The sequence below is a fragment of the Cucurbita pepo genome, chromosome LG14, assembly GCF_002806865.2.
Source record: "Cucurbita pepo subsp. pepo cultivar mu-cu-16 chromosome LG14, ASM280686v2, whole genome shotgun sequence".
NCBI lineage: Eukaryota > Viridiplantae > Streptophyta > Magnoliopsida > Cucurbitales > Cucurbitaceae > Cucurbita > Cucurbita pepo.
The window spans coordinates 1,261,502-1,328,361 of record NC_036651.1 but is presented as its reverse complement, the minus strand read 5'-3'; the positions used below and the strand labels follow the sequence as shown (position 1 = coordinate 1,328,361).

At 36.4% G+C, this 66,860-nt stretch overlaps 12 protein-coding genes across 29 annotated transcripts in view; 7 read left to right on the top strand and 5 right to left on the bottom strand.

Moving 5' to 3' along the window:
* Positions 1-677, top strand: part of LOC111810200 — a 4,017-nt gene extending 3,340 nt beyond the window's left edge. Inside the window, exons 5-6 of one of the 2 annotated variants that reach the window (XM_023696813.1) lie at positions 93-193; positions 351-677. In XM_023696813.1, the coding sequence (XP_023552581.1) occupies positions 93-193; positions 351-417 (168 nt within the window). In that variant the 3' untranslated portion in view covers positions 418-677. The remainder of the gene's footprint in view (positions 1-92; positions 194-350) is intronic. The other variant, XM_023696814.1, reaches the window with a different exon arrangement.
* A 496-nt stretch (positions 678-1,173) lies between these two features.
* LOC111809847 (MADS-box protein SVP-like) lies at positions 1,174-5,023 on the bottom strand. 3 transcript variants are annotated; one of them, XM_023696288.1, is made up of 8 exons: positions 4,885-5,023; positions 4,500-4,780; positions 3,203-3,272; positions 3,011-3,075; positions 2,840-2,939; positions 2,706-2,747; positions 2,282-2,469; positions 1,174-1,455 (listed from the first exon to the last, which is right to left on the bottom strand). In XM_023696288.1, the coding sequence occupies exons 2-8, from the start codon at positions 4,679-4,681 to the stop codon at positions 1,449-1,451; spliced, it is 654 nt and encodes a 217-aa protein (XP_023552056.1). In that variant the 5' UTR covers positions 4,682-4,780; positions 4,885-5,023; the 3' UTR covers positions 1,174-1,448. The 3 variants fall into 3 exon arrangements, with proteins under 3 accessions (XP_023552056.1, XP_023552055.1, XP_023552057.1); XM_023696287.1 differs by having other exon boundaries at positions 4,500-4,719; XM_023696289.1 differs by having other exon boundaries at positions 3,011-3,072; positions 4,500-4,719.
* A 2,638-nt stretch (positions 5,024-7,661) lies between these two features.
* LOC111809706 (beta carbonic anhydrase 5, chloroplastic) lies at positions 7,662-11,029 on the top strand. Of its 5 annotated transcripts, none has more exons than XM_023696095.1 (10): positions 7,663-8,028; positions 8,111-8,140; positions 8,230-8,297; positions 9,452-9,583; positions 9,655-9,703; positions 9,805-9,918; positions 10,118-10,171; positions 10,259-10,338; positions 10,424-10,529; positions 10,665-11,029. In XM_023696095.1, the coding sequence occupies exons 3-10, from the start codon at positions 8,260-8,262 to the stop codon at positions 10,866-10,868; spliced, it is 777 nt and encodes a 258-aa protein (XP_023551863.1). In that variant the 5' UTR covers positions 7,663-8,028; positions 8,111-8,140; positions 8,230-8,259; the 3' UTR covers positions 10,869-11,029. The 5 variants fall into 5 exon arrangements, with proteins under 5 accessions (XP_023551861.1, XP_023551863.1, XP_023551862.1 ...); XM_023696094.1 differs by having other exon boundaries at positions 8,108-8,140; XM_023696097.1 differs by having other exon boundaries at positions 7,668-7,800.
* Positions 11,030-12,212: 1,183 nt separating this feature from the next.
* LOC111810367 (uncharacterized PE-PGRS family protein PE_PGRS20-like) lies at positions 12,213-12,584 on the top strand. Its single transcript, XM_023697073.1, has one exon. It carries the CDS (start codon positions 12,213-12,215, stop codon positions 12,582-12,584), a length of 372 nt encoding a protein of 123 aa, XP_023552841.1.
* A 1,021-nt stretch (positions 12,585-13,605) lies between these two features.
* On the bottom strand, positions 13,606-13,947 carry LOC111810366 (ESX-1 secretion-associated protein EspE-like). The gene has a single exon (XM_023697072.1). It carries the CDS (start codon positions 13,945-13,947, stop codon positions 13,606-13,608), a length of 342 nt encoding a protein of 113 aa, XP_023552840.1.
* Positions 13,948-20,266: 6,319 nt separating this feature from the next.
* LOC111809968 (transcription factor bHLH143-like) lies at positions 20,267-23,708 on the top strand. Of its 2 annotated transcripts, XR_002817341.1 has the most exons (5): positions 20,267-20,386; positions 21,016-21,532; positions 21,668-21,820; positions 21,908-23,340; positions 23,415-23,708. XR_002817341.1 is itself a non-coding variant. In XM_023696470.1 (4 exons), the coding sequence occupies exon 4, from the start codon at positions 21,924-21,926 to the stop codon at positions 23,001-23,003; it is 1,080 nt and encodes a 359-aa protein (XP_023552238.1). In that variant the 5' UTR covers positions 20,267-20,386; positions 21,016-21,532; positions 21,668-21,820; positions 21,908-21,923; the 3' UTR covers positions 23,004-23,708. The 2 variants fall into 2 exon arrangements, 1 of the variants encoding a protein (XP_023552238.1); XM_023696470.1 differs by having other exon boundaries at positions 21,908-23,708.
* Positions 23,709-25,784: 2,076 nt separating this feature from the next.
* LOC111810364 (receptor like protein 30-like) lies at positions 25,785-26,686 on the top strand. The gene has a single exon (XM_023697071.1). The coding sequence runs from the start codon at positions 25,817-25,819 to the stop codon at positions 26,684-26,686; it is 870 nt and encodes a 289-aa protein (XP_023552839.1). The 5' UTR covers positions 25,785-25,816.
* Positions 26,687-26,716: 30 nt separating this feature from the next.
* LOC111810888 (receptor-like protein 12) lies at positions 26,717-29,947 on the top strand. The gene is made up of 4 exons (XM_023697715.1): positions 26,717-26,864; positions 26,918-27,019; positions 28,702-29,706; positions 29,791-29,947. Exons 2-4 carry the CDS (start codon positions 26,965-26,967, stop codon positions 29,865-29,867), a joined length of 1,137 nt encoding a protein of 378 aa, XP_023553483.1. The 5' UTR covers positions 26,717-26,864; positions 26,918-26,964; the 3' UTR covers positions 29,868-29,947.
* Positions 29,948-31,602: 1,655 nt separating this feature from the next.
* On the bottom strand, positions 31,603-36,975 carry LOC111810884 (uncharacterized protein At1g51745-like). 4 transcript variants are annotated; one of them, XM_023697707.1, is made up of 5 exons: positions 36,298-36,975; positions 36,131-36,178; positions 33,960-34,549; positions 33,589-33,858; positions 31,603-33,074 (listed from the first exon to the last, which is right to left on the bottom strand). In XM_023697707.1, the coding sequence occupies exons 1-5, from the start codon at positions 36,477-36,479 to the stop codon at positions 31,846-31,848; spliced, it is 2,319 nt and encodes a 772-aa protein (XP_023553475.1). In that variant the 5' UTR covers positions 36,480-36,975; the 3' UTR covers positions 31,603-31,845. The 4 variants fall into 4 exon arrangements, with proteins under 4 accessions (XP_023553475.1, XP_023553478.1, XP_023553476.1 ...); XM_023697710.1 differs by having other exon boundaries at positions 36,294-36,390; XM_023697708.1 differs by lacking the exon at positions 36,131-36,178 and having other exon boundaries at positions 36,298-36,971.
* A 585-nt stretch (positions 36,976-37,560) lies between these two features.
* On the top strand, positions 37,561-42,162 carry LOC111810890 (serine/threonine-protein phosphatase 4 regulatory subunit 2-like). Of its 5 annotated transcripts, none has more exons than XM_023697717.1 (8): positions 37,561-37,667; positions 38,693-38,811; positions 39,279-39,359; positions 39,842-39,890; positions 40,040-40,133; positions 40,451-40,503; positions 40,920-40,982; positions 41,517-42,162. In XM_023697717.1, the coding sequence occupies exons 2-8, from the start codon at positions 38,714-38,716 to the stop codon at positions 41,790-41,792; spliced, it is 714 nt and encodes a 237-aa protein (XP_023553485.1). In that variant the 5' UTR covers positions 37,561-37,667; positions 38,693-38,713; the 3' UTR covers positions 41,793-42,162. The 5 variants fall into 5 exon arrangements, with proteins under 5 accessions (XP_023553485.1, XP_023553488.1, XP_023553487.1 ...); XM_023697720.1 differs by lacking the exon at positions 37,561-37,667 and adding an exon at positions 37,694-37,866; XM_023697719.1 differs by lacking the exon at positions 37,561-37,667 and adding an exon at positions 37,882-38,585.
* Positions 42,163-42,584: 422 nt separating this feature from the next.
* LOC111810883 lies at positions 42,585-52,861 on the bottom strand. 2 transcript variants are annotated; one of them, XM_023697705.1, is made up of 18 exons: positions 52,233-52,861; positions 51,685-51,743; positions 51,480-51,611; positions 50,572-50,712; positions 50,156-50,212; positions 49,401-49,495; positions 48,924-49,056; positions 48,472-48,648; positions 47,605-47,795; positions 47,445-47,511; positions 46,628-46,761; positions 46,219-46,285; positions 44,755-44,817; positions 44,433-44,671; positions 44,226-44,355; positions 43,803-43,895; positions 43,535-43,720; positions 42,585-43,303 (listed from the first exon to the last, which is right to left on the bottom strand). In XM_023697705.1, exons 1-18 carry the CDS (start codon positions 52,597-52,599, stop codon positions 43,007-43,009), a joined length of 2,628 nt encoding a protein of 875 aa, XP_023553473.1. In that variant the 5' UTR covers positions 52,600-52,861; the 3' UTR covers positions 42,585-43,006. The 2 variants fall into 2 exon arrangements, with proteins under 2 accessions (XP_023553473.1, XP_023553474.1); XM_023697706.1 differs by having other exon boundaries at positions 51,480-51,615; positions 52,233-52,285.
* Positions 52,862-53,559: 698 nt separating this feature from the next.
* On the bottom strand, positions 53,560-66,519 carry LOC111810881 (protein EXPORTIN 1A-like). Of its 2 annotated transcripts, XM_023697704.1 has the most exons (33): positions 66,183-66,519; positions 65,129-65,245; positions 64,552-64,644; positions 64,368-64,439; positions 63,015-63,122; positions 62,846-62,928; positions 62,381-62,519; positions 62,232-62,300; positions 62,049-62,126; positions 61,799-61,861; positions 61,663-61,707; positions 61,008-61,115; positions 60,771-60,869; positions 59,866-60,069; positions 59,228-59,287; positions 58,700-58,810; positions 58,486-58,583; positions 58,010-58,118; positions 57,577-57,642; positions 57,337-57,435; positions 57,184-57,264; positions 56,993-57,082; positions 56,705-56,790; positions 56,512-56,592; positions 56,239-56,421; positions 56,033-56,099; positions 55,727-55,837; positions 55,493-55,600; positions 55,268-55,405; positions 54,935-55,072; positions 54,738-54,842; positions 54,174-54,343; positions 53,560-54,074 (listed from the first exon to the last, which is right to left on the bottom strand). In XM_023697704.1, the coding sequence occupies exons 1-32, from the start codon at positions 66,279-66,281 to the stop codon at positions 54,221-54,223; spliced, it is 3,231 nt and encodes a 1,076-aa protein (XP_023553472.1). In that variant the 5' UTR covers positions 66,282-66,519; the 3' UTR covers positions 53,560-54,074; positions 54,174-54,220. The 2 variants fall into 2 exon arrangements, with proteins under 2 accessions (XP_023553472.1, XP_023553471.1); XM_023697703.1 differs by having other exon boundaries at positions 53,560-54,343.
* Positions 66,520-66,860: the final 341 nt, after the last annotated feature.

Here is a 66,860-nt window from a genome sequence, read left to right as displayed (position 1 = left end):
AAATATGTGATTACATGCTTGTTTCCATGGATGACACTAAGAGGAATAATGCATCTCTTTGAAATATTCTGTCATGAACCAACTGATTCTAGTTTTTCCCACGAATCTCAAGGGAATACTGTGCATTGGGTTTCTCAAACGTGCTCGTGAAGAGAAGGAGACTTCAAAGGACAGGGTCGTCAAAGATCTTCAGGTAACCGTTATTTTATCGGATAACTCCATAAGTCAGTGGGGAGTATGGAGGGATACTAACACTGTCTTGCCATTTTTGTAATGAAATACATTAAGACATGTTAGTAAACCATTTGTTTACATAATTTGATCTTAAGGAAGCCATGAATGTGTTGCAGGAGTTGGAAAGACAAAAGCAAGAACTTGAACAGTTGCTCATTTCAGACTCTGTGTGAAACAATTTAAAGACATCCCCATGCATCAGAATATAACTGCACCCACCCGATTCTCGTTTCGCCTCTGGGACTGTACGAGCATTTGTATTGCTTCATTTTTAATTCTACTATGATTGCCCCCTCATAGAGATCTAATCATGTAAATTGTGTCTAACTTGACAATTTGTCCCTGCAGTTATCATGTATTCTGACTGTCTTGACAATTGTCTTGCTGTATTATGAAAAGAATCTGTTTATTGAGACCAAGAAAATGGTGTTTTGCTCTCTAAATTGATTCTGTGACTTCATTGATTTAGAGCCACAATCCCAGCGACATCTTGATGAACGGTCTCAATCCAGCAGGATCACATATGTGAGATCTCACATTGGTTGGAGAGGGGAACGAAACATTCTTTCTAAGAGTGTGGAAACCTCTCCCTAATAGACTCGTTTTAAAAGCTTTGAGGGGAAGCTCGAAAGGGAAAGCCCAAAAAAGACAATATCTACTAGCGGTAGACTTGGGCCTTTACAGTTGGTATCAGAGGTAGACACTAGGCGATGTGCCAGCGAGGAGGTTGAGCCCCGAAGGGGGGTGAATTGTGAGATCCCATATCGGTTAGAGAGGAACAAAGTATTATTTATAAAGGTACGGAAACCTCTCCCTAATAGACATGTTAGATGACAATATCGGCTAGCGATAGACTAGGGCCTTTACAAAAGTATATTTATGATGTATGTGCTTCTTCAAGATGCTACAAAGGGCAGCAGGCAGGCAAGCAGGTTCGTTTACTTGGTCTGAGAAGTGTCATTTTCTTTATAAAACTCCCTTTGAAAGTTTAATAAACTCTTGATCAATTGGTATGCAGAAACAATATTCATGTATGTAACTCATTTCTGCTTTGAAAACATGATATGATATTGAATGAATTGGCCTTTTCACATCCTTATTATCTGTATGCAAATAGGAGTGGCTTTGGCAGTCCAGTGATTAGTAAAAGCTCCATTAGAGAAGGCTGAGCTTGCATTGCCAAGCTGCTGCAGAGAATCGCATACTTTGAGCCTTCAAAGACTGCATATAGAGGCAAACATATATTAATTGTCATCTCTTTGTACACACAGATCCTTTTTCTCTGCAAGAAACTAACTTTGTTTGAATGGTTATAGTACTTTTGAAAGTTGTTTAGCTACCTTTCTAGAACATTTTGAACTGTTATTTGGTATAGTTATTTCAAATTTGACACCCGAGTAAAAGACAGGCATATGAATGAATCGAGATCCAAATGAGAGCGCTAAAACAGACTTAAAAAATTGAAAGTTACTGTCTTTACCAAGAAGGTGTATTTTCCTCCCTTTTTTTGATGGCTCAACCATAAAAACTCTAAAATTAAACATGCTTTGACTGGAGCAATTCTATGTTGAGCGACATTCTAGGAATTTTTCTATACTAAAATGATGCTTAATCATGTAAATGTGTTTGTCTAAAAATCATGTAAATGAGAACAAAATATACTAAAATGACTTGTATCAGTCTAAAAAACATGTGAATGAGGATAAAACATACTAAAATGACTCATATTTGTCTAAAAAACATATAAATGACGACAAAACATACTAAAATGACCTATGTTGGTATGTGGAGATAGTCTTCCCTCTAAAGAGATCTTTAAGTAACCATTTCTAAAGAAATGTTCGACCACCAATGAACCTATCTCAGGGCTTATCTGAAACGTCTTATTTCCATGAACTAAAAATCTCTTTCTTAACGCTAACCCCATTCTCAAACACTTAAACAATCATTTCAAATCGACCCTTAACTTTCATCTATCGTCTTTTAATCTCCGAAAAAAACGGGATTCAAAGGCCTTTTATATAGTGCATGTAAGAAAACTACTAACCCCAATTTGAGAGAAATATCATCACAATCTTGAGAACTAGGGTTTGGTGAGGAGCTGCTATTGCTAGTGATTGACTTTGAGCCCAAGGAGCTCCCACCAACACCCACTGCTTGCTGTTCTTGCTCATCTCTATTCAAAGCTCTCACTCGATTCCTCAGTCTCTGATTCTCTTTCATCAGCAAAGCTTCCTGCAATCAATATTCATGTATTATTTGAAGCGGGTTCGCATTTTTATCGTTCGTGTTCGATAATATTTAAGACCCTTTTCGATAATCCATTTTGTTCTTGAAAATCATGTAAACACTTGAATTCTTAGCCAAATTCGAACTATATTTGTAAAAAAAAGTAGATAACAAAGTTCGGAAGCTGTTCTATTACGTAGAATAGTGATTATAAGCTTAATTTTCAAAAATCGATTATCGACCTTCTCCTTAACAGCATCGATCTCTTTTAGAAACTTTTCATCCTGCATGAACAACACACAAAATCTCCGAATTATAACGTAATTTGATGATCATAAGCTTAATTATCGAATAAAACTTGTTAAGAATTACGAACCTTTGTCTCTAAGACACGATTCAAACCAATCTCGAGCAATTTCTCGAGCTGCTTTAATTCTTCTATTCCAAGTTCTTCAAGTTCTTCTCCCTTCATATGCCTTGTTCATAGTTTTAACACAAAATCAGACTCTTTTTTCCTTATAATTTACAAAGATTTTAGTAATGTTACCTAAGTTCTTTGTTTTTGGCTGCAAATTCCTCTCTCAAATTAGCACACACACTCTTTTCCATCTGCTAGATAAACCCTAAAAACGATTAACCGAAGCAACAACCGTCTTACGGTGCCAACCTAAGCATATGGGTATGACTATATATATATATATCATCGATCAAAAGGTCGGAGTTTCGAATTTGAACTCACCTGAGATAGAGGTTGGCAAAAGTTATTCACCTCTGGTAGCTTATTATGTCTTCCAAGTAACTCGTGCATGCTTCATGCAATAAAAAAACATTTTTCGAGAATATGATAAAACTATATAATATAACTCAACGATAATTGGTACATACTCCTTTTCTAAGGTCGGAGTTCAAATTTGTAACAGCTTAAAAGCCACTACTGGTAGATATTTTCACTTTGGCCCTCCGCCTCACTGTTTTAAAATGCGTCTACTAGAGAGAGATTTCTGCTGATCTAAAAAAGATTTTATCCCTTTTAAAAGGTGTTAGCGGACGTTTTTCATTCTTCACTCGGTCCAACGTAGCGTTTAAAAAGTCAAAGTCCACCTAACCGGTTACCTTTGTAAACGAGCTAAAAATATTTTCATTTTTTCCTTTGAACTTTGAAATTATTTTAAAAAATATTTCTCGAGAATTCGATTAAATAAGACGGAAAATGATATGACAACGACTGTGTAAGAATTAAGGTTATTCATAACATCCGAGATCCACATTAGTTGGAGAGCGAAATAAAACATTACATATAAGGGTGTGACAACCTCTTCTTAGTAGACTCGTTTTAAAAATGAGAGACTGATAACGATACTAACGGACTAAAATAGACAATATCTACTAACAGTGAACTTGAACCGATACAGTTTTGGTTATATAAATAATTTTCCGTACAATTTCAAAAGATATATATATATTTTTTCTTTACATAGAAACTTTTGATATTTACAAATTAGTACAGACAAACCCCATAATTAGAGGGAGAGAAAACCAAACATTATGAGAGAGAGAGATTCTTGGACAAGTTGCAAACAATTTTCATGTTTTTTTGGAACAAAATTTAAGACATTAACATGTCACTTATGATGTCATGTGTCTGCAGATCATTTCAAAATACCATTTTTTCCCATATAAATTTAAACATTATTTCCTTAATAAAATCAAAAAATAAAGAATTATATTGAAAAAAAAAGTAATTAAATTCATTTTACTAATAAATAAATGTTTTTTACAATAATTCAAACCATAAAAATCACATCTTTAACTAAAAAAAAAAAAGAAAAAAACAAAAAAACAAAAGCAACGAAAAAGAAAAAAAAGGTGGGATCAATCAGGGGAGTGCAATTTGGGAAATGGGGGATTGAATTAAAGAACCCTAGAAACCGAGGGGCCGACGAAATTAGGATTTGATTTANAAAATCAAGAACAAATTCATTAAAATAAACAAAAAAACAGTAAATTTTTAGAGAGAGAGAGAGAGAGAAAATTACCTTGAGCTAGAATAATCAAAGAGCTTCCCAGAAGCAGAAAAAACAATGAGAGCAATATCAGCATCACAGAGAGTAGCAAGTTCATGAGCTTTCTTGAACAGCCCTCTTCTCCTCTTTGAAAACGTCACTTGCCTAGCTGCTATATTATCGATTTTTTTAATCTGAATTTTTTGTCTCGTCATAATTCAACTCAATCCAACTCGACCCAGATCCAAATTTTCTGTAATTTGCATGAAAAACGATGAATTTACGAACATATAAACCGTATAAATTTGCTCGATCTACGAAAAAAAAAAAAAAAAACCCTAATTGTTAGAACAACGATCGGGTCAATTAAGAACACGAAAACAGAGATTGAGAGCAAAAAAAGAGGTGAATTCCTTACAGATTTGGTGGTGAGCTGCAAATTATGAAGCTTGATGAACAGGTGCCATGGATTTTTGGAGAGAGAAAAAGGGGAAAAAGGGTTTCCTTTTTGGGACAGATGAAAGGGAATGGAATGGTTTATGAGCAAATTTGTTAATGGGTGATGCTAAAAGAGGTAAAAGAAAAAGAATTTCATTTTGAATTAATGGATTAAATTTGTTTTTAATTACCTTTTTTGGGGGAAAATAATAATAATAAAAATAATAATAAATATTATCTGTTCGTACAAGTAAGCCATACTGACAGGCTTATCACTGACATAATTTATGACAATTTTGTACCCTCGTACCCAATCACATCCTTCTTTGCCATTTTTTTTTTTTTTTTTTTTTTTTTTTTTTTTTTTTTTTTTTTNAGTATTTTCAAGTTTGTTTGTGTGTGTTTTTAGGGTATTTTTTCGGTGGTTTGTAACGAGTAAAACCGAGCTAGTTATGTGTAAATATTGTCTGTTTTGATTCTTTATGTATTGTCGTCAATCTCACGATTTTAAAACGCGTCTAGTATGAAGAGGTTTTCACACCCTAATGTGAGATCTCACAGTATGCATCATGTGGGAGCGTTTGTCTCGTACTAGCTTGTTCAGTATTCTTTAAACACTTTTTCAACTTTGTGCAGTATAAAGTTCAAATTTTGATCGTAAAAATGAGATAATACTCAATAAATTTTAATGATTTTTTTTTTTCCTTCAGAGAAGATGATAATCGATTCAAACCCTAAATGGTATCGTTTCTTCATTTTTCCTTCACGTTAAGGATTTGACATTTTTTGACGGGGTTTTATCGATATAAATCTTTTTTTTATTTTTAAAAACTAAATAGAAAAAAGATAAATTTTGTGATGCTCAGCTTCATAAGTCAATTCTATTTAAAGAAAAAAAAAAGAATCCAAAGAAATATTTGTGTTCATAATTATCTTTAAATTTTCTCATCCATCATTTTCAGAGGTAGGGCTAACATGTCATAAAAGGATATTAAATATATATTTTTTTTAAAAATATATAATTTTAAAATAATTTTTTTAAATGACATAAGAGCACTTACGGTTGTATTTTTTAAAAAAATAATTTTAAAATACAAAAATTAAAATAAAATTTTTAAGTTTATAAATATATATTTTTTATGAGTGGAAATATTTAATAATTGTAAAAGGGCAACGCGAGGATGACGATATGGAACCCTACAAACCGTAACATGACGGTGCTGTTCGTGCCCTCAAGGACGTGTCAATGGCAATCTGTGATTGGTCGGGCCCTACTTTACCTGTCACGTGTCAAAATATGGTTGGGTTGTCAATTCAATGCGTGCCTCTACCGGTGGGAAATATTTCAGACTACTTGGGAATTGGGATTATTTTTTTGGGTTAAATCGTAAAAAAATACCGTTAAAACTTCAATATTTGTTTTTAAAACTCCTTTGAAAAATAACAATAATACCTTTAGATTTTTTTAAATATTTAGAAACTATTTTTGAGTTTTTTTTTTTTTTTTTTTTTTTTTTTTTTTTTTTTTTTTTTTTTTTTTTTTTTTTTTTTTTTTTTTTTTTCNGAATGATATGGACTGAACAACAGAAGTCGGGTGGATTGTGAGATTTCATATCGGTTCGAGAAGGGAATGAAACATTGTTTATAAGAGTGTGGAAACTTATCCCGAATCATCACATTTTAAAAACTTGAGGGAAAGTACGAAACTAAAAACTAAAAAAAATGACAATATCTGCTAAAAACCTTGAAGGAAAGTCTAAGACAATATATGCTAAACACTGGAAGCCCGAAAGTGAAAGCACAAAAAAAAAAAAAAAAAAAANAAGAACAATACATGCTAAAAACCTTGAGGGGGAGCCCGAGAGAGAAAGTGTGATGTCCCACATTGGTTAGGGATGAGAACAAAACATCCTTTATAAGGGTGCAGAAACCTTCCCCTAGTAGACGTGTTTTAAAGCCTAAAGATGACAATATTTGTTAGTGGTGGATTTGGGGTGTTACAAATGGTATCAAAGCCAGATACAGAACGATGTGCCAGCCTTCTCACTGTTCCCCCGAAGGGAGGTGACACGAGGCAGTGTGCCAATAAGTATGTTGGGCCCCAAAGGGGTGGATTGTGTTGTCTCACATTGGTTGGGGAGGAGAACAAAACCCCCCTTTATACACCTTTTATAAGGGTGTGGAAACCTTCCTCTGGTGGATTGTGTTGTCTCACATTGGTTGGGGAAATGGGGAGGAGAACAAAACACCCTTTATAAGGGTGTGGAAACCTTCCCCTCCATGACAATATCTACTAGTGGTGGATCTGGGGCTTTACAGAAAGCCCAAAAGAGGACAAGCCGTAAAATTGGGGTGGTGTACCACCCCACTTGGTGGGTCCAATGTGCCTTGTGCTAGCAAACCATTAATTTAATGTTATCCGCTTTGACCTATTACACAATCGTCGTCATTCTCACAATTTTATAAAGAATTTTCGTTTATCTCCCAAAGGGATGTCCGATCTCTCATTTTTACCCCAAGTTTTATATTATATTTCTATAAAAAGTGCCAAAATGGGACAAAATTAAATCAAATTTAAAAATACATAACCAAAAAAGAATGAAAAAGCTAAAAGTAGGGTAGAATGAAAGTTGTATTTAAACCCATTTTTAATCTATCAAATCACAATAAGTTATGGGTATTAATTGTTTCACTTAAGGTTTAAATTAATCTGAAAAAAAAAAAATTAATCTTTTCTGGAGTTCAAACTTGAATTGACATTAGGGTAAAATTGGGTCCTTCATTTTATATTCGTCTCTCGCGCGATTTGGTGTTCTAAAGAGGGAAGATCCGAAGCACAATCTGAAGCTTCCATTATTACCGGTGATCAAATCAAGCGGCTTTGATTATTATCATCGTTAGTCAACAGATGAGCTGAATTTTTTGTCCCAATCTTTTTCGATTTTGTCTCTGTTTTTAATATTTGTTGGAGCTTCGAGTTCTCCGTCTTTCTTGGAGAACAACAAATGGCCATTGTTTTGCCAACCAACTCACCCACTTCTTTAAAGGGAAATTCCCCCTTTGTGCGAATGTTCCAGATCCCATCTTCTTCTTTCATTGGTTTTTCACTCTTTTGAGCTAACTGGTAGATCTCTGCCATGGAAACTGCTCTCTCTGCTTCTTCTTCTTCAGTTTCTTACTCCCTTTTTTCCTCTTCTTCTCAGCAGCCTCACAGGAGCTTCTTCAAGACCTCACATGTACTTTCTTTTTGGTTCTTCTTCTTCTTCTGTGTTCTTCCTTTTCTGTGATGATTGTTCTTCATTTCTTGGCTCTTTTGTTGTTGCAGATCTTTGAGTTTAAGCTGAGAACGAGGAAAATGGAGCACACCCATTTGAAATTGGCTACCTCTGTCAAGTAAGTTCCCCTGTTTGTTGGAACTGGTCCTTTGATTTGCTTGTTTTCTTGAATGCTTTAGCTGTTTGTACCTCCTTGTGTTGTTTTCCTTGTAATTCTAGGTGAAATTGACATAAGGGAGAATGTTAATAAGCTTATGAAATCTGTGCACTTACATTCCAAACATATGGGATTGTTCTAAATCATGTTTTGTGTTAGAACGACAGTGTTGTATCCATTGTGATGTATATTAGTGATGTTCGTTGAGTGATAATGGAATGGAAAGTTCACATGAATGCTCAATTGTTCATGATTTTGAGTGCACTACAAGTTTAAGAACGACATCATTTATCATAGTTTCAAACTTGTTTCAACGCCTACTTATTCTTCAGCTGCTTCTCTTGTGTTCATTTATCCTTTTATCTGTTGTGTAATAAATACAAAGGATGTCTGAAAATTTGCTGTGAGATCTCGGTTGGACAGGGGATCGAAACATTTCTTGTTAGGGTGTGGAAACCTCTCTCTAGTAGACGTGTTTGAAAACCTTGAGGGGAAGCCTAGAAGGAAAGTCCAAAGAGGATGCTAGCGGTGGGCTTGAGCTGTTATAAATGGTATTAGAGCTAGACACAGGGCGGTGTGGTAGCGAGGACGCTGGGCCCTATAGGGGGTGGATTGTGAGATCCAACATCGGTTGGAGAGGAGAATGAAACGTTTCTTATAAGGGTGTGGAAACCTCTCCCTAGTAGACGTGTTTCTTGAGGGGAAGCTCAAAAGGGAAAACCCGAAAAGAACAATATCTGCTAGTGGTGGGCTTGAGTTGTTACAAATGATATCAGAGCCAGACGATTGTGAGATCTCACATCGGTTGGAGGGGAGAACGAAACATTCCTTATAAGGGTGTGAAAACCTCTCCGTAGTAGACACGTTTTAAAACCTTGAAAGGAAGTCCATAAAGGAAAGTCCAAAGAGGACAATATCTGCTAGCGGTGAGCTTAGACTGTTACATTTGTTGACTGTTAGTTTAAAGTTTCAAATTTACGTTATTTAGCGATTTTCACCTTTGTCGATAAAAGGGGCTAAGCTTTCGTTAAGAAAAACGAAAGAAGTATTTTTGGTGGTTCGAGTAAAGAACTTCGACTGTTTCATGCTTTCAACTTTTTTCTTTCCACATGCAGCTGCAGCCACCCTGGACTGACTCAAGAAGTTGAAAGTAACAAGATGAACGTTGTGATAGAAACCGAAACGCGGCAAGACTTATTCGAGGAAATCAAGCATCGATTTCTAAGCTTTAAAAGGAACACATATATGTAAGCAACGAGCTACTCTTCTTTTGGCGTTACAAAACTTCGAAAGCAAATAACTTTCTTCCATTTGTCAGGAAAAATTTCGAACATTTTCAACGTCTTTCCGATGCTCAATCTCCGAAAGTGAGTATTCATCTTCCAATATCAATGGCTTCTAGACAACTTTTAAAATGGATTGCTCTTAGCTTAAGAGACGATCGCGTCAACTGACATTTTGAAGACAGTTTTTGGTGATTTCTTGTGCAGATTCTAGAGTTTGTCCCTCGAACGTTTTAGGTTTCCAACCCGGAGAAGCCTTTCTTGTTCGCAATATCGCGAATTTGGTTGTACCCTTCGAGGCACGTAGTCTATGACTTTGAATTGCATCAGTTCATATCGTTGTGGCTGTTTTTTCGTAGCTCTGTTGGAACGAAACAAAGAAACTTTTCATGAACGAACGGAACAAGTAGATTCGTCGAAGTTTTAAAATAAATTACTATCGAACAAATTTCGGATCTTGTTTATTTGCTAAACTTTTCAGTCTTGTTATTATCACAGAAAGGACCATCAGAAACACAAGCTGCTTTGCAATTCTCTGTTAACACGCTCGAAGTAAGTTATCTTTTAAACGATATCGATATCAATGTTCGTTGATTAAACTGTGTAATGCGTTGAACATGCGATTTTGTTCGATTGTAGGTTGAAAACATTTTCGTCATTGGTCATAGCTGTTGTGGGGGAATTCGCGCACTTATGAGTATGCAAGACGAAAAACCGAGGTTCGATCGAGCTGAATTCGATTCTTTTTGTTTGAAAACGCTATGTACGATTCTTGAAAAGTATACTTTTCGGAACTGAATGCAGCTGTTTTATCACAAATTGGGTTATTAATGGAAAGACTGCAAAAATAAGAACAAAAGCTGCTGCTTCCAACCTCAACTTCGACCAGCAATGCCGACACTGTGAAAAGGTTGTCTCTCTATTTACAAAATCCTTAAAAACTGTTCGAACTAACACTGTGTTCTTGGTCGTGTTCTTGTCATAAGTGGTCGAAACTTGAAAGTACAATCCTTAAAAGCTCGTTCTTGTTGTTCATCGTCGGCAGGAATCGCTCGACAATTCGCTGCTGAACTTGCTGACATACCCTTGGATTGAAGAAAAGGTGAAGAAAGGAAGCCTTGCCATTCATGGTGGCTACTACGACTTTGTCGACGGTACGTTCGAGAAATGGACTCTTGATTACGAAGCGAGCTGCGTTAAAGAGGATACTCGTCGACTGGCTGTAAAAAACCGAGAATTTTGGTCGTAGCTTTTAAAGTATGCTTTTCTATCCCTTTATAGTGTTCCTTATGATTCTGTTTTCACGTATGCCTTTGAAGCCTTGTGATGAAAAGACATGGAAGAATAATTTGCTTATAGCAAGTTTGAGTTTGAGAATATATTGACTGCTGCTTTTGTGCTTGTTTACAACTTCTGCTTTATACTTCACTTTTTTACCTTGCATTTCTAATAGTTCAAGTCCATCGCTAGTAGATATTGTCCGTTTTGGCCTGTTATGTATCGTCGTTAGCCTCACGGTTTTATAGTGCGTCTACTAGGGAGAGGTTTCCACACCCTTATAAGGAATGTTTCGTTCTCCTCTCCAACCGATATGGGATCTCACATTCCACACCCGTTGGGACCCAGTGTCCTCGCTAGCACACCTCTTGATGTCTGGCTCTGATACTATTTGTAATTGTCCAAGCCCACCGCTAGCAAATATTGTCTACCTTGGTCTATTACGTATTACTGTCAGCCTCACGGTTTTAAAACACATCTGCTAGGGAGAGGTTTCCACACCCTTATAAGAAATGCTTCGTTACCTTCTTTAACCATTGTGAAATCTCACAATCCACCCGCTTAGGACCCAGCGTCCTGGTTGGCACAATGCCCGGTGTCTGGCTCTGATGTCATTTGTAATAGCCCAAGCCCACCGCTAGCAGATATTGTCCGTTTTAGCCCGTTGCACATCGCCATGAGCCTCACGGTTTTAGAACACGTCTGCTAGGGAGAGGTTTTCATGCCCTTATAAAGAATGAATGATTCGTTCTCCTCTTCAACCAACGTGGGATCTCATACTCCATCCCTTTGGGACCCAACGTCATCGTTGGCACAACGCCTGGTGTCTAGCTCTGATATCATTTATAACAGCCCAAGCCCACCGCTAGCAGATATTGTCCATTTTAGCCCGTTACGTATCACCGTCAGTCTCACAGTTTGAAAACGTGTCTACTAGGGAGAGGTTTCCACACCCTTATAAGGAATGTTTCGTTCTCTTCTCCAACCAATGTGGGATCTCACAAAGAACGATGTGGGAATATGAAAACTGTAATTCAAACTTGTATCGAATAGTTATTAGAGATGGACCAATTTTGGGTCTAGATCGAATAAAGAGATAGCAACGTTGAGTAGTTCTTTCATGAAGAGAGAATATATGGTTTTGAAAGATTGTTCTATTCAGATTGACTAGTCATTATCGATAGAGATTAACGACCCAAGCACGACCGTTCATATAAGATTCTTATTGAATGGGCAAAGTTGAAATGAAAGAGGGTGGTCAGATGATTTGATCTCTCACTGTGAAACAACACACAACGAATCACCATTGAAATACATGAAAACAATAGGAAAGAACAACAACTATTCTATACCAGCTCAAGGGGAAGAAGTTACAGGAGGAGGAAAGAACGGGAGCGACGGAAGTGTAGTCGGGATCGATGGAAGGGATGGCAAGGTTGGAAGCGAAGGTGTCGGTAACGGAGGCAAGGCTGGTCCGGCCGGGATGTTCATCGGGGAGCTTGGAAGTGGAGGAAGTGTGAGCTTAGGGAGCGATGGAATACTCGATCCGGTTGTTGGGTTTGGCAATATGGGCAATGCAGGAAGAGGGGGTAGCGCAGATGGGTTAGGAAGCGATGGCATTGGTGGTAGGGTTGGGAGCGAAGGCGGAGCAGTCTGTAGAAGATGTCAAGTGGCTCGACCAGCGTAGGTGACCAAACCAGTTACGACGACTCTCTGGCTCGAAATTCACGAACCTTTTGGACACAAAAATTCAAAATTAAAAGTTTAGAGATCGGTTTGGTATTTTTAAAGTTTAAAGATTTAAAAGTAAAATTTAACGAGACTTGAAATTTAACGTTAGCAACTTAAAATAATGTGAGATTTCACATCGGTTGGAGAGGATAACAAATTATTTCTTATAAGAGTGTGAAAATCTCTCTTTAGTAGACGCGTTTTAAATCGTGAGGCTATCGGTGATACATAATGGACTAAAGTGGACACTATCTGTTGGTAGACTTGAGTTGTTACAAATGATATCAGAGTCAGACACGAGACGGTGTGCCATCAAGGACGCTGGCCTCCGTTGGAGTGTGAATTGTGAGATCCCACATTGATTGGAGAGGAGAATAAAACATTTCTTACGAGAATGTGAAAACCTCTCTCTAGCAGACACGTTAGCTGATGACGATACATAATGCGTTAAAGCGGACAATATTTGTTAGCGGTAGGCTTGGGCTGCTATGGACTACTCTTGCTCACTCATTTTCATTCTTGGCTATGATGGATTGATAAGCGATCTAATAGATTATTATTATTATTATTATTTATTTATTTTAATTTTGACGTTGAATTTTATAGTATCAAGGTCACGTCTCGTGTTTGAAAATTTGTAAACGTCATTTTCTCTCTAATTAATTTTTATTTCTACTTATTGACTTTCTACAAATTTATAATCAGTCGAGTGAGAAATATTTAAATAATTAAACTTATGATGGATTGATAAACGATATAAGAAATATATAGCGTTATTTAATAATGTATTTAACAAAAAAAAAAAAAAAAAAAATAAAAGAAAATTCCATATCATATCATTAAAAAATAGAACACAGTACAAGACAAACTTTTAAACAAACTCCAAATATAACCAATAACATGAAAGGATAGAATGGTATGTCAAAACCATAAGTATAATTAAGAACAATCACACAAAGGAACTAGCTAGGACTCCATCAAGGTGAAGAGGTAGCGGCCGGGGGCGGTGTGAGGAAAGGGATCGACGGGAAAGTCGTTGGGAAGGACGGTAGAGTCGGGAGCGGAGGCAATGTCACTCCGGTCGGGATGGTACCGGGGAAGCTAGGAAGAGGAGGCATCTTAGGGAGAGAAGGTTGAGTAGTTGGCAACGTAGGCTGTGGGAGATTAGGAATAGAGGGCATTCCCGGTACCGTCGGGAAGGGCGGTAGAGGCGGCAACGAGGGCAACCCTGGCACGCTCGGCTGAGCGGTTTGAAGGAGACGACGAGCGGCTCGGCCGGTGTCGAGGGCTGAAAACACCAAAGTAGCCATGAAAGCCATGATGAAGTAGTTGGAAGAGGGCATTTTGTTGGGTTTGTGAGTTGGGATATGGTGCAAACCAAGGGTTAACATTGGGTTTATATAGCTTAAGAAATAAAAGGGTTGGGTGAGTTTGGCCACCATATCAGCTTACCAACCAGGGGGAAGCATTTGTAGGTTAGCTACCGTTTACGAAAATATTTTTTTATTATATATTATTATTATTATTTTTTATTTTTTTACTTCAACCTTTTTAATCGATCATATGTGTCTCGACCAATTGGACAATAATTAGTTGTCATGTCATTATTTCATTCGGTCGATGACATATGTTTTAATCAGCTGAATAATGTTTGGTTCGTGTGTCGTACGTTTGATACAAATTCTATTATTTTGTCAATTTTAAAGTCAAAATTCAAAACAATCATACACGTGTAATAAGGTTCATTAAATGAAACACGATATCTTATGGAGAAAAACGCTCCAATCTTACGAGAAAACATGAATGAAAACACACAATTTTGGTTATAATAAAATGCTATCCCACTCTCATATTCAAACAAGCTTATGGGGAAGAAGAAGTTGCAGGTGGAGGAGATAGTAGGGAATGAAGGCAAGTTTGGAAGCGCCATTGTTGGAAGCGGAGGTAGCCCGACCCCAGTCGGGATGTTCACCGGGAAGCTCGGAAGCGGAGGGAGATTAACCCTAGGCAATGTGGGTTGTGGCATATTCGAAAGAGTAGGGTTTGGCAAGGCAGGCAACGACGGCAACCCTATTGGAACCACCGGCAAGTTCGGTAGCGTGGGCGAACCAGTTTATAAAAGATGGTGGGCAGCTCGACCGACGTCGATGCTTGAAAGCGTCAAAGCAACAATGAAGGTAATGGTCAAGAACTTTGGAAGAGGCCTATTTTTTTGTACTAATTTTTAATTATACTCCTCAACGTTTACAAATATCATTTTTAAAACTTTAAATTAACGTAACTTTTTTGCTAAATGAAGATGAAAAAACAACGTGACAATGACCTATAAAATAATGGTACACGTTGACGTAATAAAGGTGACATGTTTTAATTATATCATTAAACTTTAAGATATGTTTCAATTATATCCTTAATGTTTCTAATTTTCATTTTAACCCTAAGTTATCGTCACGTTGGAATGAACATTTTTCTTTGCTGATCGTATCTATTATTTTTCGTAGTGTGAGAGAGAAATAGAAAAAGAAAGAGATCCCGTTGAATCGAAATTTAAAAGCTCGAACAATATAATAACGAGAATGAACTTCAATCTTACATACCGACACGAATATTGAAAACACACAACAATTGTGATAATAATAAAACCTTAAACTCCACACACAAACTACCCAACAAGAATCATGGCTGCAAATAACCAACCAAGCTTAGGGGGAAGAAGAAGCTGCAGGCGGAGGAGACAAAAATGGGATGGAAGGAAATGAAGCTGGAATGGTAGGGATCGACGCCATTGTCGGGAGCGGGGGGAGTGCAACCCCGCTCGGGATGTTAACCGGGAAGCTCGGAAAAGGCAATGTGGGTTGTGGTAGATTTGGAAGAGCAGGCAATGGAGGTATCCCCGTTGGAACGACGGGCAAGTTCGGCACCAAGGGCGGAGTAGTTTGCAAGAGATGGCGGGCAGCTTGGCCGATGTCGATACTCGAAAGAGCCAAAGTAGCCATGAAGACAACGATCAAGAACTTGGAAGAAGCCATTGAGATGGTTTTGAAGGTAAAGATGGTGATATATGGAAGGCATCATGAGAGTTGTTTGTATATAGGTTGGAGGTTTAAGGTAATTTGGTTTGTGAAGGCCGCCATTGATATGATCTTGAAGAAACCCTTTAGATTAATTAGTTCAACAACTAATCGACAAAATGCCATGAACTTGGGAATTAGATCACCAAAGATAAGTGTTTGGTTTGTTTTTCGGAAAAAAATAGGATAATTTTAAGGAAAGAAAAAGTAGAATTAGGTAAATTTCAAATATTGTCCATTTTGGTCGGTTACGTATTGTCGTCAACCTCACGATTATAAAACGCGTCTAGTAGGGAGAGTTTTTCACACTCTTATTAGAAATGTTTCGTTCTCATCTCCAACGAATGTGGGGGTCTCACAATCCACCCCTTAGAGGCCCAGTGTCACAATCGCCTTTTCTTGGCAACGGTCATGAGTGACATGTCTTGGACAAACATGACCGTGACATTCAGCGTCCTTCCTAGCACACCGTCTCGGTGTCTGACTCTAATACCATCTGGAACAACAACACAAGTCCACTACTAGTAAATATTGTTTGCTTTGACCCATTACGTGCATCGTTAGTTTCACGATTATAAAACGCGTCTACTAAGGAGAGTTTTCACACCCTTATGAGGAATGTTTCGTTTCCCTCTCCAATCGATGTGGAATCTCACAATCCACCTCCCTTAAGGGCTAGCGTCCTCGTTGACACATCGCCCGATGTCTGGCTCTGATACTATTTGTAACAACTCAAGCCCACCATTAGCAAATATCGTTCGCTTTAGCCCGTATTGTCGTCAGTTTCACGATTTTAAAATGTATCTATTAAAGAGAGATTTCTACACCTTTATGAGGAATGCTTAGTTCCGCTCGATGTTCGGTGCCATCGAAGAGCTTTTGGGATCTTCAAATCAAGAGGGAGTGATGTTGTCTTCTTTACTCCCAACACCTTTTTAGGTTAAACATGATTACACAAGACCAAGAGAACGGAAAAGTAATAGGAGAGGGAAAAAAAAAAGATTAATTTATTAAATTTTTTATATTAAATGGTTACTTATTTTAATTAATGTTTTTCAATATTGTATTTATTCCGATTGTTCAATAAATTCACGTTTTTACCCTTCGACATATATTCTCATTGATATTTTTTGAAAAGATTGTGTAAGGGTAAAAATGTCATATCTAGTGTCTATAAAGTCTTGTCTTTGATAAAAGTATAGGCTTTGATTGTTCGTTCGGCCCCTTCACGCTTTCCTTTGTTCTTCGAGTGGTTTGGTTTAGATCTGATCCATCTTCGCAAATCTGGCTCTCTCTGGAAATTCTCTTCCGATTTTCTTCTGTAAGATTCTTTCTCATTTTCTAGCAATTTCATTGCTTGATTCCTGCTTGTTTCTCTCGTGTATTTTTGCTTTCGCGCTTTTCTGATTCTGTTGCCTGGCAAAGGTTTCTGAGAATCTGAAGAGAATTAATCGACATGGAAATAGTTGTTCAGAGCTTTGGGAAGTAGGAAATGCCGAATGATTTTGTCGGTTCTGTTGCTTGCTAGATGGAAATTTTGATTTGATTGTCTTGGGAACTAAGCTGAAACGGATCATTAAAATTTCTGTTTTAAAATAAGATCTAATTTCTTCGTTTTCTTGGGGATCAAAGAGTGGCTTATTTTTCCAAAAAGATTCTCTGAAATTTCTCTTTGAAAATTGAAATATTGTTATTCTGCTTCAAATTCTCTTTCACATTCTTAAAATTCTTTTTGGATTTTGTATATATGTTCTGTAGACATTGACATATCTCTCTTTTGCAGCTTAGAAAAAGCTACAAATTTCCTCCCAAATAGTTGGGTATCCTGTTTCTTTCGTCAAANCGCCATTGATATGATCTTGAAGAAACCCTTTAGATTAATTAGTTCAACAACTAATCGACAAAATGCCATGAACTTGGGAATTAGATCACCAAAGATAAGTGTTTGGTTTGTTTTTCGGAAAAAAATAGGATAATTTTAAGGAAAGAAAAAGTAGAATTAGGTAAATTTCAAATATTGTCCATTTTGGTCGGTTACGTATTGTCGTCAACCTCACGATTATAAAACGCGTCTAGTAGGGAGAGTTTTTCACACTCTTATTAGAAATGTTTCGTTCTCATCTCCAACGAATGTGGGGGTCTCACAATCCACCCCTTAGAGGCCCAGTGTCACAATCGCCTTTTCTTGGCAACGGTCATGAGTGACATGTCTTGGACAAACATGACCGTGACATTCAGCGTCCTTCCTAGCACACCGTCTCGGTGTCTGACTCTAATACCATCTGGAACAACAACACAAGTCCACTACTAGTAAATATTGTTTGCTTTGACCCATTACGTGCATCGTTAGTTTCACGATTATAAAACGCGTCTACTAAGGAGAGTTTTCACACCCTTATGAGGAATGTTTCGTTTCCCTCTCCAATCGATGTGGAATCTCACAATCCACCTCCCTTAAGGGCTAGCGTCCTCGTTGACACATCGCCCGATGTCTGGCTCTGATACTATTTGTAACAACTCAAGCCCACCATTAGCAAATATCGTTCGCTTTAGCCCGTATTGTCGTCAGTTTCACGATTTTAAAATGTATCTATTAAAGAGAGATTTCTACACCTTTATGAGGAATGCTTAGTTCCGCTCGATGTTCGGTGCCATCGAAGAGCTTTTGGGATCTTCAAATCAAGAGGGAGTGATGTTGTCTTCTTTACTCCCAACACCTTTTTAGGTTAAACATGATTACACAAGACCAAGAGAACGGAAAAGTAATAGGAGAGGGAAAAAAAAAAGATTAATTTATTAAATTTTTTATATTAAATGGTTACTTATTTTAATTAATGTTTTTCAATATTGTATTTATTCCGATTGTTCAATAAATTCACGTTTTTACCCTTCGACATATATTCTCATTGATATTTTTTGAAAAGATTGTGTAAGGGTAAAAATGTCATATCTAGTGTCTATAAAGTCTTGTCTTTGATAAAAGTATAGGCTTTGATTGTTCGTTCGGCCCCTTCACGCTTTCCTTTGTTCTTCGAGTGGTTTGGTTTAGATCTGATCCATCTTCGCAAATCTGGCTCTCTCTGGAAATTCTCTTCCGATTTTCTTCTGTAAGATTCTTTCTCATTTTCTAGCAATTTCATTGCTTGATTCCTGCTTGTTTCTCTCGTGTATTTTTGCTTTCGCGCTTTTCTGATTCTGTTGCCTGGCAAAGGTTTCTGAGAATCTGAAGAGAATTAATCGACATGGAAATAGTTGTTCAGAGCTTTGGGAAGTAGGAAATGCCGAATGATTTTGTCGGTTCTGTTGCTTGCTAGATGGAAATTTTGATTTGATTGTCTTGGGAACTAAGCTGAAACGGATCATTAAAATTTCTGTTTTAAAATAAGATCTAATTTCTTCGTTTTCTTGGGGATCAAAGAGTGGCTTATTTTTCCAAAAAGATTCTCTGAAATTTCTCTTTGAAAATTGAAATATTGTTATTCTGCTTCAAATTCTCTTTCACATTCTTAAAATTCTTTTTGGATTTTGTATATATGTTCTGTAGACATTGACATATCTCTCTTTTGCAGCTTAGAAAAAGCTACAAATTTCCTCCCAAATAGTTGGGTATCCTGTTTCTTTCGTCAAATATTTGAATGAATGTAGATTGTTGGAGTTCTTTACTTTTTTCTTGTTTAGAGTTTATTTTGTTATTTTCAATCCTTTGTATTTATTGTAATTTTTCATGTTTTTGCAGGGGCACCATTATATAAGTTGTGGATGTGTTAACTTTACGTATTGAGAGAATAATATGCTTTGGTTGAGCATATCCATTGATGTATTTCGTAAAGTTGTGCATTTGATCGTCTACTGCAGGGTTATTTTGTAGATCACTTTTTGTATAGATAACACTGAATTGTTCCTCCCTGAGCTCCTTCTTTCAATCAGCCATGGGTTCCAATCACTTTTTTATCATTTCCTGTAATATCTACATTAGCTGAAAAACTTCCTGTCCTCAAACACCATTTTGGTTTTGGTCTTCTGTTTTAGNTCCCTTAAGGGCTAGCGTCCTCGTTGACACATCGCCCGATGTCTGGCTCTGATACTATTTGTAACAACTCAAGCCCACCATTAGCAAATATCGTTCGCTTTAGCCCGTATTGTCGTCAGTTTCACGATTTTAAAATGTATCTATTAAAGAGAGATTTCTACACCTTTATGAGGAATGCTTAGTTCCGCTCGATGTTCGGTGCCATCGAAGAGCTTTTGGGATCTTCAAATCAAGAGGGAGTGATGTTGTCTTCTTTACTCCCAACACCTTTTTAGGTTAAACATGATTACACAAGACCAAGAGAACGGAAAAGTAATAGGAGAGGGAAAAAAAAAAGATTAATTTATTAAATTTTTTATATTAAATGGTTACTTATTTTAATTAATGTTTTTCAATATTGTATTTATTCCGATTGTTCAATAAATTCACGTTTTTACCCTTCGACATATATTCTCATTGATATTTTTTGAAAAGATTGTGTAAGGGTAAAAATGTCATATCTAGTGTCTATAAAGTCTTGTCTTTGATAAAAGTATAGGCTTTGATTGTTCGTTCGGCCCCTTCACGCTTTCCTTTGTTCTTCGAGTGGTTTGGTTTAGATCTGATCCATCTTCGCAAATCTGGCTCTCTCTGGAAATTCTCTTCCGATTTTCTTCTGTAAGATTCTTTCTCATTTTCTAGCAATTTCATTGCTTGATTCCTGCTTGTTTCTCTCGTGTATTTTTGCTTTCGCGCTTTTCTGATTCTGTTGCCTGGCAAAGGTTTCTGAGAATCTGAAGAGAATTAATCGACATGGAAATAGTTGTTCAGAGCTTTGGGAAGTAGGAAATGCCGAATGATTTTGTCGGTTCTGTTGCTTGCTAGATGGAAATTTTGATTTGATTGTCTTGGGAACTAAGCTGAAACGGATCATTAAAATTTCTGTTTTAAAATAAGATCTAATTTCTTCGTTTTCTTGGGGATCAAAGAGTGGCTTATTTTTCCAAAAAGATTCTCTGAAATTTCTCTTTGAAAATTGAAATATTGTTATTCTGCTTCAAATTCTCTTTCACATTCTTAAAATTCTTTTTGGATTTTGTATATATGTTCTGTAGACATTGACATATCTCTCTTTTGCAGCTTAGAAAAAGCTACAAATTTCCTCCCAAATAGTTGGGTATCCTGTTTCTTTCGTCAAATATTTGAATGAATGTAGATTGTTGGAGTTCTTTACTTTTTTCTTGTTTAGAGTTTATTTTGTTATTTTCAATCCTTTGTATTTATTGTAATTTTTCATGTTTTTGCAGGGGCACCATTATATAAGTTGTGGATGTGTTAACTTTACGTATTGAGAGAATAATATGCTTTGGTTGAGCATATCCATTGATGTATTTCGTAAAGTTGTGCATTTGATCGTCTACTGCAGGGTTATTTTGTAGATCACTTTTTGTATAGATAACACTGAATTGTTCCTCCCTGAGCTCCTTCTTTCAATCAGCCATGGGTTCCAATCACTTTTTTATCATTTCCTGTAATATCTACATTAGCTGAAAAACTTCCTGTCCTCAAACACCATTTTGGTTTTGGTCTTCTGTTTTAGTCTTACTTTTTCTGCCCCTTTGTCAAGGAATCTAGATAGCTCATTAAATTTCCAGTTAAACTCTGCAGTGAATATTCTCCGTTTAAGGTTCAGAAGTAGTTATGGTGTGCCAAGCTGCAACCCAGACAAGATTTCGGACATTGAAACATGAGAATGGAATTGCAGGAAAACCAACAATTATTGTTAGAGTGATCGCATGCTTTCAACCTTTGCAGAATTGTCAGGTTTGTCAACTCAGTCTCTGCATCGTGGTTTTGCTTGTTGATTAACAATTGAATTATTTGAATCCCTCTGCTTGTTCCCCCTGAACTTGGCTCATTCACTACCATTGATTAAACTTTTGGTTTTTTCTGTTCCAGGCCGAGTATTTTCGACAATTGCTTAAGCCTGTCACGTAGATTGAGTAGCATTTATTTCTCTTAAGCTGGACTCTTGCGAACTTCTTTTTCTCTTTGTTCCTGAAAGCATTTTGCAGATAACTCCCATAGCAAACTAGAGCACAACATTTTGAGGTAGTTCTTGCCACATGCTTGCTAAGTTTATTCTCCTTATGTTATTTTGGTTGTTTCGAAATAGTTATATTTTCAAATATTGATTAGGTGGTTGTTTTGCGGTATGGTTGGGACTGATAACTCTCGGCTTGATTTTGAGCATTTTGCTTGGCAACTGCACAATCGTGATTCCATGAATGCACCAGTAGAGATCAAGCAACAGGAAAGCTTACAAAGGAATATCAACTGTGGAAATTGCATACTTCCCACACGTGTGGGAGGAATGCAAGGGTTTGCAATTCCACCATTACCCAGTTTTAAAGTGGAACAGCTAAATGTTGTTCAGGAGTCACGTCAATGCTTACCCCCTCATTTCCAGAACTCACTTGGTACTCCAATGCCTTGGCAGAAAGGAAAGGAATCTATGCATTATGCTCATGCTGGACCTAGTGGGATGCCTGTGTCAAAATCAAATAATGGCTCATATCCGAAAGGTTTTCTTATCTTTGATCAATCTGGAAACCAGAAGAGATTGATGTATGCTCCTATGTGTCCTCCTGTCTATATTCCCTCAACTTTTGCTGAAACCAAGCGTTGTGGTTGGCTTGAAGAAGAAGGGGCAGCTGGAGACATTAATTCTGTCAAGTATTTTCCAAATACTCTGTCCAATGAGAATTATGTAGCTGATGGAGAGAGTGAAATGCATGAAAACACGGAAGAAATAGATGCATTACTTTACTCAGACTACGACTGTACTAGTTGTAGTAGTGACGATGAAGTGACTAGCACAGGACATTCTCCAGAGATGATCCATGAGCATTGTGAGAAGGACGAACAATGTCAAGAAACTACTACCGAAGCTGCTAGTTCTAATGGCCCAAGAAAAAGGCAGAGAGTGCATGATGGGGGCTACGTAAAATCACTGCCAAGTACTACGGCTTCTTCTGCAAGAGTTGAATTACAGAAAATTGTCAATGACGCAGAATCTAGCTGTGGCATGGTCCATGAGGAAGAGGCTGGAACAGATGTTGATTTTTGCCATTCTTCTTGCAAGAAAGACAGGATCAAGGAGACGTTGAGAGTACTTGAGAGTTTAGTTCCTGATGCTAAGGGAAAGGACCCATTGTTGGTTATTGATGAAGCTATTGATTACTTGAAGTCCTTAAAACATGAAGCTAGCGCTCTAGGTGTGAGCTGCTATTAGATCGCATGCCCCGAATTTAGATGATGATGGTGTGGTAACTTAAGAATTCTTATTTTGGATTTTGATGGATGCAAGATCAGTTTGTGATGGGTTAGCAAATGGAGGTATAATGTCTGGATAACATTGAACCCAGCCGGTAATGAGTGAATTATTGCCATTTTTATTCGTTGACAAGACATGATTATGTTTGATGCTTTTAAGGGACTAAAGATCAGGGGAAAGTCGCAAAGATTTGAACGCATGGGATGTGATAGTGGTGGGTTATGCCGAGAAATTAAAGACCCCACCTTTTCCAGCAATTCGGAGAATCTCCCAGGATTGAGTGCATGCGCATTAGGTAACTGAGGTCCCACTTTCCACACTTTTTTCTGGATTATGTGCTATGTCTTTACCCTTATTACTCATTTATAGAGATTGTGCTGTAAAAGTGGAGCTTGTCCATTGTGGTGTTAGGTAGATCTTGCACGGTTCGAGTTTTGATTATGAGAGCACTATGAAACTTTTGACTGATATCAGCTTTGGAGATAGATTTTAGTTTTGCTATTAGGTGTTGCGTTGATGTAATAATTGAGGTGTGAATGCTTTTGTGAGTCTATCATGTTATATGTACTGCTTTCTCTATGCTTGTACTTGATCTAAGCCTTGAGAATACTGGCTGTATAATTATATTGTTGATGAATTATACAATGCGAGATTGTTTGCTAAGTGCTTTCTGCAGTAGTTTGTCTCTGCAGTAGTTTGTCTTGTAACAAAATAATCCGATAGTTATTGAGAAGATATCCCTTTGAAATGGATCAAACCTACCACTCGCAGGTATTGTCTTCTTTAGGTTTTCCCTTTTGGATTTCCCCTCTCTTTGGGTTTTCCTTTTGAATTTCCCCTCAAAGTTTAGAATAGTCTGCTAGGGAATAGTCTGCTAGGGAGAGGTTTCCACACCCTTGTAAGGAATGTTTTGTTCCCCTTTCCAATCGATGTGGGGTATCCTCGCTGGCACCCCGGTTGGTATCTGGCTCTGATACCATTTGTAACAGTCCAAGCCCACCACTAACAGATTTGTCCTCTTTAAACCTTTTCTTTTGAATTTCCCCTCTAGGTTTTAAAACACGTTTGTTAGGAAGAGGTTTCCATACCCTTATATGGAATGCTTCGTTCCCCTCTCCAACCGATATGGGATCTCACAAAAAGTCTCTTATTGCCAATCTTCTTCGTGGACATACACGTTCTCATCTTCCCAAGGCTCCTTCCATGATTTCAAATTTTTCTGTATAAATTTTCATTCATTAGGAAACCTCCAAACTACATGATTTAGAGAGACCTTGATGTCAGGGCATCCTTAAGCTTCTTAGCTAAACCCAAACCATTCACTTCCTCCCCACTGCAATCTATTTTGGCCCTGGTATGGTAAACTTGACAAGTTGCCTATCAGTTAACCAAGAGGACGTTGGACAAATTTGATTGATCTAATTTGCTTATTACTAGGGATATAGAGTGGGCAAATCTGGTTCTTCAATTTGAGCAAGTAACTTTTTTTCACCACACGCTCCCTCCTGGTTAATTATTCCTTTCTTAAATATTTGGTTTGTGGTTATGCTAATATCACCACTTTCATATGTGAGATCGTTATGCTATAGTAGATGTCTGCTATCCTCAGTCAGTAAGCATCCATTTTCATCTTTCGGTCGCTCGATGTTTATCATATTCTTCTAAATGTGTCTTTTTCCTTTTCTATCGTCCTCTCTCTCTACCATGTAGAGTTCGGAATAGGAAAGATGTTTTTGAATTGATACTCATTCAGATACGGTTCTTTTTGGGTTCTTCCTTTCAAGCTTGCCCTCAAGGTTTGTGGGCTTTTCGTTTTGGGCTTCCCCATTACATTAGGGAAAAGTTTCCACTCTTATAAGCAATGTTTTGTTCTCCTCTCCAACCCTGTGGGATCTCACACCCAGACCAAACAAAGACCAAAATTCGTTAGACTGATTCAACCATGAACAATTGATTCCCACCAATAATTTCCATATAAAAGTCTGAAACTTAAACAACGAAAACAGTCGGAATTTATGAGAAGAAGAAGCCGTGTGGGGACTGGTTTCTTTATTTTTTGGTCCCTTTAAATACCCCTTGTGTTGACAGTTGAGGAGTGTGTGTATTGACCAAGTTTCAAGTCTTCTTTAACAGCCAAAACCTTACGAAATTCACCAACCATGAATCCAAATCAGCTCATTGATCAAGTTTCGTATTTTGATATGGTGTGTTCGTCTCTTCTTAACAAGAGATGAATCCGAGATGAATCCAAGAACAAGAGAAATTTTAATAATTTAATTTTTTCTTTAATTTGTCCATCTAATTAGAACCGGAATAATATAGAGACTTAAAATGTGAAATCATCCTTAGCCACGTCCAATTGGAAGATTTTCTCATCCCATTTCTACCTCCTATTTCATTTTCCATCCCAATAAATTTATTCATTTATTCTCATCGGAATCAAGGTAAAAAATCTTTTCAAGTTCGTGAAATTGGGTTCCCCACAAGAATTAATTTCTGGTTGGTGGGTATCAAATTTTCCACGAGAATTTTTTGCCCCATTGCGTGGGATCAAATTTTCCACAATAATTTTTTTTCGTTCGTGGAGATCGGGTTATCCAAGTCATTTAATGATGGGATAACAAAATAAAATAAAAGTTTAATACGTCACAAAGAAAAGGTCAACTCGTCAAAAAGAAAAAGAATTTTAATAAATTCTTAGAAAAATAATAGTACACATATATACCTATCACTCATACTCCAAGGCATACTCCAAGGCACTCCAAAGCAACATGGTTGAAAATTTTCTTTTGCTTCTAATGCTCTTCATTGGAACAAACATTCTCAGCAGCTCTGGAAATTCATCCGAAGTTCTTTGCATTGAAAGTGAGAGAGATGCGCTTTTGAGATTCAAGAAAGAGCTTGTAAATCCTTTGAATCGTCTCTGGTCGTGGGATGTTGAACAAGATTGCTGCAAATGGGTTGGCATCAGGTGTGACAACTCGACCGGGTATGTCAAAGAGCTCATACTTGCAAATAATGAATTCTCGGAAGCTTACCCATTAAAGGGAAATGTAAGCGACTCTATCTTGAATTTGAAGCACTTAACTCACTTTGATCTTAGTAACAATGATTTTGAAGGAGTAGGAATTCCAAGCTTTTTAGGATCAATGGTGAGTTTGCGTTATCTTGACCTCTCTCGCGCAGGATTTAGTGGATTGATACCTCATGAACTGGGAAATCTATCAAACTTGAATCATCTTGATTTGCGAAGTACTCTCATCCCACAGTTGTATGCTGAAAATCTTGGATGGCTTCATGGTTTGCCTTCTCTATTGAAGCTAGATTTGAGCTATACAAACCTTAGTAAGGCATCTTCCTGGTTACTAGACATTAATAAGCTTCCCTCGCTTCAAGAATTACATTTGTCGGGTTGTGAACTTGTTGATTTTGCTCCTCTAGATCATCTCAATTTCACTTCTCTCTCAGTTCTTGACATTTCGATGAACAACTTCATGTCTTTCCTACCCAAATGGATATCAAATCTCAGTAGTCTTGTTTCACTTGATCTAAGTTATAATCATTTTCAAGNTAATACGTCACAAAGAAAAGGTCAACTCGTCAAAAAGAAAAAGAATTTTAATAAATTCTTAGAAAAATAATAGTACACATATATACCTATCACTCATACTCCAAGGCATACTCCAAGGCACTCCAAAGCAACATGGTTGAAAATTTTCTTTTGCTTCTAATGCTCTTCATTGGAACAAACATTCTCAGCAGCTCTGGAAATTCATCCGAAGTTCTTTGCATTGAAAGTGAGAGAGATGCGCTTTTGAGATTCAAGAAAGAGCTTGTAAATCCTTTGAATCGTCTCTGGTCGNCCTTTTGAAATTCAAGAAAGAGCTTGTAAATCCTTTGAATCGTCTCTGGTCGTGGGATGTTGAACAAGATTGCTGCAAATGGGTTGGCATCAGGTGTGACAACTCGACCGGGTATGTCAAAGAGCTCATACTTGCAAATAATGAATTCTCGGAAGCTTACCCATTAAAGGGAAATGTAAGCGACTCTATCTTGAATTTGAAGCACTTAACTCACTTTGATCTTAGTAACAATGATTTTGAAGGAGTAGGAATTCCAAGCTTTTTAGGATCAATGGTGAGTTTGCGTTATCTTGACCTCTCTCGCGCAGGATTTAGTGGATTGATACCTCATGAACTGGGAAATCTATCAAACTTGAATCATCTTGATTTGCGAAGTACTCTCATCCCACAGTTGTATGCTGAAAATCTTGGATGGCTTCATGGTTTGCCTTCTCTATTGAAGCTAGATTTGAGCTATACAAACCTTAGTAAGGCATCTTCCTGGTTACTAGACATTAATAAGCTTCCCTCGCTTCAAGAATTACATTTGTCGGGTTGTGAACTTGTTGATTTTGCTCCTCTAGATCATCTCAATTTCACTTCTCTCTCAGTTCTTGACATTTCGATGAACAACTTCATGTCTTTCCTACCCAAATGGATATCAAATCTCAGTAGTCTTGTTTCACTTGATCTAAGTTATAATCATTTTCAAGATCCAATTTCATGTGCTCTTCAAAACATGTCAGCCCTTTCATATCTTCACCTAACAAGCTCAGGTTTCAATTCTTCAACCATACCCAGTTGTCTCTACACTCTCCACAATCTTCAACATTTGACCCTTCGTAATCTTGGCTTAAATGGGGGAATCTCAAATAATATTGCCAACCTAACAAATCTTGTTTCGATCGACCTTTCCAAAAACAAGCTGGATGGAAGAATACCAAGATTGATAGGAAACCTTTGCAATTTGGAAGAAATCAATCTTTCTGACAATAAACTTACCGAAAATATATCAGAAATCTTTGAGAGTTTCTCTGGTTGTCTCATAGATAGTTTGATTTCATTGGATTTGTCGTATAATAAAATTTCAGGTCATTTGATTGATAAAATTGCAAAACTAAAAAAGTTGTCAGTCCTTGACCACACTCGAAACTCGATCACTGGTCCTATTCCGGAGTCCATAGGAAATTTATCTTCATTAACCACGCTAAACCTTCACTACAATGAACTAAGTGGAACTCTTCCAAAGAGTTTGAGATTCCTATCAAGTTTGCAAGTACTTACAGTATCTCATAATCACTTGGAAGGCACTGTATCGGAGGATCACTTTGCAAATCTAGCAAATCTAGAGATTTTGGAAATGGATGGTAATAATTTCACATTGAATTTTGCAACAGAATGGATTCCTCCTTTTAATCTTTCTGCAATAAGGCTGAGATCTTGCATCGTAGGCCCCCAATTCCCCAAATGGCTCAAATCCCAAAAAAAGTTAAGTTGCGTTGATCTCTCTAATGCTAAACTTTCAGACACCATTCCAGATTGGTTTTGGAGCTTGTCTTCACAGTGTATTTACTTGAATCTCTCTCACAACCAACTCTCTGGTACACTTCCTCATATTCTTTTCACAGGTGATATGATATGGATGAACCTTCGCTCCAATCTTCTCCATGGTTCATTGCCTCGTGTAGTATCATCAAACATTGCAGTGCTTGATCTTTCAAACAATTTCTTCTCTGGAAACATTACCCATTTCCTATGCAGTTCTCAGATCCAATTGATGACTATTCTTCATCTTGATAACAATCTTTTATCAGGAAACATTCCAGACTGCTGGGAGAATTGGGAATCACTACAAGTTCTAAGCTTGGACAACAATAATTTGTCTGGAATGATACCAACCTCCATGGGGTTTCTAACCATATTAGTATCGTTGCATTTACGAAACAACAGCCTTTCCGGAGTGATTCCTCGGGCTCTTCAGAGTTGCTTGGAGTTGAGAGCTTTAGATCTCAGTCTAAATGCCTTCCATGGGAAAATACCAGCATGGATTGGAACGAGCCTATTGGAACTAATGACTCTCAACCTTCGGTCAAATGAGTTGAGTGGTCTAATCCCGAAGAAACTTTGTGATCTTTCAGATCTTCAAATCATGGACATCAGCAATAACAACTTAAGTGGGTCTATACCTCATTGTTTTGGCAATTTTACGTCCATGGCTACCAAGAGGGACCTATCACAACGTTTTCATTTTATCTTTAACAATCACTCCGGTTCCACGTTTTTCGAGAATGCATATGTGAGTACTAAAGGAGGCGAGCACAATTATGATACCATCTTGTCACTCATGACTAGCATCGACCTCTCTAGCAACAGCTTATCCGGAGAAATCCCTGAAGAAATCACCAACCTCTTTGCATTGAGGTCTCTCAATCTCTCAGGAAACCATCTAAGAGGAACCATCCCAGACAGAATCGGAGGCATGAAGGATTTGGAGTGTCTTGATCTCTCAAGGAACCAACTCTGGGGACGAATACCACCGTCCATGTCGGAGTTAACGTTCCTAGATTACTTGAATTTGTCTTACAATAACTTGTCGGGTCCAATTCCGACAGGTACTCAGCTCCAAAGGTCTACTCCGTTTAGCTTTATTGGCAATGAGCTGTGTGGAGATCCATTAAACAAGAGCTGCGAAATGGAGGGTGTGACCCCAAAATTTGGGAATGAAAATGGAAAAGAAAGTGAGGGAGGAAGTATTATTGATGAGTGGTTTTATCTGAGCTTGGGAATTGGGTTTGTGTTTGGGTTTTGGGGGATTTGGGGTCCATTGTTACTCAGTAAGGCTTGGAGAGTGAAGTACTTTAGGTACTTAGCTTCTGTATGCCACAAACTCGCATNAATTTGGGGTCCATTGTTACTCAGTAAGGCTTGGAGAGTAAAGTACTTTAGGTACTTAGCTTCTGTATGCCACAAACTCGCATAGCTCAGCGATGTGCTTCTTGTTCTTCTTGTTCTGTTTTGTTCTTTACAACACATGTCATCAAGCTTCCAAATGCCCTGAAACTCAATGGAAAAAATGTATTTTTGGGCTTAAGCCAAAGATGAGAAACATTATCACTATTCGAAATCGGTAAATCGAGACTCCAACAAAAAAAAATTTACAGGAAAAAAACTAGCTCGGTTGAACATAACTCAACAGGTTAAAGCATATGGCCTCAATTAAGAGGTCAAATTCCCACACTCACTTGTTTCTGATATCTTTTTATCAGTTGTTGTTGTCTAAAATATTATGCAGATCTTCACTGATGCTGGTTAATATGTTATTCGTTTTGGTGCTTCTGATCCTGTCTCGAAGACAAGCTCGAGCACTAATGGTTGATTTCCTTTCGTTGCCATTGGTGAGTAGATTTGGATTGCTGGACATACGAAGGCTTCTGGTAAATTCCCGAAGTGTAATAAGCATGTGGAAAAAGAATAAACATGACATCAAAAACAAGAATGTTTATACTACAAAATTTATGTTTAGAAATTGAAACTATATGTTTATGATGATTTCTTTTTAGCTTTGTCCCCACGTATATAGTTCATTCTTTTCTTGTCACATCATGTTAAATTATTATCTTTTAGACTAATCAATTCCAACAACTCAAGCTTACCATTAGCGGATATTGTTCATTTTGACTTGTTATATATCGTCATCAGCCTCACGATTTTAAAACACGTCTTTTAGAGTTACGCAATGGAACTAGTACTAATCTAAATATCACCTTTTTGGACTTTCCCTGTTGGGCTTCCTTTCAAAGTTTTTAGGCTTTCCCTTATGAGTTTACCTATTATACAATCCCACGTCGGTTGGAGAGGGGAATGAAACATTCCTCATACGGGTGTAGAAACGTATCTTTAGTAGACGCGTTTTAAAACTATGAGGCTAAAGACGATACGGGCTAAAACAGACAATATCTACTAGTAGTGAGCTTGAGCTGTTACAAATGATATCAGAGCCAGACAACGGGCCATGGGTGGACGTTGAGCCCTCAAGGTGGATTATGAGATCTCACATTGGTTGGAGAGAGGAGCGAAACATTCCTTATATGGGTGTGGAAACCTCTCTCTAGTATATGCGTTTTAAAACTATGAGGCTGACAACGATACGTAACGAGCTGAAGTGTTCCTAGTAGTGAGCTTAGATAGTTGCATCAACAATTCTACCCTTAGATAGTTGCATCAACAATTCTACCATGGAGAATTTGTTTGTTATCTTTACAAAATTAAAATTCTGACCACTTATTAATCTAGTTGAGAAGATTATAAAAAATGATTCCTCTATCTGAAAGCAAGGACAATGAATGCCGGCCATTGTTTTGTCGGGGATCGAGCATATTCAAGTGAATTGGGACAACATCTAGAACTCAAGAGTTATCAATGTCAATAAAAAGTAAAAAATAAGAGAGAGAGAGAGAGAAGGAAATGAGAATAGAATCAGAATTAGATAATAGATGTTCATACAAACATTCTCAAGCAATTGCTGAATGTAAAAAGGAACACAAACTAAAAACATGCCTGTATTGTAATCGTACAAAGAAGAACAAAGAAAAAAGGCGAAGGGCCAGAGTCATTTACAAATGAAGTGGCCCTTGGAAACAGCTAAATAAAGATTTACAGTGAATTCAGTCTCCAGCAGATTTCTTGCTTGTGACTTCTAAACAAGGTAAAACAGACAGATCAAAGAACTATCTTGTATTGAACAAAAAATATACATTCTCCTATATAAATCCCACAATTAACAACTTAAAAGAATACGGTCCCCTAATTACTACTTATTACAGCTAATATAGGCCATCATGTTCAACTTCATCCTCTCAAGAATCAGGGCTGGCAATATCCACTACCAATTTGCAAGCACCAGGGGATATACATTTATTTGGGGCTGTCATGAGTATACACTACAAGTGAGTAACTTGTCAAGGATCTGTATTAGAATTATTATTATTTAACAACAATACCACGTTATTAGTGGTGGTGGCTTTGGAGGGTGGCCTATTGATCTTCTCTAATAATCTACTGAACACTAATTTTACAGGTATGCATGCTACAGTTGGTGGCCCAGATGATTCTGGTTTCATCAATCCATTCATTTGACAAGTTACACTATCATGTATTGCCATGTTACTATGGTTCTGCTCAACGCCTATTGAAGACAAAGTTCTAGTCTTAGTCTTCTGGTTATTAGATGATATGCTTACTTTCTTTACCATCTTTCTTGGGAGCCTTCTCTCATGAGAAGAAGAAGAAGCTCGGGGAATGTGTGGTTGGCCCCTCCCCTGCCCCGCGCCTGCCTTGTGACTGTTGACCCCGGTTTTCACTCTTTTGCACCTTGTTTTCCTTTCTTGATCACCAAAAGGAGAGTCATAGCCAGCTTCTTCACCATCCAGTACTGTTGGCAGATGAGGGCGAGGGATGCGAACGTTTGCTGTCCTCCTTGCCGTCCTCCAAGCTGGTTGAAGTGCTGTGCTTCCATCATTTTCACTCGGTCCGTTGCCTAGACCATCAGAAAGAAGCGTTTCAGAAAACCCGTCTTCGAGCGTTTCAATTTGAATTGGATGCCCGATTATAGCCTGCCCATTTAACTTGCTCATGAGTGATACTATAGGAACAGGCTCTTTCTGGTAACTTGCATGGACCTTCAGATCAACATCTATTAGTATAGTTCTTGTCCTCCCACCAAAATGATGACGGATACCATACAAGGGATTTTTGACATCCCAATATCCTTTCAAAGCAGGCTGACCTTCCCAGTCGGGCATATAGTTTCTGGCAAGATACTGATCTTTTGAAACTCTTTTTGAGGCCAAATAATATTCTTCTTCCAATGCATCAGCATCTCCCTCCATGCTATCATCAAAATAATAATTCTTGTTATTAAGTCTTGTCTTCCCATGTACCCATAGGTGGCTTGATGGTTCGTCGTCTACTCCGACAGGCCTCTTAGAAAGATTACGAACATTCCTTTTCCCCTTCAATTGCCACTTAGACACTGCTTCGTTAGTAGACACGGGTTCATGATGATACAGGTGAGACATGTCACCAGAATGCACAGAATCATCAGGCTCCTCGCTGCTCATATTTACATGCTCTTGTGCGTCCGTTCTTTCAAATGTACTCGGCTCCTTTTCTGAAGGCAAAGTGGAATCTGAAAAAACCAAATATATATGGAATAAATTAACCAACCAATAGGAACACTATACTAACTGCAAACTAATCCTACAGTTGAGAGATCTAACAATCTACAGCTCAAGGAAGGTTAACTTGTGTTTTTCATTTGCAGTAATAAGTTAAGATTGCAACCAAAGGAATGAAAGAAGGGAAAGAAAAAAAACTCGCATCCAGAACACCGAATTAGTAATTCAAAATTTTCCATTTCTACCCTTACCAAGAACAATACCTCAACCAAACAAATGCTAGAAGCAAAATATACAGCGACTTTGTATATTGTATCTCAGTCATTGGAGGTGTGAAAGACCAAAATATTTAATAGGTGCCTTTAGATGGTATAGATCGTTTTAAGAAAAAATGAGACGATACTATTCATATTAGGATAAGCACTCGAGTAAAATACATCATTGAAATCTGTAGCACACAAATTAGTAGAATGATATCCACACGAGAAACATCCATCCATATATGATATAAATATACATAATTACCCGAAAGTGCAGCCGTGTCATTATCCACGTCCTGATCTGACCTAGAAGAATCAGAATCAGTCTCTGAGTCAGAAGAATCATTTTCATATGAACCAGAAGCATTTTCTTCAACCAGGGAATCAGGCCGAGAAGGCATAACCCGGGTTCCTGAATGGGGTGTTGACATCTCAACCTGACCTAGAGAAGGTTCTCTGTATTCCAATGAATCACTAGAATCAGCTGGAAGATACATACACTTGCTCCTCTTCACACGATCAATTTGCTGCATCCCTAAAGAAGAAAACACATGATGCAGTCAATCTAGCTGTGGCAGTCTACTTTGAGACCGTTCTGACATCGCTATCAATTCAATATATTAAAATTTAGCTTACCGTTTGCATCGCTATCATTTCCAATGCTACAAACACCATCACGAGGAGCCAAAGCATTGGTATCAGTTGCAAGCATTTCAGAACCATTTGAGACAACAGAAGAAGATGGAACCTTTCTTTTTGAAGGAGTAATTCTGAGCCCAAAGTCCTGCAAGCCTCTCATTCTCGGCCTTGCTTCAGAATGGTCATCCTCACCACTAAGTTGAGCTCCTTCACTTGCTTTATGACATGGATCCGTAATTTTACTGTCATAATTTACATCTACTATCTTAGAAAATTGATGTGATTCAGAATGCCCATCGTTCATATCGTCAGTTCCTATATGTTCTGAAGAAAGTATTTCCTTCTTTGCAGTGACACCGGATGATTCAATAGTCATTTGATCAGAACATAAATTAAGTTTTCCTTGCTTCTTCAGTAGCTCCTTCTCAAGTTCAAGAGCATGAAGGATGGCATCCTCCCTACGTGCATATTTCTCTCTTTTCTTTATTGGCATTCCTTGCGAGGACTCTGCCCTTTCAATACAATCATCAAACTCACCACATCGGAATGGCTTTACACGCTTGGACTTCTCTAAATTGTACCAATCCCTGAAAAGTAGATGAAGATTATATACTAATGATAACAATAATTTTATTAGAATTAAAAAATAAATAGTAAAAATAATAAATAAACAATAAAAAGAGAAGAGATGCACAAAAGCTACGTATGCAACTTTCTTGCTTATAAATGATATTGAACCCAATAAATTACCAAACGTGTGATTGGAAATCTATTTAACGGGATGAAACAGCAAAGGGATTTCCTAGATTAGAACCAGGTTTGGCTACAGTAGGTGAGGAGTAGTAACAGAACAATCTATCCATAAAAAAAAGCCAGTCTTCAAACTCTCTATCCTGTAGATTCTTTCNGGGTGAGTAGTAACAGAACAATCTATCCATAAAAAAAGCCAGTCTTCAAACTCTCTATCCTGTAGATTCTTTCTTAAATCGAGAACCAATCTAAGTCATTAGAATCCCAAAATCCTCAGCCACCAATTTACCGTTCAAGCGATAGCATAAAGGCTCAGACAAAGGACTAAAAGAGNCATTAGAATCCCAAAATCCTCAGCCACCAATTTACTGTTCAAGCGATAGCATAAAGGCTCAGACAAAGGACTAAAAGAGGAGAATTTGGCAGCCACTGATCTTCCCAAATCCTGGAGCCAGACCTTGGCTCCTTTCCTCTAAACTGAAGGCCAAATTTATTTTTCCTAAATTTCTGCACTTGGCTATAGCAGACCAAGGGGCTCTGGAAAGCTACCCAGAGGGACACTTATAGCATTCCAACCCAACCAGTCCACCCTATGGATGCCAGCAACAAAAACTTTGGGCCATATTGCTGTTACTGGATTCTTCGCTTCAATCTTATGAAACACTTGTTTTCTAGGCACAAATGTNTTAGCATTCCAACCCAACCAGTCCACCCTATGGATGCCAGCAACAAAAACCTTGGGCCATATTGTTGTTACTGGATTCTCGCTTCAATCTTATGAAACACTTGTTTTCTAGGCACAAATGTTGATTGGCATGAACTTATTTGAAAAGAGGAAAACCTATCAGTGGCTATTTGGTGTGTGCACTCATTCAGCTATCTGGTTGGAAAGAAACCGCCTAACTAAGATGACACTGTTTCCTTGGCACAGAAATTAAATATAACGAACTTCATAGGGATTGAAAGCTTGAATTTCAAGACTTCATGAAATGCTAAATCCTAATTCCTACTAAGAACAAGCAACTAAGTNGAGCTATCTGGTTGGAAAGAAACCGCCTAACTAAGATGACAATGTTCCCTTGGCACAGAAATTAAATATAACGAACTTCATAGGGATTGAAGGCTTGAATTTCAAGACTTCACGAAATGCTAAATCCTAATTCCTACTAAGAACAAGCAACTAAGTTTTTACACCATCTTCTCGCACAAGGATAGATGTCTTTCACCAACACAATTGACTACAGCTTAGCCTCCGCAAACTGAGACAAGCATACAACTTATTCACAACCTTTCTGGCATACTTTTCTTCTTACTTTCCAATTTACCATAGCAAATAATGAGATGATATAGTCAGATCTTGGATACTAAGGCATGAGGTTCTATCCCTAAATATGCATTTCCGTCATCTAAAACTCAACTTGTTATTGGACGCATTGGATATTTCCCAGCTTTCTTCAGTATTCAAACTTCAAACAAAGAAACAGAGGTAAGCCAGTATAGGTGAAGACATAAACCATTGAAACAGAGGAAGCTCACTAAACAACAAGTAGAGAATTCAAACATCGTAAGGAGGATCCTAACTTACACACTGGCATCTTCTCTTCCAAGGAGCTTGACTGGAGTTCCAGATCGAGGTGATGTAAGGTGCGAAGATGAAAGCTCGTCGGAACCCAGGATTTTACCGGGCCACCATGAACCATTCCTCCTTCGGACCCACACGATCGATCCCACAGCATAATCAACCGCACCAGATCCAGGACTCCCCATTCTCTGTCCAACTTTTTCTCTCTCTTCACCTATCTAAGCCCCTTTCTCTCACCCCCCCAACCCCCTAGCTTCAGTAAAACAACACGCAATATCAGGTCAACCTCCGGCGAAGAAGAGTGAGGTTCGGAGAATGATCCGACACTGCGCGGAGATGGAGGATCCGCAGAGATCGATGCGGGTTATGATTAGGGTTTCCATTCAGATTTGGGGATTTTTCATTTCTAGGGTTCCTGATTAAAAAAATCCCCCTCTACGTATCTCCTTCTACCAATTCAATCGAAAGTTTCAGATCCTTCAAGACTCCGTTTTCTCTATCTAGAACTGGTTCTTCAGACACTCTCATGCGTAATTAGATGAAGAATCAGAAAGAAAACTCTCAGGAACCGATGATTCGGGTCTGATACGATCGGGTCGGGTCGATCAGTCGGGCCAACGTGTCTTGAACGTGAATTCGATGAAAATGATGAAATAACGATTACCGGATTTGGATGTACGTGTAAATGAGTCAACGTCGAATTTTATTATTATTATTTTTTAAACCATTTTATCTTATTGTCGTTTTAGGCCCTTAATTTTAATCAAATTACCGTTTACCCCTTCAGTTAATCTCTTGTNCTTCAGTTAATCTCTTGTAAAATTTTAAATTACTTGGGCCATTTTTAAATTTGAAGAAGTTAAGGGACGTTGATTTTCAATTATGTACAAAATTTATTATTTAATTTTAAATATTAAATTAAATAATAATTAGATTTTAAAATTGTATTATTTAATTTCTATTAATTATATAATGTATTAAATTTTAAATTAATTTATATTTCNTTCAGTTAATCTCTTGTAAATTTTTAAATTACTTGGGCCATTTTCAAATTTGAAGAAGTTGAGGGGCCGTTGATTTTCAATTATGTACAAAATTTATTATTTAATTTTAAATATTAAATTAAATAATAATTAGATTTTAATATTGTATTATTTAATTTCTATTAATTAATTTAAATTAATTATATAATGTATTAAATTTTAAATTAATTTATATTTCTGTCTATGAAAAAAGTTTGGCCCAATTTTTGGCGGCATCGGGCCTGGGCCTTAAATCGCCTCACCGGAGACTTGCTCTCATTTGCTTCCCCAGTCGGTCCGAGCGTCTCGGCTGTAGCTCGCTTCAGTTGAGATCATCTTCAAGCTCACTAGGTAAGTTCCGTCGCTTGCTTGATTCTGTCTGGTCACTATGTAAAGGAATTAGAAATAATTGAAATGCTGCTTTAACGAATTATCTTTTCCTTGTTTGCTGCTGAATCGGTGCCCCTTTATTTTAGCTGTATACTGTACGATGATGGCGATGTTATGAATAGTGTTTGCTTTGGGCTTATTTTGTTAGTGAAGTGAAGTTGTAAGCTTCAAGGAACTGGCGTCTTTTTTATTTCGATTTTGTTTCTATATTTGTGTTTGGGTTTAGTCAGTTGTATTGAAGTGATGATATTATGGTCCAAGTTAAGTTTTAGAGATCTGGCGTCTAAGTTCTTCCATAATCTAATTTTTGAGGCCTGAGTTCCTATAGAATTAGTCTGTCATCTATTTCATTTTCTTCTAGATCAGATTAATGCTTCATGTTTGGTTTAACGAATTCTTACTTCTAAAGACGGGATAATACTTGTGTTAGATGCTAGAACTGATTTCCATCGATTAAAATTGCAAAAAATAGGGAATAGATAAGATATGTACCCATTCAAGAAAAGATCTCGCTAAAGAAGCTCCTTTTGGCATTTGTAAATAGTTAGGGGAAAAAAAACGTAAATGGTGGTGGTCATTCAGTGCTTTGAAAGACTGTGGCTCTCTCTTTATTCTTTGGTGGGTTTGGTATTGGAAGAATTTAAAAGAGAAATGAGTTTTGTTATCAAAATGGCTTCTACGCTTACCAATTATGTCTCTGTTTCCTTCTTTGCTTTCATTGATAGTCCTTTGTTCTTGATGTATATAATTGGTGCCCTCGGGATTAATTGGAATTGCGTTTCATTTGTTCTGGCAGGCTTCTTTTTATTTAGCTTTTTTCGGTTTCGTTGGGGTCCCCCTTTGCAGTGTTATTTATCCTCTCTGTACTTCCATATTTCTTTATGGAAGTCTTACTATAATTATGACTTTTTTTTTTTAACTATGCTTTAGTAGTCACTATGCCAATGGAACTGCAATATTTATATCATTGGTTACATCGTAAGCAGGTGGAAAGTAGACATCGCTAGATGGAGGTGCCACTCAATGAAGATTCAGAGCTCCCAGCTTCTGCCAATTCCGTTCATCAACAACTGGATAATGTTCTCCCTGATACCATAAATGGCGGGTATATAAGTACATCATTTCTCTTATTTCCTGTAATTTTATTTTTGGTTCACGATGTTAGTTTGTGATCTTGTTTTCTTATATTTTTGTAGTAGCTTCTTCCAAATCGCATAGAATACTTGTTACTCTGTTTGTGAATTTACAACTGCTATGAAGTTTCAAATTGCATGTTTTTACTTGGCTTATGTTTGCACGGCTGTAATGGGACAGGTATGGGTTACATTCAAATTGCTAGAATTCCATTTCATTTTCCAAGAACACCTTTAGCAACTCATAAAAAGTGATCTCTTTCTGCCTTCCGACTTTTTGTTCTTTGATTAACTTTTTGTAGAGAGGATGATAGAGTATGGTTTTTTGAGGATCCTTAACTTTTAAGATGAGCATTTCATGTCCAGCTGTTCTGGCTTGTTTATCCAGTGAGTTATATATATTGTGTTGTAAAAGTATTTTTGTACCTGTAATTTCCAGAACCATGGAGCAGAAGCAAGAAATCACTGAGGTAGAAGTAAGAGGGACACTAGAAGCGATTGCATCCGCAGGGAAATTCTGGTATCTTTCTTCTCCACCTAATTTCTGTTGATGTAGGTATGAATATGAAGACGCTATATCAAAAATCTGATACAGTTCAGACTTTGGAAGTGTATGAATTTATACAACAGAATCTAAAGCACTTCGATATGTTGAATGCTTACCAAGTGCAATTTAAATAGGGAGGCCAAGGGGTTCATTGGTTGAATTCTGCTAGACTAGGTTTGTGGGAGGTTATTTTTTTTTTAAAGAATAGGAGAATTGTTGTTCATGAAAAAACCCTTAAAATTGGAAGAATAAATCTATTGTAACACTGTAATTTGTCCCCTTATAGAAACTTTAATTGGAGGTTTCTTTAGTATGCTCTTTTGGATGTAGGTCTACCCGTGGAACTTATGGCACACAATCAGCTACATAAAATATGAACTGTGTGGATCAGTTTAAAGTTTTCTTTTTGTTATGAACTTACAATATATATGTGTGTACGTACTTTATGTTCTCAGGCATGATTGGGAGAAATTGAAGAGCATGCTTTCCTTTCAACTGAAGCAGGTATGGGGAGGTACGCATGAATGCATTTCTTGTGACTTTTAGCAGTGGATGTTTTAAAGTTCTTGCGTAGGGGGCATGCATATCATATTTGTTGTATCCAGTTTTTTAGTGAAAATTTTGACTCTTTTTTTTCTTGCCTGCCTCTGAAGGTGCTGTCAGAATATCCTGAAGCTAAAGCGTCTGGTGAACAACAAAGTACTTTAGGAGAAACCTTCCCGGAACTGGTAAAGCGGCTGGATGAAGGTTTGTGAGATTCTCCACTTCCTATTGTTTACTGTAGATTTATTTGAAAAACCAAGTTCGGGCAGTAAACTACACTTTGAATCATTCAAGTGGTCATGCATTTTTGGAGTCACCTATCTAGTGTATAAAATATACTACCGGTCCTTCTACTACAAAATCCAGTCGAACAGTTCTCCTAGTAATTTGAGATTACAAAAAGCTCTCCGGATTGATCTCAATAAAAGAAAGTTTCCTTTATGAGCCAGACGTAATTAAGTTTTTTTCTTTTTTTTTTTTTTTTTTTTTTTTTTTTTTTTTTTTTTTTTTTTTTTTNGCAGCACTTCTTAGCTTCATTGATGGTCCTCCATTTACCCTTCAGAGGATTTGTGAGGTGATTATCCATATTCACTACAATGCAATTTCTTCCTATAAATTTTCATTTTTACTTTTTCGTTTATTAATTGTCAGTGAGACTGCAAATAATGCTTTAAAGAATGCCATTGTTACCGACCTTAGCACTCTTGTACATCTTATTTGTTAGTTCTTGTTATTCAAACATTACAAAATCTTTTGCCAAATATCGAAATTTGAAGCGACCATATCTTAATTTTTTTTCCCCTTCCCCACTGGTCCTAATAATTTCAAAGACAGAAAAAGTTACAGTTAGAGCTTTTCTAATAGTTTCTTTTTTCTTTGCTGGTCTTTTGGGACATATTAGCATGACAAGAATTTGTATTAAATTGATTTAGCAAAATTATGATTCTCACCATTGTTTAAATATGTTCTCCAAAATTGATGACAAAACAGATCCTATTAGATGCACGTAGCATTTATCCCAATCTCTCAAAGCTTGCGCTTGCTCTGGAAAAGGTATGGAGTTTTCTTGATATTCTGTGTTTTATTTATTATTATTATTATTTATTTATTTATTTTATTTTATTTTTTTGGACTCGTTTTGTATTTTATTTGGCATATCTGAATGCTGCCTGGTTTTTCTTCCTTTTTTCATTGTTCATTTAAAAATTCTCATTTGTGGCCCCTCATTGAACTGTTTATATGTAGTGTTTTATCTTCAAAGGTGATACTTATTTGTTGGTTCACTATTAATGTAAACTAAATTTCTAATTTTATAAAGGGGAAATATTATCGAAAATCTTTTTTGGGAGCTTTGTTTGGGTTGATTCTCTTTTATATTTAGGTCTTTTTCTTCCTCATGTATCTAACTTGTGCTTCTTCATTTCATCCACTTTTCTTACCTTGTAAAAGGAAAAGTTTTAAAGGAAGTATTACGATATTCTAATTTGTATTTAAATGTTGGTTGCATTATTATTCAATCTTAACCGTTCATATCTTGATAGCGAATGCTTAATATCATGTCTAATTATTCTAAGTTTACGTTTATAGAATCTTTTGGTGACATCCACGCTTGCCATCAGTTCTGACCCATGTTTACCGTCCTCCGACCCAAAGCCAAACGAGTTAGAAGAGCCAGAGATAGCTGTGGAAGAACAAAAGCATTTCTCCGATGCAGTAGAAAACGGAATTGAACCTATAGCTGGAGACAGGGATGAAGTAATGGCAGAGGTTGAAGAGGCCGATATGAATGATGGTATGACGATGGACATGGAAGCCTTAGTTGGATCATCTGAAACAAATTCTGATGCGAACAATAATTCTTAGCCTTCATGACGCACCTTAAGCTGGCTGCTGTAGTTCTTCTGCTAATCTCTTTTGGGGAAGAGCCATGGCTGGTACAACATAGATCGTTCATTCCAATATTGAAGAACTATAATTGTATCCATAGTTCTTCAATATGTCAATTTCTTCATTCCAATGTAATTGCAGGGATGGTTATTTTACACTCGGGGAGTTTTGGCGGTTGGGTACAACACACATCGTTGGTACATGGAATTAGCCAACAATTATGAGCTACTGTTTTTGCTTGGATGTTTTCTTGATTAAATATGAGTGACAACCGATGTTCTTGGCCTCTAAACTTTTGATATGGCACACCCCATTGGCCAATGTAAATGGTTTGCCCTCTTTGCAACTGTTGATTCCTTCTGATTTATCTAGCGTATGCAGGATAGTATGAACTTTTTCATATGGTCTTTAGATTTCTTGTGATGTTTACATATCTAGCTCAGTTTTTCAAAAGATTTTAGAACTACCATCATTACAAAATTTATTTGGGCACCAACTTTCTTGACCTTCCCGCATTGAGTAGGCATCAGTCTTCCATACATTTGCAAGTAATAAATTCATTGACTTGTAGGTGGTAAGATTGAACTATCGCCTACATTTGCAAGTAATAAATTAATTGACTTGTAGGTGGCAAGATTGAACTATCGCCTGTTTGGGGCACCAACTTCCTTGCCCCAACTTCCTTGACCTTCCCACACTGAGTAGGCATCAGTCTTCCATACATTTGCAAGTAATAAATTAATCGACCTGCAGGTGGCAAGATTGAACTATCGCCTGTTTGACAATCATTTATATTCATTCATATCATTCACAGTTAAAAAAGCAATGTCGAATTCTATGTGATAAATAAATCACAGTAGAAGTACTTAAAACTTTTAACATTCTTTTTTAGGCACCTGAAGATCCAATGAACCATATGCAATAACCAAGCTCCACTCGCTTGCTTATTGAAGAGGCCGTTGAGTATGCAGTGCGGCTCCTGTTGCTTTCAAAGCTGAAAGCCTTTCGTTTTCATGGCTTCTATAAATTTGCAGCCAAAGGTAGAGTATCAGGGGAAGTTCACCAATGATGAAATTGTTCGAACTATTCCTGCTGTAAATCACAACTAATATTCACACATCAACCGGCAATGCACTAGACCACAACTTGATCTCCCCCCCATTGGCCTAACTGTACAATTGAAGAACTATTTACACTCTCACTTCAACTACATCTCCATCTTTCAGTTCAGTACTGGGTAAGACTGGCAGACCATTAATCAAGACCAACCTCCCCTCGGATCCAACCCTTCTAGCGGCGTCCGCGGCGGTGCTACCAGATCTTAACCTCATTATCTCTCCGAGGGGCCAGCAAACAATTACCACTTCCTCGAGCGCGAAGGAGCTTCGACAAACATAATATTCTCCTCCGTGTTTTGCTTGTCGGAGATTACTAGCTTCACAAAGTAGTTGCTCCTCCCATTGAAGCATTGTCCTTAGAAAATGTACCTGAATTAAGTTCTAAACATTATATCACTACCCTTCAATACTTCCGTATGTAATCACAATTTTATGAAAATTTAATTTTTCTTTCTGTTCATGCAGTTGTAAGGTGGGTGGATGTTGCAAAAATAGGATTCTGTGATTAAATTACATGATGTACTTTGCAGATCTTTCAAAAGGTTTTCCAAACAGGTATATGACAGTAAAAATGGTTTTGACTAGTGATTAGAACAAAACCTTTGTATTGATGCTAGCGTCCGGGGAAATTGATGCGACTGAGACTGAACTTGTCCGAGACGAAGTAGAGTCAATCTGTTTGCCCTCAGAAATGGCAGACATTATAGCCCAATATTCGGATTCTTCCCTTTCTGTAAAATCAATGACCTGAATGAAGGTTGGAAGTAGCCGACCAAATTGATCTTGCTGCATGAGAAGGCAGAAACCAATCATTATGAACTAGTCAAAGCAGTGTCTAACAAAACCGGTAAAGTAACATAATGCATACCTTATGGTAAATACCATCCCGACAGAGCGTATACCGCTCTAGACAAGTACACCAATCCCCATGACCTGGTTCACACCACCATTCATCAGATACCTGGAAATGAATCAGCAGCAGCACTGGAACAAATCTCAATCTGAATAAAAATTTTGAGAAAAGAATTCCATACAGGATTGAACATTTTATGGTGTGCTTTAAGTTGAGTGTAAAGTGGACCATTAGATCAACAGTTTATAGTGTGCTTGTATTTGAATCTGGTCGGTCTTGCTTTCAGTTCATATTACATTCAGACGTTTAATACTCTTCCGACCAAATCATCATAAAAGTTCCCAGAAATATTATTTTCCTGATCAAACTTTAGTTGCGGCTCACGAACTTCTCCCCATTATTATGTTCTGAATTATCTGGAAAGTCAAGGAACCAAACCTTTTTGTATAACCTAGCATAAGCCTCCCAACGCTTTATTTGGAACGTAGATCTTCGGTCAGCCACCGCTTCAGAAGCTCCAAGTCCAAAGCTCACAGCAACAAGCAGTTCCCTTCCGTCCTCATCCACTCTGCAAATACATTATCAGATGTAAACGTAACTTATTGAATTGTTTTCTGTAGCATAAAACTAGATTAAGGGGCATACCTAATAATAACAGCAGCAAGCAAGTGGCTTCCTTCCACTCTAAGAACCGGATGGCCAGCTTTCAGAAAACCATACTTACGAGAATAATCTTCGATGGAATTCTGGAACTCTGAATCGGAGAAACACCGGGATACATCTCTTTCAGATTCATTTTTGCTGCTTGATGACGGGATTTTGTTTCCATTTTCTTTGTAAAGCCAATGTGCAGCAAGCCCATGTTCAGCATATTCATGCATCCTCTAAAAAAGTAAGTAAAAATTAAATGATCAAAATGAAGACTGATAAGAAACTCACAAACTATATCACGAAAGAAGTTTAATACCTGCGTTCTTATTTGAACTTCCAAAGGCGAGTTATCCGGACCTATTACTGCAGTGTGCAGAGACTGAAATCATAAATTGGAAGTTATGCAGAGGCCACGAATAAATCAGGACTACATGTCAGAGAGAAAAAAAAATTCTTAAATTAAGTGATTTCAATTCATGTGAACCATTATCTACCCACACAGTTGTAAATTATTATTAACAATATGCAGAGAACAAACTTAATATAAACTCTTTACTCTTTTGACCAATTGGAGAAATCTTTTGTAACATCATTGGTTTGGGCTATACCCTTCATTTGTAAAATTCATACACCAATGAAATTCGACTCTTATCAGAAAAAAAAAGGGGCAGCTTAATATATTTCAATTCCCAAATTTTAGTAGTTTTTAAATTTATTTTGAGTAACATTTCCTTTGTACATGGTAAAGGGTGCAAAACTAACAGGAATTAAACTCATTCTAGTTTATGCACCATAAGAACTTTTTGTAAATTCTTTCGAGTTTTGGATTGAACCTTTTCTCACTACATTCATCTATGAAATTAATTTCTTATTATATATTATTATAGTTTTTTTAATTAAAAAAAAAAAAAAAAAAAAAAAAAAAAAAAAANAATGTCTAAAAAAGACCTTTATCCTTTTGGGATTCTTCCTCGTCCAAATGATTCAAGATATTGGCCTGGTAACTGCTAAAGGGTGGTCACGAGGTAATGAAATAAGGACTTTCAAGATATTGACCTTTATACTTTTTGTAAATTCAAGAATCTTTTATGTCCAATTGAGTTAATCACGAAAGTTTGACCTCTTCCATAATATCTAAGAAAATTGGGACCTGCTCCTTCTTCAATGCTTTTTCAAAATGCATATTCCAAAAGAACTTTGTTTAATAGTGTACTTTGTTGAATCTACTTTAAACACTAAAACATATTGACATTGCTAAGGTGAGATACAGGCTTTTGTTTGGTAATCAAGCACTAATCATAAGGAAGATGACTTCATTAACAACAAAATAGCATAAACTATCAGTTTGGATTGCATATGATAGGAGTTGTAATTCGTCATGAAATGGTTTTTTTTTTTTTTTGGAGAGTAGAATATCTTCAAAAGAAGTTAAAGATTTTACTCCATTACAAGTAAGAGGTCAATGATGCTTATTCCACCTTTTTAAGTCCAAAGAAAAAGCTATAGCAATAGATTTAGAAGGCTCTCCCTAGTATTCTCAAGCTTCTCAAAATGGTAGCAAAAGTCAATAACAGAGTCATTTTTTATTGGAGTGTGTTTTGCTAGGTCTATGAAAAGGTCTGTTCACGGCTGTTCTCTATATGGTTGTCTTTGCTGTTTTTGATTTTTCATTTTCACTCTCTTTGTGAGTTTGTATCCCTTGAACTTCTAATCATTTTTATTATATCAATGAGAAGCTATTTCTTGTTAAGAAGAACAAAAAAGCATAAACATCTTTAACCTGGTAACCACTCGGCTTTGGGTTAACAATGTAATCATCAAATTCACCATCAATGGGGGACCATAACCTGCACATTGGAGATTAAATAATACAATGAGGAATTAACAGATCAAAATCAGTGCCATGAAGAAATTGCAGAGTATGTTATTCAACGAAATCGAATAAAGTTCGCATCTCTGCAAGTGTTTGCTTGATGTATAAACAAGTTTAACAAATAAGATAAATATATTTCTCAAAATCACAAAGTAAAAAATCTGTTAGAAAATAATAACTAACATTTCAGTTCAAGAGGAGCTGCCAACACGAATTTTTCTCATGGTAAAGTCGTTCATCCACACAATATAGAGCTTAAAGGATAGAGGAAACTTCACGTGGTAAATAAGAAGTGATAAGTTTAGTTTCAATTTACTTGTGTACAGTATTGAGAAGGCTGTAACAGCACTGAACAGCAGGTCCATGTAGAGTTCCATTCTTGTCTCCAACAACTACCCTTAATGCTCGGGCATCATATACCTTCTCGATACTGATATCTTTTCGTTTCATCTGAAGAGTGGAGACACAAAAAGGATTCAATGGTCGAAAGTTAGAACTATGCATAACTACTAGCACTGGCATGAAAAGAGTATATTATGTTTGATTTATTAATACTGTTTGGATTGCTAGTTAGCGACTAAGATGCCAGACCAGTGCTCGATGACAGAAAAATATTGTTGTCTATAGAGTCCAGGACAAAGTCATGAAACGTTCAACATGTACCCAGAGCACATATACCAAACCCTTCCTGAGTCACACATCAGACGGAAAATGAGAAACTAAGTCGGTGATCATGCTCCAACTCGAAATCAGTTCGTAGGATGCAGAGAAGAGATGTAATGAGAACCAGAGAGAGGAGCCAACCAAAACTGCAATTTTAATCCTTTCAACTCAACGACCCGTTACTTAACAACCTACGAAAATTTAAGACAACTTTTCAACATCCAATAAGTTGTCTGAGCTAAACTGGCCTCATATCTAACATTTGGTGAAAATTTAATGCAAAATCTCTGGGATGAATAATTGAGGATAGAAGACATCCTGCAAGAATAACTTGCCCTGTTCGTTATTCCAGGGAGAATTTTCAAGTGCAATAACAGCACCCATCCTAAAATTGCGCACAATGGGACAATAATCGATTACGATTTAGTCATATCAGTATAATGCTAAACTTCAGACGATTCCATTTTTACCTTGCTGTATATACTATATAAACTCTTTAGTCTGCTGGACAAAGTTACTTCCATCCCTGGAACATAACTGCAAGCATAGGCGGGGAAGCATAATGCACACATGAGAAGCACTATACACACAAATAAAATAGAGATCAGAAAGAGAAAGATGCAGACATACGAGGCCGATATAATCAATTCTTGCTCTAATGCTTCTTCACAAGCCAACAGAGATGCTAAAGCATTCCTAGCATCTTGCACGACTTTTGGCTGTATACAAGTATCTATACTTCTTTGGAGATTATTTAGATAATTTGTCCGTTTTCTTCTGTCTGCCAAGATGTCAAATGGTACTACAGCTTCCAAAAGTTCCTGAAAGTAGAGAATGCAAGGATGAAAATTTTATTAATCTATATTTCTTCAAGAACTACTAAATATATGGCCCAGGCCCCAGCACTTGGGCACAGAGACTATAAAATCTCAACATTACATTTTACGCAGATGTTCCAAGTTTTCTCCTTCAAACGCATACATTTTTTTATGAACAATCATATTTCAATAAAATAAATGAAAGTACAAAGGAAGACCATATAAAAAGGTCGAACCCACCCATCACAGGACTGCCAAAGAAACAAACCCAAAACAAACTATACACGAGATACACCACAGCCAGGCAGACTGAGCAAACAGTGATAGACCATTCAAATACCGTCCAAATGCTCAATTTCTAAAATTTAAGCTTGTTAGGTCACAAGCATAAGATTCCCCAGAAAACATAATTTCTCATAGAATTTTTAACATTTAGTTGAATATTGTGGATAACAATTAAAGAAACAAGTGAAAAAAATGATTTTCATTACTTTATGAAACCATGTTGAAGTCATGTACAACAAAGTGAGTAAACAAGAAGGTAGTGAAATAAATAAACTGAAAGAAGTGCCTTCGAAAAGGAAAATGACCATTTTAGCTTAAATTTTTGGTATGAGACATTCTAAAAAAATGTTCATAAAACAAGAAGAAAATTTTATCCTCCATTCAAGATACTTGCCTTCATGTTTGTGGCCTCATCAGTCGTAGTTACTGGCATATTATGGTAACAAGTTGAACTGTCTTTATCCAACAGTGGTAAGTCAGCTCTGGCAGATACTTTCCGAAAGCTTCCAGCTCTGCTGCTAGGCATCCACATGGAAGCTAATTCCGAACGCAACTTCAGGAACATTTGGGGCTGAAAAATGACCAATGAGAAATGAGTCAATTTACAGATAGTAAACACCAGGAGATCCAAGTCTAAACAGTATCGTAAAATTAGACAGCAGTAGAAATGAAAAATCAAATGCGTACTTAAATGATCAATATAAGCAAGTCCTCTCATACTACATTCAGATGTACATATAATTAAATCAATTATTTTTCGTCATAATATTCCTTTTCTAATGAGCTTTCTAGGGAGTCATACATATGTGTGAAAATAAGTTGTGACCCAAAAAGACTAAGATAAACCTGAAGAACTGCAAAACACAAATCTTCCAGTTCGGCTTTCAGTGCCCATAAACCCAGTCTAGAAGCGAGTGAGCACCAAATAACCAAGGTCTCCTGTGCAACAGCTTGAGCCTTAGGCAGTGGCAAAGCATAACTGTCAAAAAATGATAATGGAAAATTACTATCTCAAAAAGTTACAATAGCTCAAATGGTCTTGATGAAAATTAGAAAATCTTTTTTCAATCTTCCTTGGTATGCAGCCTAGATTATCCCCCTTCTTTTGTAATTTCTTATCATCTAAAGAAATGTTACTGTCAAATTTTATCTATTTAAAAAGTCATTTTCTCTAGAAAACCAAAAGACAAAGTTGAAAATTTTGAAGAAGATAAGAATTTAGCTTCATGAATTTAAAGGGAAAAGCGAACAAAATAAGGGAGGAAACTAAATCCCACCCATTGTACATAAACGAATTATCAGATCTAAGTGAAGAGTTAGTACATGGTTCTCATGTTGTGAAGACGATCTGCAAGCTTGATGAGCACAACACGTGGATCATCAACCATGCCTAAGAGCATAATTCGCAATTTATTTGCCTAAAATGAATAGTTAAAGCATGAGAAAGATTGACCCAGAAGTCATAGATAGGTGGGTAGAATGAATATCTAAAGAAAGTTGATCATATTATAACGATATAATCAGGTCATTGTGATGGACGAATATTGAACCCATCCATACATATTGATGTCAAATGGAAATTTACTAGTTGACCAAACGTTCTTTTTCAAGGTAGTAATAGTGTGTGCAGTTGTGGAAAAAATAAACATAAGTATATTTACCAACTAATTTTCCCTAAACTTTTTCACGCTCATTAGGTTCAGAAAAATATCTTAGGGTACAACCGAATTTTACATAATGCAATAAAATGCACTTAGAAAAGTACATGGCTAACTGATGAACAAATGCATGCCTTGTTAAAATCTCTGATCCATGGAAAGACATATCCTAAAAGAGATACAAGTTTAACTAAGTTCTAAGCACTACAAACAATAGGAAAACATATTTCCATATAATATTATCTGCATTACATATAATTTAGTGGGGACATACAAAAAGCATCCAAATAAGCTTACACAATGTAATTTAATGCACATGAAAAAATCTGGACTGTAAAAATTATACTTTATCTATCTTTGAGGAAATTTTCATTCATACCGTTCCAGCATATCTTATTTGGTTAATTTAACAGTCAATACCTCTTCATGATCTAGGGAACCCTGGTTCACGTTTACTCGACGATGTCTACGCAACAACTGCAGAAAGTATATAATATGGTCACATAGTGTTGTTTAAAGCTCGAGGTGCACTAAAGTGAAATAGGCCTCTGGGTCTTAAAGCGCAAGGTGAAGAAATAGGAGTTGTTTTTATTAAGTGCACATGGAAAAGGGTAATTTATATATATATATATATGAACAATAGTATGATGAATGATAAGATGATAAGTTTTCAAAAATAGAGCTTTTATTCGAGATTGTAACAATATTCGTGCATTTGTTCCTTAAAAATTAGAAAAATTAAAAAATGAAAGTAGAAAAACGCTACGCTCTCATTAATGAAAAATATAACGTAACCTTAATAATCTGTTTCAACCTCAATATTCTGTTCATAATACCTGGTTTATGTAACTCAACCTGGAGACACCAGCCACCAACTTGGTTACTTCATCGCCAAATTCTTCTTCTATGCTGTGCAAATTTTGACATGTATCATCAACTATGTCATGGAGAATCCCAGCCACAACTGTGTCAACTGCCTGTTAGTGTGAACTACTTCAAATTAATAAGACCATGAGAGGAAAAGTTGTCCATTTGCTGTCAGCAGCACAAGAATATTACATGATAAGAAAGAGCAAGCGCAGAAAATGTGTGCAATGTGAGAGTGACATGGAATAAAAGATTGTGATAGAACCGAACTTCCCCAAGTACTCGAGGTACTTGGAACCTCTCCTCTCTCGAGTAGACTAACTCAAGCCCTAATCTGACTAAATTATTGTTTGCCTTCATTCCTCCTTCCTCTATTTATACCCAATCTCCACTAACAAGTGCTCAAAAAAAAAAAAAAAAAAAAAAAGCATCCTTAATACCTTATAATATTCACTTATACCCTAATTGCATTCCTATGAGATTGCCTGCTGCACACTATCAGCTAATTTCAAGGGTCCAACAAAGCAATCCACCCGAAAAATCATAAACATAATAAGAAAATAAAGCTACACACTATCAGCTGTACACTATCAGCCAGTTCAGAGACTAAATTAGTATATGTTTCTTCCATCTCTTTCCTTCTTAATTTCATAAATCCTTTCCCATTCAACTTCTGCTCCAAATATAAATATCTGTATGTCACTTTTCTGTTATTTTTCAACAACATATTTAAGGTATGTCACAGAAACTTCAGCAACTTGTTATACGTAGAAAGATATGGCATCTGGTATTCTCTCTCTCAAAAAATAACTAATTACAATTTAGACAATCCAACCACAGAAAAGAACCATAATAAATAATGTTATGTTTTACGCACCCTGTTGCCACTAGGTGGAACTAAAGCGGCTAAGATTCTTCCAGTGTGAATGCAATGAGTTAAATAAGGGTCTCCAGTTTTCCGTAACTGCCCATGATGAGCCTTTTTTGCAAATTCAATAGCCTTTTGCACCTGCCTTCATAGATGGAAAACTTGAGAGCAGAACATGAGAAAACACAAACTAGCTTTGAGTAAAGTGAAAAACCTTGGCATCTTCAAATATAACAAGTCCAGTTACGTCAACTCCATCCAATACAAGAGAACCTGTACGGGCATATAATTTATGGCAAGAAACAACTTCAGCACAAGGAGGAAAAATGAAAATTAGTTCATGAAAAACAATTAAAAGTTTAGTAACTTTTCAAGCGTATTAACTATATGCATGTTACTAAGAGGTCAGGACCAATTCAAACTTGCTTCCATCATGGTTAACATTTTCACAGTAAGTTTTGAACTCTCTAAGAATTGAGTAGTGTATATTACATAAGAAAATGTAAGAACTTAACACAACAAAGATTAGTTGCAGTAAAACAAGAGGAAGCAAGGGGAATCACTTCGGAGAAGAATTCAAGAGCATCCTGAATATAAAACCAAAGATACCAGATAGTGGGAGGTTTGATTTTCTAGTCGAGATGTGGACAAAGTCCTACATTAATCAGTACCGACATAAGTTCTAACAACTTGTCCCAATTTCTAAAATTAATATCAACAATAACGATAATAATAAGATAGAATTGGATAAGGAAAAGGGACCTGGTTTCTCCTCCACTTTGGGCCAAAGGAAATCGACTTTGGTAGAGAGACAAGCTCCGGAGGCAATAGCGACGGCCGTAACAGCAACATGCGTGATTGCAGAAGTGACAGCACCATGAACAGATCCAGAGCCGGAAGCCACGGCTGCAGCAGCTGCAATAACATTTCCAGAGGCGATGACGGAGTTGATTGATGCAGTAACAACAGGCAAAGGACGAATTCGGTCAAAAAGGCGTCGGAATTTCACGGAGCGGCCGAGTACCCTCGGCCGGAAAATCGGCGAAAAACAGAAGTAGAACTTTTGAGGGAACATCGCAGTAGTGGAAAAAGTGGCTGTGCTTGCGCTCGGAAGGTGACATGAGCGCATTCTAGCAGATGATTCTCCTTTCAAAGAGAATCCAAAAACTAAAAAAAGCTGTAATCCAGAACCAAAAATGAATCAAGGGGGAAATGGGTTAAATCGTATGTGCGATTTTGTTGTGGAGAAGAGGAGAAATCGATGACCCGCGTTTTCACAATCGGAGTGGGAGAGTGAGTGGTTGGGAAAGTTACAGGGAATCCATGGTTGTAAATACTCCGATTATTCGCTGATATTTTCCCGGGAAAAATTAATGTGGGAAGAAAAGGCAACGGTTAAAGACATGGTGAATGTAAGAATGACGGCGGCCAGGTTCCAAGATTTATGTTGGTTTCACCACTCACCTTATGACACGTGGCATGATTAACCTGTACTATGTATATTTTAATTAATGAGAAAATTTTCCTTAAATCAGAACAATACATATAGAGCATCTATTAAAATTTCTAATTATTAAACTCAGTTTAAATAATTATTTGAACTAAATAATTGTTTGATAAATTTTAAAATTAAATGTAAAAGCATGAAAGAATAATCTTTTAAAGCTATGGTTAACAATTTGAAAAAAAAAAANCAATAATTGCTTGATAAATTTTAAAATTAAATGTAAAAGCATGAAAAAAATAATCTTTTAAAGCTATGGTTAACAATTTGAAAAAAAAAAATCTAAGATAAAACATATTTATTACAATCTATTACATTTTCTATTTATTGAACTTTACTTCGAGAAAAATAAACTATGATACGAGTAAAAAATTGTCAAATAAATTTAAAAAAATAAACGTAAAAATATGAGAAAATATAAATTTTGAGTTNTGAGTAAAAAAATTGTCAAATAAATTTAAAAAATAAACGTAAAAATATGAGAAAATATAAATTTTGAGTTCATAAATGAAGTGAAAATTCAATGATAATAAAAAATAAAAATAAAGCAGGAGATGAGTCGAGAGAGCAGAGAAGCAGAAGATAGATAAGGGCATTGAAACAAATATTATACCTATAAAAGAGGGGTATCCATAGTTGAATACAAAGAAAGATGTGAACCCAATAGAGAGAAATCTGTATCCAAGAAAAATAGAACAGCCTTTCTCTAAACAACGTTGTAAAGCAAAAGTAATCCTCAACCAAAACGAACAAAAGGCAAAAGGGGAATAATTTCTGCACAACCCGCGCCGAGGCCTAATCGTATACGTTACACCTATAGGATGAATCATCATTAGATGGAAAATGGGTCGTCGTCGTCCCTCAAAACGTTGCAATCTAACATTGCAATACAATATCAATCGGGCTCGGGAATCCTGCGACTAAATCACGCACCTCCTATGATGTGTTATAACCCTAAAATCAGCCAACTAAATACTAAATACTTACTCTACATTCAATCTTTTATAGGAATTACTCTCATCATCAGCACTCAAACTGCCACTGTGCCATGAGCGTCTTTTTCAAGAAAATCATTTCCATCTGTGGAGGACGAAAAAATTCTGCAGACGACTGGAAAAACTAATTAGCAAAAAAATATCCGTATAAAGCTCACATGCACAGAAGATTTGGGGGACTGCAAATCAAATGCCCACTTCAACCTCGTCAAAGTCCATGAGCTTTTGCTTCTGCACAAAACTAGACACATTTACGAGTCGACCATCTCGTCTTGAATCTCATTTGGAGCAATAAGCCCTGGAATAGAAAGCATCCGTTGCCGATCTCTTTCCCGCTGAGCAGCTGCCTCTTCAGCATAAAGATCTTTATTATCCTGCAAACAGAATCGGTACCTAATTCAGCATGCATCATTCCCAAATAGAAAAGAAGATTAACAGATAGGGCTCAAGGACATCACAGAGGCCTGTCTACCACCTATGCTACTACTTTATGACCAAAAGCATGAACTGCGACCATCAAATATTTCTATGAACTCCTTTGATTCTGGCCTGAGTTAACTAGATAGTATTATTGCTTCCCTTCCTCTCTCACAATATAAGCAAAGTTGATAAGTACTGTAGGACACTTGGGTTGAGAGCACTTTTTTGTTTTTTTGGTAAGAGAGAATACTCATCATGAATGATAGCAATAATAAACCAGGCAAAAAAAGAGAACAATATCTTCCTCTTTTTTAAAGGGACAGGGTACAACATTAAAGGCAGGCTAACCTGTGCTGAAAATTCTTTGGATTGCACTAGAAAGTCTCGAATGTGATCCTTAAACACAGAGAGGTCATTTCTCGAGTCAAACAGTCCATTCACAAATTGAGTAACCTGAAAACTCCCATTAAAGTTGATATTAATAGAATGCGCAAAACAATGAAGACAAGAGAAGGACCAAAAATGAACAATCCAAAATCTCATACTTCTGCTGCAGTCATGTTGGGGAATGAAGAACTCAGCAGTTTGATAGTGTACTCCCGAACAAAGGCCACATTATTTTGGTACGGATAAGTAACAGTTGCAACATCCCACAAAGGTTCTGTTAATACACCAGACTCCGCCTGAAATATAAAAATGATACATCATATTTTTTCCACAAAAACAACCATGAACATATATTTAATCCAAAATTAATGAATGAAACATTAACCTGTAAAGTAATCAAATAAACATACAGTCTAGATATTTTAGTTAAAAAGGCATTATTAAGAGAATGATTTTATCATATAAGCTGTGGCATAAACACAAAAAATTACCAAGCAAGACAAGTGTTGCAGGACCAAGACATGTAACTTAAATCCTGGCTTATGAAACGTGTCCGTCAAGACTGCAAATATTTCTTGCTCTATGGTCAAGAAATATGTTCGATAAAATTGATTGCAGAACTCAGAAGCCTGCACACAACAAAAACATTTAATATTTAGAATATCAGACAACATTTATCAGGACATGTAAAAACTGAATGCATCAAAACATCCCACCTGAAAATTTTTTAGCATCTCTAGTAGTAGATTGAGCCCAGTTTCAGCAATATTCCTCTCTGTATGCCGAAATGCCCATATAATTGAATCCATAACAAGCTTTAATTGCTGATGAGAAGACCCCACGTCCCAGATGAAAGTAATAGTGAATTGCATTCAACGAGAAGAGTAAGCAAATGCAACAAGTAAGGAAGTTTTACAGACTCAATAAAAGGGATAATGTTTGTGTAAAACCTGACTTGACAGCCGAATCAGGGCAGGAAAACAATACGTAGCAATGGCACGTAGAAGTGAAAAGAACTTGAGGCGATGCTCTGGATAATCTTCAAAATTTTTAGTAATCATCTGTGAAGGCACACAATCAGAGCACTCCCATGAAATGAATAATGAAGCACATTAAAAATAAAAAACCGCACAAAGCACAATTTTAAGCGTAAAATAATCCACCAAAAAAAAAGGACCAACACATTGGACTGAACCAAAAGTAAAGAATTCTGTAAGACTCTCAATCATGCAACCATCTCTTATACAAATCCTCACCTCCAACGTGCATTGGAAGACTGCTTCAAATATACGAGGCACATCCTCAATCATTGTATTCTTATACCTATGAAAAAAGTGACAACGAGATATAAAAATTGCAAATTGGTGCAATTATATTTTAATAAAAACAGCACTAAAATCAAAAGCATACTCTAATTCAAGTAGTAAATATTAATAAATAATGAAGCAGAAGACCAACATACTTATTTATAATTGTAGCAAAAAGAGATAAGACTTCTGATTCACGAGCATCTGGGAGATTCCTAGCATAATCAAGAAGAATGGGTTCCATCATTGGGGGCACAAACTGCTTGCCAATTTGTGGTTGATCTTCAGCCTTGTCCAAGAATGTTTCAATAAGCTTTAGAGTTTCCCTCTTCACTGATCTGTTTCATCAGTTCTCTCTTTCATGACAAGATTTAGGTAGCAAATTACCAAAGCAGAATTTAAGAAGAATCACCATCATAAAATTTTACCGTAGAAGTTTAACATAGGATGTTTTAGATGCGTATGGCCCTCCTTCAGCGATGCTACTTGATATAAGCTCGCTATACATTCTGTAAGCATGTACCAAAACCACTTATGATAAGGAAGACAGACGACAAATGTATTTTGAGTATCTTGCAATTTCAAGAGGACACCATGGGACATGAACACAGTTATCGATACCTGTACACGTTGAGCATATCCAAAAAAATCAAAGATATCTGAGGTAAGAAATAGGTTCCAAGAGAACTGGCAACGCTTGTATTTGTCTGCATGTAAAAATGTCGATAAACAAAGTTATACTTTAATGAGCACTAAGTAATCTGACATGAATTCCATCTAAGAGCCACACACTGAATTAACTTTGATGAGCTTTGATTGGAAAAGCAAATGGATTGGAAAAGGCACTATTGACACTTATCTAATTCCTGTGGAGGATGCCTCAAACGAAATTCACAAGTTTAATTATACCTGTAGTATATTGAGCACCGTTCTTATTACATCTTGATCTTTTAGGAAATCCACACTTTGGCGTGCCTGACCAATAATTTCACCCCATTTCTGTACAGCGAGTAGTCACACAAACCATACAAACAAAATATCACCAATAATGGTCGAGACGAATGAATTTTTAAACAAGACAATTTCAGTTAAAAAAGAACCTGGTTTGGAAGCTCCATCAACCTCTGAAGGTATTCATCTCTCTTCTGTGGATCAGGTTCTGCTTGAATCATATTACCAACCTGGACAAGCATTGAGTGATTAAAATGTATAGTTCAAACAGATTATAAACAGGAAATATTCTATAGACATACAGATTCGTAAAAAGCATGAATTTGATGAGGCTCAAGATCAACAACTGTTGTCGGAAGACTAGTAAGAAGTTCAGAGACGAATGGCTCATTTTCTCCAACCTGAAAAGTAGAAGCAAAACATATTACAAAAAACAAATAAAAAGGCATAAACCAAATAATCTTTTCTTTAAAAGACAAAAATCTTTATCTACCAAGGATAAACACGTGGGCCAAGGGTGGCGCAAAATGAACGTGAAATACCTGTACAATGACAAACTTTCGCTTGCACTTTTGAACAATTTTTAAGAATGTGTCACAAGCCATATCCTGAAATATATGAAAATTTAGAATTAGAAGCAGAGGCTTATTAAATTTATTTAGCAATAAATACTTGAAAAACAGATCAGGAAAATAATGTGCAAAGAAAACAGCATCAAAAGAGCCCCATATGGACGTTTGCATTGTCACGTTTACTAATTGTAATACTTAAAAAGTCCTACGACCAACACTAAAAAATGACAATAATTATGTCCTCAAGTAACTATAGGAAAAGCAACAATAACCTGCACTCCTGGATGTGTTTCATGCATGAACTCGAACAACTTGTTCACAACGGTTTTCAAGAATTTCCAGTGAGCTCTTAAAAATCTAGGATACTGACCAACAACNATACTATAGGAAAAGCAAGAATAACCTGCACTCCTGGATGTGTTTCATGCATGAACTCGAACAACTTGTTCACAACGGTTTTCAAGAATTTCCAGTGAGCTCTTAAAAATCTAGGATACTGACCAACAACATACCTGCCAAAGGAACATTTTATGTGAATAGGTAGTCTAAAAAGATCATCAAGACATTTGAAATTTTAAAAAAATGAATAGTGAAACTAGTAATCCTTAGATTTTGCGTATTGATTATTCATNGGGTAGTCTAAAAAGATCATCAAGACATTTGAAATTTTTAAAAAATGAATAGTGAAACTAGTAATCCTTAGATTTTGCGTATTGATTATTCATCACAATATTGCATTGTTCCCATAAGAATTCATGCCAAAGTCAAATGTGAAACACATACAATAAAAAAAAATAACGTGCGTTCCCATTTGAAACATGTGAGCCAAGTACAGCTCAAAAAAGGAGTAGCTCCATTGAGCTACGTGATAATCCTTACATGATGTTGCTAGCAATAACAGCTTTATTATCCTTTCCTTTGGTGATTTCACATAAATTCAACAAATCACGTATGACCATCACCAAGAATCTGTTCTCCTGAAAATGTCCAAAAGTGAAAATAGTCAACATAGAGAAATTATGATATAAAATAAATAAATCATAATAATAATAACCAAAGACCAATTTCTCCAAAATAAATGCAGAAAAAATACCTGATCTTCCATCATGGAACCCGAGATAGACCCAATTGCCCAGCATAGAGTGTTCAAGTTGTTCCATGACCAATCTTCACCACTTAGTTGTCTACTTAATTTCTTCAGCATCTGTATCAAAACAACATATTTTAACCGACTGATATTTAATAAAGATAGAGAGAGATTCTAATCATGAGCATACAGTATCCTTACAAGTTATATAACTTGAAATTAAAAAGTGGTAGGAATCTGCAAGAAGGAGCTTCCATGACATTTTAATATAGATCAACACATTATTGAGAGGGAAAAAACTACAAAGAGCCCCACTCAAAGTTTTTTAAAAAATAAATAAATAAATAACTTTTGCATCCATTTTCAATGAAGGGAAAAAACATACATGGATTAGGAACGTTCTGAGGTCAACATAGACAGAAAATAAACTACGTTTAGCCGAAAAGTAAAATAGTTACCATCTTTTCAGTGTNTGTTCTGAGGTCAAAATAGACAGAAAATAAAGTACGTTTAGCCGAAAAGTAAAATAGTTACCATCTTTTCAGTGTCGTCGTGATCAAGGTGCGACAAATAAATTAATGTCTCTCGCATGCTCTGCAACAACAATATAATTAACCAAAGATAAGGAAAAGAAATGCTTATTCCGCTTGTCTTAAAAAAACAGCAAAACCAATCCTTAAAATGCAGAACACCGCATAAAAATGAATATTGTATATTGAAAAACATTACTGAAGCAGCAATGAAATTTTATAAAGAATTTACAACTACAAATCATAAGGGAGCTTTCTACAGAGAAGCACATTCTAGCACCAAATACTGAAGTACAATGTCATACAAAATCATGCCAAATTGAAAACCAGCATCCCAAAATAACAAGCCAATGGGCCCCGTAATATGAAACCTAAAATGAGTTCAAAACCATTCAAGATGGTTGCNTATTCAAGAAAGGATCCCTTATCCATGGTTGCTCAAATTGCAAGTGATTAAGGTTCATTCTTGACCTCTGTGAATCACTCACTCNCATTCAAGATGGTTGCTCAAATTGCAAGTGATTAAGGTTCATTCTTGACCTCTGTGAATCACTCACTCACACTACTACTTCCCTCAACCAACCCCCCCACAACAAAATAATAATAATAATAAATAATTGGCTAGTAGTTTAGATTGACAACCTTATATTGAACAAGCACATCATTATCCTTCAAGGTTTCTCGAACAATGTTACCGTTCTCATCCTCAACAATGAGAACCTCTTCAGGTTTAGCCATGCGGCATATCATAAGCATTCTCAACTTTGACATAGGACCAGAGTAAAGCTGCCTCCTCTGCATGAGTTGTGAGCCAAGGCCATCAACCACACCAGAAATCAAAGGCACCTAGTCATCAAATTCGATGGAGGAAGTCAGAGAACTCAAATGTAAGAAATACTTTCACATATTTCTGCAAATGTACCACATCGAGGAAATCATGGTTGAACTTGAAATTCACAAAATAGAGGACAGGTTGGAAAATATGTTCCTAGAGAAATGAATGTATTTTGAAAGTATTTTCAAATTTTTTTTAAAAAAGAAAAGGGTAGGCATATGATTCAAATTTTTTTTGGAAGTCATTTCTATTGAAAAAGAATGAAAATATACGTAAGAAGGNGAAAGTCATTTCTATTGAAAAAGAATGAAAATATACGTAAGAAGGCATCATGTACAAAATGCAATAAAAAGGTCAGCATGGACTAACAATAAAATTCATCATTGCAGGTATTTAAAAATTCAATATTATTCCAGCAAGACATTTATATTTTACATCCAAATCNTCTAACAATAAAATTCATCGTTGCAGGTATTTAAAATTCAATATTATTCCAGCAAGACATTTATATTTTACATCCNACTAACAATAAAATTCATCATTGCAGGTATTTAAAAATTCAATATTATTCCAGCAAGACATTTATATTTTACATCCAAATCCACCTTAAATCCTAACTGAGGTAGATTAGCAATTGAACAAAGAAACTTATGCGGCACAAATTCAAGGACACAAATTTTCCATTAACCAGAGTAGCAACTGGCAACCATACCTGCAATCCCATCATATTTGCAGACACGGCTGGATTGTCCATGTTATGGTGTGCCTCGAACAGTTCCAGGACCAAGGAGTTCCAATAATCCAAGCATACCTGTTTATTGGCAAAAGAGCAAGATATTCACAAGTTAAAAAAAATAGTGTATTTTGTTTGCATAACCATATGCATACAAGTTTACTTTTATGAATGTGGGGGAATTGAGATTAAAAAAAAAAAATACTAATCAGCTACCTTAAAAACTTCATTGTCGTCAACATATGAGATGTTAATAAGATATTCAAGACCCATCAGCAATGCAGATACACTCTCCTGAGTGGATTCCAGAACTCGAATATGCGACTACATAAATTAAAAGAAATATGTTAATAAAACTGAGGAAAAACAAACGTTCCCACAAACTATAATAAAACAAACACAAATGATAAAAATGAGTCCAACTCCTATCTTAACATTATGAGATTATCGATCAGGAGTGCAACCATAGCTATTTAAACTCTGATTTACAGATCCCATACCACCCTACAATACAAAACGGGACTGTTTTCCCAAGGATGGATGAATCTATGCTTTGTAAAACATTTTTAATTAGGGTTTCCTGTTGTGAATTGTTGAGATATTCAAAATTTCCTCCATTTTCAAGGAACCAGTAATTATTATATTCATCTCTATAACTGGCCCTATTTGGTTGATATGGCCTTGTTCTGTACAGTCCATCCTCTTTGTTCTTTTATCTAACTTACAATTTTCCTTTTTTTTTTTTTAATAAGATCTAACTTACCAATTTCTTAAATATAAAAAGACAACATACAAAGAACATCCTGTGTCAATTTACCAATTTAGTACATTCACTTTCTCGAATCACGTCATCAAGAGAGAAAAAAATTACCTTGTAAAATGAAGTGAAAAATAGTGCCAAGTTCTGAATAAAAGCCTGGTCAAATAACATAGAAGCCAAATTTAATTTCCTTCGCCAGCAGTGAGAAAAAGAATTATCAGTTGTTTCAAGAAATTACTAATGATACCTGTTCCTCACTTGATCCATGAGCATAGGCCTCTGGGATGTTTGTACCAGGTGGGAGAATTGTCTGATTTTAAAGAAGCATCATTCAGAAGTCGAAAAAATAAAAGAACAAAAGAAAAAGGGTTGGTTACAAGAGGAAAAATTACTGAAATATTTTTTTTATTAACGAACCAAGTTTTCATTGAGAAGACCCAAGAGACAACCATAGCTGCTCATTACATAGAAGATCCAAGAGACAAAGCTTAACAAACCTGTAATTGTACCATGAATACATTATACATCTTAACGTACTGCACATTGTAGTAATCCCCAAAATTAAGAGCTGCCACCTAAAGTTGCCCATGGGCACCCATGCACATAAAGAAAACAAAGGGTGAGAATTCTCAAGAGTATCAGATAATACATTCTTTTAATAAATTGAACAAACAATGTACCTCAGTTAGACACTGGAGAGCAAGATTACGATATGATGGGACCGGGAAAAACTTCAGTAATGTTTCAAGCTGCAAAAACAAATGCAAAGTGGATAATTGTTCAAAGTGGTCCACCCAAAACTCATCATGTGAAGAAATATCATACTAACCAATGGGGATTCAAATATATATCCCAAAGGAATCCATGAAAGAAAAGCATGTAATGTTGATAATGTTGCTCGGATGAGCTCAGTTCTTTGAGATATTGATAGCACAAATAAGCATAACTCATGGATGAGCTGAAACTCGCTGTGAACAATGAAAGGTAAACAGAAAAGAGATTAAATTAAAAACCATGTTAACAACATAAAATCACAGTTTCAGTGCATTTCAAAATTAAATAAATAAGTAGTAACTTAAGCCAAGAATTGAAAATAATCAATTTGGAACGAAGCTGACAATTCAACAATGGACTTGTGTGCATCCCAACTTAACAAGTTTCATTCATTAAGTAATGATAACAATGAAATATACAGTGCGTAAGGATTCAGAACCAATTTAACAGAACTAAAGTGAAACGCAAAGCAACACTTGACAAGAGATTCAACGTATTAGAAAAAATACAAGCAATTTACCTGTTCAAAGATTGTTTAAGCTCCTTGATTTTTTGTTGTGTCATCTCTCCCCTAGAGAAATCAAAGACCTCTTCACTCAAGAGCTGAAAAAAATTATAAAAGCAAAAACGAATGTCATTCACGTAAAATGCAACATATAGTCGAATAAACAAAAAGTTTAAAGATCTACTTTTAAAATCGCCATGCAGTTCTCACAAATTGTTTCACTAGTTCTAGCTGCTGAAACAAGATCCGGAACAAAGCTTCTCCATTTTGCTGGCCATTCATGCTTTAATATCTGATGTCAAATAAAAATATCATCATGGGAAAGGTTCTGGTAATAATTAGGTAAATTGAATCCAAATATCATCTCAATAAGTGCACCAAAAACAAAGTTTCAAACTCATCATTCATCAACCCCTACTAACAATGGCCATGTCATGCGATGCATGTCATAAATTTCTCTTTTTTTAACATGACAGAAACTTTCCTTCCAACAAACAAATATAAGGAGGAGAGAAAACACTCAAATCCAACAAAGTTCACAGAAAAATGACTTTAATTGCCATAAAAAAAGAAGTAACTATAGCTACAAAAAAATATTATAAATGAATACAGTATGCATCAACAGAACTTCAATAATTTGATGATCTCCCAATGATCGTCCCCCATTTTCTACTTTGATTCTCAAAAGTTCTCCAGTTCCTTTCNTGAATACAGTATGCATCAACAGAACTTCAATAATTTGATGATCTCCCAATGATCGTCCCATTTTCTACTTTGATTCTCAAAAGTTCTCCAGTTCCTTTCCAGTAGGATTTCATAAGGTAGCCAATAGGCATGGTTGTACAAGTCACAAGACCATAAATTTTAAGCCTTCATTAAAAGAGACATCCATAAAGAGGTAGGACCACACAATCATGATTGCCATTGCGGAATCGGTAAGAGATACCAAAAGTATTAAAGAGTTTAGCAATCTGCAGTAGGTATGAGATAAAAATTAAGATAATACCCTATAGTCATTAAATAAAAATGAGGAAAAGGTCTTCGCTGCCTTGAACGTAACAGCTGAAAATAATACACCTAGGAAAGAGTAAAGAGCAATGGATGTGTTTTTATGGGATCAAGCCAACAATTCAACTGCCATTAATACCACAGAAATAAATAAAAAAATGAAACACCCTAAATTATTCCTCTACAGAAAAATTGATCGGGAAAGAGCAAGAGAGGGGGAAAACTTCTGACAAGCCAAAAGGAAATTATTATATNATGAAACACCCTAAATTATTCCTCTACAGAAAAGTTGATCGGGAAAGAGCAAGAGAGGGGGAAAACTTCTGACAAGCCAAAAGGAAATTATTATATAAAAATTATAAACTAATGCAACCGAAGTTGAGGAGATCCTTAATATGAAAAAGAAAATTTCAAGCTTTCTGAGATAAAACTAAGAAGTACCTGAACCAAGATGATGTTAAGCTTGTTGACATACAGTCTTNTATGAAAAAGAAAATTTCAAGCTTTCTGAGATAAAACTAAGAAATACCTGAACCAAGATGATGTTAAGCTTGTTGACATACAGTCTTTCCACTCGAAAAGAAGCTTCATTACTTGAAAGCTATACAGGATCAATCATAGAACAAAACCTTATTTCTCAGCATGAATTCAAAAGAAATATAGCATAGTCAATACCAAACAACCAAAAAGAGAGAGAACTACACAATTCATGCCTGCACAATCACATCAGATATATAATTCTTCATTCCATCTCTTTGTTCAACCGGTAACGCATTCCATCTATATTTGATTACACCTTCTAGAACCTGTCAATATGGGAACCAGCATAGCTTATTATATATGACCAACTGATAAAGGAATGTAAACACATCTACTCCTCTCTTAAAAAAATAAAAGAATGTAAATATCTAGTAGTCTATTGATAATAGTTGGACTAACAAACCCGTTTTCAAAGGGAGGTGGGGAAGATAAGAGACCATGAACGGGAGACAGATTAAAAGGTACAGGAGGAGGGGTTAAGACATTAGAGAGATTAATTAATAATTATAGCAACAAACTAAATTGATGAACTCCAACTCGTGCATTTCAGATATTAAAGTGTCACAAAGGTCGTTTCCAAACTCTTTACATTAGAAACTGAATTTTATGACACAGAGAGATACAGAAAGAAGAGAGAAGAAGCCATCTCCCTGAAAACAAGGAGATCATGGATAACCACTCCAATTGCCATAAGCTAAGAGAGAGGGGGGAGAAACTCATCAAAACTAAATATTTTTACGAGAACCATACCTGTAAGGCAAAGAACTTGGTATTTAAGTTCTTTGTATTTTGCAAAATGTGCACAACCTGCAGCCACATATCTGCATTGTTTTGTAGGTCCCTTAAAATTTGATCTGCGGCGCTCCTCTGAATAGACATAACATGCACGAGAAAAATTAGAAGGTCGATAATTTAAACAAAAAAATAAATTATCACATTAGATGACAGAAGACAATTCAGTGATATTGCCAAACGATGCAAGTATTGCGGGAGATTGGAACTCTGAATAGATAGCCTTTTCCAGGTAGGCTCCCACTAAGCGTGTGCNAAAATAAATTATCACATTAGATGACAGAAGACAATTCAGTGATATTGCCAAACGATGCAAGAATTGCGGGAGATTGGAACTCGGAATAGATAGCCTTTTCCAGGTAGGCTCCCACTAAGCGTGTGCATTGCATGGTTAATAAGTAGACGCAGATACGAGTCAACCAACCATCATTTTCCAACTCTAAAGTACAATGCAACAATTAAGGTAGGAACTACGACAATGGCAGGGGACCTGGGTATGTGAAATCATACCAAAAAAAAACGAAAAACGCGAAACAGAAATTTCAACAGCCGCATAAGCAACAAAGGAGCATTTTCGCGGCATGAGCCTGAGGGAAAAATTTGAGGCGGAGGATATGTCATTGGCATAAACTCACAGTNAAAAAAAAACGTAAAACGCGAAACAGAAATTTCAACAGCCGCATAAGCAACAAAGGAGCATTTTCGCGGCATGAGCCTGAGGGGAAAATTTGAGGCGGAGGATATGTCATTGGCATAAACTCACAGTCATCTCGTACAACGACTAAAACCCTAAACTGCTACCCTAAAACCACACACACTAAACCCTAAACTTCCAAAACCTCTTCGCCAGGATTCCAAACGAAATTAGAAAACAATGCCCTCAACCACCACATACTAATAACGCAACTCCTCAATCTGTGCTGCACTCGAACTACCCTTCAAAGAAAATGTCCTACCTTCTCCAAGTGAACAAAACACAAACAGAACAGATAAACAAACGGCGTTAACTCACCTCTTCCTTAGATCCAGTGCCATAGAATGCCGCAACAGTTGCATCGAGCAAAGGAACGTCAATCGGCTGGCTCAAATCCCTGAGCTTCTCTGCTGCCATGGTTCAAGATCACAAAGAGAACGTCCAAACAGGCACCAACTCCGACCAAAAGCCTCCGAGCGGTAGAGACGAATATAGGGTAGTGTACGGAGTTGCCAAACCCTAGAGAAAATGCGAGTGCGAGAGAACAATGGAGGGAGAGGGAAAAAAAATTAGAGAGAGGTGAGAGAAAGAAGGAGAAGGATTATACGTAGAGATTATATGAAACGAAAGTAAACTTTAGAAGACGAAGGACTGCTTTAAAACGAAGCAGAGTGTGAAGGGTTTATCGAGACACCACAGTCCCAAATTTCCAAGCTCCAACTATGATTTTTTTTTTTTTTTTTTTTTAAATTTTTTTTTTTTTTAAATATATTAAATATTAGTTAAATGTGGGGTTTATTGAGAAGGTTTTTAAATTTTGTAACATAAAAGAAATGTTATTTAATAAATCCTAAACTTAAAAAAAAAAAAAAAAAAAAAACTATTAATTCTTTAAACATTTAATTTTATACCAGATAAATTTTTTATTTTAAAATTTTCCTTATTAAAATACGTTTTTTTAATTTATTTAACTTTTTTTTAATTCAATATTACATG

Bases quoted from the DNA above. Each gene is read 5' to 3' on its own strand.
- LOC111809968 (XM_023696470.1), top strand. From the start codon at position 21,924: ATGGTTGGGACTGATAACTCTCGGCTTGATTTTGAGCATTTTGCTTGG.
- LOC111810881 (XM_023697703.1), bottom strand. From the start codon at position 66,281: ATGGCAGCAGAGAAGCTCAGGGATTTGAGCCAGCCGATTGACGTTCCT. The intron at 62,929-63,014 runs GTAGATCTTTAA...AATTTTTTTCAG, and splicing joins ACTGCATGGCGATTTTAAAA to CTCTTGAGTGAAGAGGTCTT. The intron at 55,073-55,267 runs GTAATTTTTTGT...TTTATATTTCAG, and splicing joins TGCAACACTTGTCTTGCTTG to GCGGAGTCTGGTGTATTAAC.
- LOC111810888 (XM_023697715.1), top strand. From the start codon at position 26,965: ATGTTGAACAAGATTGCTGCAAATGGGTTGGCATCAGGTGTGACAACT. The intron at 27,020-28,701 runs GTATGTCAAAGA...ATCTTTTATCAG, and splicing joins AGGTGTGACAACTCGACCGG to GAAACATTCCAGACTGCTGG.
- LOC111809706 (XM_023696093.1), top strand. From the start codon at position 8,042: ATGGAAACTGCTCTCTCTGCTTCTTCTTCTTCAGTTTCTTACTCCCTT. The intron at 8,141-8,229 runs GTACTTTCTTTT...TTGTTGTTGCAG, and splicing joins GCTTCTTCAAGACCTCACAT to ATCTTTGAGTTTAAGCTGAG. The intron at 8,298-9,451 runs GTAAGTTCCCCT...TTCCACATGCAG, and splicing joins AAATTGGCTACCTCTGTCAA to CTGCAGCCACCCTGGACTGA.
- LOC111810366 (XM_023697072.1), bottom strand. From the start codon at position 13,947: ATGGCTTTCATGGCTACTTTGGTGTTTTCAGCCCTCGACACCGGCCGA.
- LOC111810367 (XM_023697073.1), top strand. From the start codon at position 12,213: ATGAAAACAATAGGAAAGAACAACAACTATTCTATACCAGCTCAAGGG.
- LOC111810883 (XM_023697705.1), bottom strand. From the start codon at position 52,599: ATGCGCTCATGTCACCTTCCGAGCGCAAGCACAGCCACTTTTTCCACT. The intron at 44,356-44,432 runs GTATGCCCCTTA...ATGTATTTGCAG, and splicing joins CTTGCTGCTGTTATTATTAG to AGTGGATGAGGACGGAAGGG. The intron at 43,304-43,534 runs GTTTTGTTCTAA...AACTTAATTCAG, and splicing joins ACGCTAGCATCAATACAAAG to GTACATTTTCTAAGGACAAT.
- LOC111810890 (XM_023697717.1), top strand. From the start codon at position 38,714: ATGGAGGTGCCACTCAATGAAGATTCAGAGCTCCCAGCTTCTGCCAAT. The intron at 39,891-40,039 runs GTATGGGGAGGT...CTGCCTCTGAAG, and splicing joins TTTCCTTTCAACTGAAGCAG to GTGCTGTCAGAATATCCTGA. The intron at 40,504-40,919 runs GTGATTATCCAT...ATGACAAAACAG, and splicing joins CCCTTCAGAGGATTTGTGAG to ATCCTATTAGATGCACGTAG.
- LOC111810884 (XM_023697707.1), bottom strand. From the start codon at position 36,479: ATGGGGAGTCCTGGATCTGGTGCGGTTGATTATGCTGTGGGATCGATC. The intron at 36,179-36,297 runs GTAAGTTAGGAT...CTTTGTTTGAAG, and splicing joins GGAAGAGAAGATGCCAGTGT to TTTGAATACTGAAGAAAGCT. The intron at 34,550-36,130 runs GTTGAGTTTTAG...TCTACTTTTCAG, and splicing joins TCCAATGCGTCCAATAACAA to GGATTGGTACAATTTAGAGA.
- LOC111809847 (XM_023696288.1), bottom strand. From the start codon at position 4,681: ATGACGAGACAAAAAATTCAGATTAAAAAAATCGATAATATAGCAGCT. The intron at 3,273-4,499 runs GTAATTTTCTCT...TATTGCATGAAG, and splicing joins TTTGATTATTCTAGCTCAAG to CATGCACGAGTTACTTGGAA. The intron at 2,470-2,705 runs GTCGATAATCGA...TATTGATTGCAG, and splicing joins TCGATGCTGTTAAGGAGAAG to GAAGCTTTGCTGATGAAAGA.